The sequence below is a fragment of the Pleuronectes platessa genome, chromosome 3 (assembly GCF_947347685.1).
Source record: "Pleuronectes platessa chromosome 3, fPlePla1.1, whole genome shotgun sequence".
Taxonomy (NCBI): Eukaryota; Metazoa; Chordata; class Actinopteri; order Pleuronectiformes; family Pleuronectidae; genus Pleuronectes; species Pleuronectes platessa.
In genome coordinates, this window is record NC_070628.1 from 7,175,242 (window position 1) to 7,247,330 (window position 72,089).

The 72,089-nt window shown below is 42.9% G+C and overlaps 2 protein-coding genes across 4 annotated transcripts; one reads left to right on the forward strand and one right to left on the reverse strand.

Moving 5' to 3' along the window:
* Window positions 1-1,149: 1,149 nt before the first annotated feature.
* On the forward strand, window positions 1,150-31,727 carry mtnr1aa (melatonin receptor 1A a). The gene is made up of 2 exons (XM_053418591.1): window positions 1,150-1,350; window positions 30,193-31,727. Exons 1-2 carry the CDS (start codon window positions 1,176-1,178, stop codon window positions 31,059-31,061), a joined length of 1,044 nt encoding a protein of 347 aa, XP_053274566.1. The 5' UTR covers window positions 1,150-1,175; the 3' UTR covers window positions 31,062-31,727.
* A 5,830-nt stretch (window positions 31,728-37,557) lies between these two features.
* LOC128436974 (uncharacterized) lies at window positions 37,558-41,318 on the reverse strand. Of its 3 annotated transcripts, none has more exons than XM_053418921.1 (4): window positions 39,922-41,318; window positions 39,402-39,792; window positions 39,057-39,144; window positions 37,558-38,752 (listed from the first exon to the last, which is right to left on the reverse strand). In XM_053418921.1, the coding sequence occupies exons 1-4, from the start codon at window positions 39,935-39,937 to the stop codon at window positions 38,225-38,227; spliced, it is 1,023 nt and encodes a 340-aa protein (XP_053274896.1). In that variant the 5' UTR covers window positions 39,938-41,318; the 3' UTR covers window positions 37,558-38,224. The 3 variants fall into 3 exon arrangements, with proteins under 3 accessions (XP_053274896.1, XP_053274897.1, XP_053274895.1); XM_053418922.1 differs by having other exon boundaries at window positions 39,402-39,511; window positions 39,607-41,318; XM_053418920.1 differs by having other exon boundaries at window positions 39,402-41,318.
* Window positions 41,319-72,089: the final 30,771 nt, after the last annotated feature.

Consider the following 72,089-nt stretch of genomic DNA (forward strand, 5'->3'; position numbering starts at 1 on the left):
TTGCAGATGAAAATCACATCTTAAATGTGAGGTTTCACTTTGTATTATGACAAACTGTCATTTTGAGAGACAGCTCGGGAATAGGCTGCAGTAGTTGTGTTTGTGTATGTGTTTGTGGAGAGGGGGGGGGGGGGGGGGGGGGCTGTCATAATGGCAAAACCACGGTCACCTTCAAGTTCCAACCTCAACCTTGGAACAGCCACCAGGATCCACCGGAGGATCTCAGGCTGATAAGATAAGATAAGATAAGATAAGTTAAGATAAACCTTTTTTGTCCTACAATGGGGACATTTGCTATTCTATAGCAGCAGCATGAGTCAGAAATATAATACAATCAGTGAATAATAATAATAATATAACACATATTAAAAAATATGAATTGAGATAAAAACTAATAGACATTATACAGTGTAAAAACAAGCACAATATGGAAGAGATTGGAAGTAAATCCCCTTTCTTTATCGGCATGTTTGATTCACCATACTGAGACAATATAAGAGTTTCTTAATGGGGGAGAGAAGTACGGAGGCTGAACGGGACAAAACATGAATGATTCCTCAAACATTATAATGAATGGGCTGAAATAAAGCAAAGCTCGGATGAATGAACCCGCATCTGGTAAAAGAGGGAAAGTGGGACGCGTCTCTCTCTCTCTCTCTCTCTCGCTCTCGCTCTCGCTCTCTCTCGCTCTCTCTCGCTCTCTCTCTCTCTCTCTCCAGCTGCTCTTCCTCCTGTCGGCCACCAGGCGCCACTGTTTCCCCCTCTAAACAGCTCCCTCTCCGGTCTGTTTTGGTCACATGCCGGTGAAGCTGAAGTTGCGGCTCCATGTCACACACGCGTAAAGACAAAGTGGATGGCACACGGGCGCACGAGTGGCACCAGAGCCAGGGAGACTACCGGAGCTGAACCGAGGGCGAAAGGAGGAGGACGAAGAAGAAGAGGAGGAGGAGGAAGAAGAAGAAGAAGAAGGAGAAGGAAGGAGGAGGGGGGAGGATGAAGATGAGAGCAGCAGGAGGCTGTGGTAGTATGCCACCAACACCAGCACCACCACCACCACCGGCTCCGACGTGCCGGCGCTAGGAGCAGGGGACGCACGGCGCGGCGGGCTGAGGGGCTGCGAGCCGCGGCGCGTTGAATTGGGGGAACAAACCCCAAAAGTTCAGTGACCGACTACAATGGTTATAAATGGGTCCCACCTGAACAGCTCCTCGCCAGACGCGCTGCTCAGCCGCCCGCCCTGGGTCACCACCACTTTGGGCTGCTTCCTCATCTTCACCATCGTGGTGGACATCCTGGGGAACCTGCTGGTCATCTTCTCCGTGTACCGCAACAAGAAGCTCAGGAACGCAGGTGAGTGGGGGGGGCAAAGAGGTCGGGGAAAAGAGAACAAGTAAAAGTAAAGAAATGAAAGAAAAACCCAAAGTCCTGAAGATGACAAACCCCATGTAGGTGTACAGTCTCCTCCGCTCTCCATGGTGACACATTCCGATGCCTAGGTGTGTGTCCGTCCCTTTGTTGTTGTGTGTTCTCATTTTTAACAACTATAAACAAATCCGTGTCTTTTATACGATCTCGCAATAAGACTCAACCTTCAAGCCATAACTCGTCTTTCATTAAGATCACCTCAAGTTTAATGGTGTTTTTTTTTCTTTCCTTGTCTTATATCATTTTAATAGAATAAGAACATATTCTTCTTAATCACCTCCCAAGGTTATTGGATAACTTCATTGTGGAGGCTTTTTATTTTTGTGTCTTTTCATATTTTAACGAGTGTCAACAAATCCGTGATTTTATTCGATTCAACCTTGAACAGGAACTCGTCTCACGCTTCATTTGTTCATGTTGTTGTTTGTTTTTCCTTCTCTTATATAATTATAATAGAACATAAACATATTCTCCTGAACCCCCCCACCAATCGTAGAGGCTTACAGTAACAGTAGAGGACAGTCCACATCGAGCTCGACTTCTGAAGCTGACTCCACTGACCTCCAGTCAGCAGAGCCGAGGTTCAGAGGCGAGCGGAGCTGAGAGAAACACTATAGTGATTATTGACACGGTGTGGAGCCACTGGGAAAGCCCTGCCTCCATCCCAGCTGAGCTCAGCACACTAATGCTTCCCAGGCTTTTCCACTGTCCACGTTACTCCAGCCCCGGAGATCTGATCCAATAAAGACAATGACGACTGAATATTTGAAATCATCTCCTGGTCCCTGATGGAACTTAATGCCGTGAATGTGTTATTTTTTTTGTTGTCTTCTTCCCCTTGACTGTGGATTAGATTAGGACGTGGGCTGTGGATTAAATCCCGCGCTCTGAATTTGGACTAGATTGACAAAGCTGTGTGGTGTCTCGCTCGGGGAAGGTGATACAACGCACATGATTTAACAGTCAGAGGATGGAGCGCTGCTGTGGAAGAGAAGAACCCAAGAGGCTTCTGTCAGGCTCGGGTCGGCACAACCCTAACTGGCAGCTTCACTTATCCCGGCTGTCATCGTCGGCAGGCTGCACCGGGGCTGATCGGCTAAATACACACCTGCCATTACCATTTCACTCACCGCTGAAATGCTAGGGGTCAGAATAGATTTCCGTCATCTGGATCGAGAGCGGAGAGCCCCCCCCCCCCCCCCCCCCCCCCCCCCCCCGCGAGGAGCATTCAGGATGAACAAGGATATGATTTCCTCCTACAAGCTGCTAGTGTTTTGTGATGATCAGGGTTTGACAAATCAGTAGTAGCCCTGCCTGGATTGAGTGTTTTTAACAGAGCTGCAGTAACATTAATACTTATCTCCAATATATCCACGATGATTTCATAAGTTGTAGCGTTTTCGTGATGAATTGTGGAACAAAGAACGAGACAAGAGGAACCATAAACGTAGGGAACCGAGTCTTTTGAAGTTGTTCCAATAATTACGGCTATAATAACTTGTCAGGAGGACATAATGCAGCGGCAGCAGGACTTTTAATCAAGCGTGGAGTTAACTCACACTATCTCCACTTTAACGTTGCATATGGTTGAGAATTTACCGGCCGGGACCCCGTGTAGTTTCTCACTTCATTGGGGAAATTCAATTTTTCTTTCGAGAAGCCGAATTCCGACCCGACGGGTTGAAGATAAGTCCAATAAGCGAGGATCAAAAGGAAGTGAGGGGGGGGGGGGGAAGAGACAAAGCTTAATTGTGTCCGTGGCCGTCCATGAATCTTAACGAGGCCGACGTCAGCTGATGACGTGCCTCCTCCAATCCGGGGGGGCTTCACTCAAGCTTCTGAAGACGTGCATGTCTAACTCAAGACTCTCACAATCTTCTTTTCTAATAGCCGACGGCAAATTGTGCACAAATTGGCAGACGTATTGATTGGTATGAAAACGATTCCATTCATACTTTCATCACTGTTGGAATGTTTTGACAGGGGGGAGGGGGGGGGGGGGGGGGGGGCTCATCTGTGGGAACTCAATGCCAAGGAGGATTATTTCAGTCGCAGCCGCAGATTTACCCAGCAGTCCACAATTTAAGGAGTGGGGTTCTAAACGCCAAATTTGTTCTGCCCCGCATAGAAAGAATCCAATTTCCTGCTGTTGAGTAGATCAAATCCCACCTACGGTAAAACCAGAGGGGGGGCACACACAAAGTAAACGTTGGTAGAGATTGCCCAAAAGTACAACAGCACGCGGATAAACTAAATAATGAGTAATGAAATCAACTCAGTGGAAAAGCTGGCAGGCGCCGGGTGGCATATTGCGAGGCAGCAGCAGCACTGCTGTCTCCACCCGGCCGAATCCCTCCCCCCCCCCCGTCAGCGCACAAAATGGCCAGTGATGGAGTGAGCGTGAAGCCAGCAACACATGGTGAGCGGTTTGAGCTGCTCGGCTGGACCCGGAATCAGTGCTGTGAACTCAGCCCGGCGCCAATAAGTCAACTTCACTCGCTCCTGTTTTGTTGCAGATAAAAGTCATTTCGAGTTCAACGCTTGGGGAGAAAAAACTTAAGATTTACTGTGAGGAATTGTTCTGACCAGCTGTTGGGCTGCAGTGCAATGTGAGTTCATGCATGAGGGGGGGCTATGAAGCTTTTTATTGATGACAACAGAGGAGAATATCAAACCTGGAAACCCTGTGTGATTGTGAGCCTAGGTTGTGGTAGAAGACGCTTCTGATCTTGGTGTTATTTGAGTCTTGTCACAGAAGACGATGAGCTTCACATGTTGGGTTAGGGTTAGGCACACATTTTGATTAGTAGCAATATGACAGAAGTTCAATATAAATATATAGATATATATGCATTGTGCACGCATGGCGAGGAGGTAAAACACAGAACTGGGTTTAATGGGTTTAAAGAGATAGAGGCTGAATCACCATTTCAGGCCTGTCAGGGTTTTTTATCTTTTTGTGACATTAATAGAGACAACGATGGGAAAACCGCTCGGCCAAACACTCTGGGTTCAAGCCTCTTTCCGGGGTCGTTGGATAAATATGCATTGTGAACGCATGGCGAGGAGGTGAAACACATAACTGGGTTTAATGGTTAATGTCTTTAACCTTGAAAGAAACAATAATTGGACATTTATCCTGGACAGATATTTGGCTCAGCCAGGTTCTTGCCGTGTGGAGTTTGCTTGTTCTCCCCATGTTCATGTTGGTTCTCTGCGGAGACTCTGGATTCCTCCCACAGTCCACAGACATGCAGATTGGAGTTAATGGTTGATTTGAAGCTGTGGGTGAGGGGTTGTTTGTCTTTGTGTGTTTGCGCTGTGATACCCTGGCAAGCTTGTCCAGCGTGCACCCCCCGTGACCCTCAAAAAAGGATAAGCGGTAGAGATAATGGATGAGTGGATGGATAATGTTGACCTGCCCCAGTAGCGACCCAGCACTCTTCACTGGCAAACCACAGGATCCTGCTTTCTCTTCTTCAGCTTGAGTCAGTGAACGAGAAGAAAAGAAAAGGAGAGTCGGGCGTCTGCAGAATATGTGAAAAGTCGTCTTCGTGTCACAGCGTCCCCGTTTCCTTTTTGCACTGATCGTCCTCAAAGCAGGAAAAACTTCCACGGCTCCAGAAGCACAGGAAGTTTAAACAGTGACTTACCTACTGTACCGTGCACAGTGTGAGATGACAGGTGAAGACGAGCTTTTCAAGGTGCTGCTGCCTTTTGTGCACCAACCTTTCTCCTGCAAAACAAACCAAAGGAACTGCCGGAGCGGGCGCTGTCTGTGTGACACCGGGTTTATCCTCTTCCAGCGTTGCGTGTCGGCAGAATGTCATTTCCCATCGTTCATTACACCTCTTGTGTCTGCAGCGGCAATATCCCTCTCAGCGTAATGAATATTTTCAGGCGCTAATGCAGAATTAAGTGGCATTTGCATGTGATTCCAATTAAAATGAGCGTTTTAGTCCTCATAATAATATCCATCGGCTTTGTCGGGAGATTCTTAACGGAAATGAGCTCAGAAATGTTAATATCTTAATCTTAATAAAGAGACGACTATGAAAAGAAAACAAATCCCCTTTCTGTAGATGTTATACAGTGGATGTTGATTTCGCTGCATCCTGTTTTATTTAGAAGCCATTTTAGAGAAATATTCTGCGAGGAGCTGTGAATCCTTTAGCCCGGGCTTCATCAGATGTTCCCAAATTTGATATCAAGATTGCACAACTAAGGTTAAACTGAAGAAACAAGTTGCTCTGGGTACATTTGTTGAGTTGGCACAAAGCTAAATGAAAGAATGAATGAAAGTTGGTTTCTATTCAAATGCAAAAGTTATTTCAAGGGTTGTTCTCACTTTTATTGAAAGAAGGCGACAGGTCTTTATCTGTTTTTATGCACTTCAGTGTTTCACCCTTGAAATACCTGGATTTTCCTTTTCTTTTTAAAAAATACAGGCATCTGCTGTGTGGCTCCTAAACACCATCATTTTGTCATTTTCCCTTGTGAATGGCTGCTCTAACACTTTGTGTGTTCGCTGTATGGCTTCTCACCACTTCAGAGAACTTTGTAAAGACATAGATGTGGAGCTCACAGACACTGAGAGGACATGTGTCTTTGGAAATGTCTCAGGCAGCGCCAGGTGACACTGGGTTAGGGTAACCCCAACCCCACGATCAGCTGACTGTATCTGCCTCGGCTTTGCTGCCGACTGAAGCCTCAGACTGACAGGAGTGGACCCCACATGGCTTTCTGCTGCTGTCGCTCATCTGCCTCCCAGTCGGACATGTTGTTCTCCCTGAGACGATTCCCAGTTGTGTAGAGCGGTTATCTGAGTCGCTGAGTTCTGTCGACGCAGAAAAAGTCGAGCCGTAGCTAATCAATAAAGCATTTTCATTCTCTGAGCTGCAGCTCACCGGAGACTTTTTGTTTTTCACTCCATTCTGAGAAACGACTCCAGAGTCTGTCGTGTGTGACAATCCCAGATTAGAGGTTTCACAAAACTCCAACCATCTCTGTCTGGTACCAAACATCAGGCCTCGGTCACTGCCATTTAACCCCATTCGGATATTCAATGTGACCGAAGCTCCGGATCTGTAGCTGCATGATTTTATGAATCACTCTGCTGCCACATGATTGTCTGATCAGATGTCATGCGAAGCTGTGGCAGCAGGACGAGCACTTTCCTTTAGAGGTGACTTATGACAGCTCTGACACCACTGTGCAAAGAGAGGGAGCGATAAACAGGGGGGGGGGGGGGGAGGCTGAATCCGTGTCTGCACAGGAGGCGCAGCGGGAGCGGCGTGTTAGCGGAGCAGCCTCTGCGCCTCCTGTGGCTCCTCACGGGAGGCGTTAAGGCACAGGAGCGAGTTGTTGTCACTGCAGCTAAAAGCCCAAATACACAACCACTGAAACAACACATGTAAAAGGAAAAACATGTTTTGGGCCATTTAGTCTGAATGAGGACTTTGTGGGTTTGTCTGCATCTTGTGAATCCAGCATGAGAGGATAGACTGGAGCAATACAATCTACTCTATAGAGACAGTTAGTGAATATATAGGAGGTATATACCTCACATCCAGCTTGAAAGCTGCTACTTCAAGTGTTGGAACCTCCAGTGGACAAATAATTGAATCTTTTAATTTATGTATTTAAATGTTGCATAAACCAGCATGGTGTTGCCTCACATCACGGTGGTTTGTGGTTCGATTCCCGGTTCTGCCAGGAGCCTTTCTGTGTGAAGGCTCCCTGGGTTTTCTCTGGGTTCTCCCTCTGTCCAAAAACATGCAGATTGAGGTCATTTTGAGTCTAATTTGATAGTTATTGTGAATTTGAGGGCCAACGTTGATAATCCATCTCTGCATGGTGGCCTTACCATACGCTGGCGACCCGTCCCTGGTGTGACCGACTCTGCTGTGACCCCCTATACGATGAGCTGTGTACATAACAGATGGATGAAAGAATTTCTCTCTTTTCCTGGAAGATGAAATGTGTTTAGTTCGGGTTCAAGTGGGCCTCAAAGCTCAGGTTTCTAAAGGGAGGGCCTTTAATAACTGAAGGGGCCACAGGTTAGAGAGCACGTGTGTGTGTGTGCTGAGGTTGACATAAGAGGTGCTGCGCTGTATCCACTGCAGACATTATCAGATTAAATCCCTGATAAAATAAACACCACGTCAGCACAGTTGCATATTTGTGCCGTTTCCACATCCCTTTGAAATATTAGTTTTGAACTCGATACCTTCCTGGAGATTCATCCCCCACGGATCATAAGGATTAAAAAAGAAAAGCAACCATAACACAAACACGGCGATGAACAAACTTCATTTAATCTAACCCACATTCCTCAGGCGTCGCCCTGTGACTCCAGCGGATACGAGGAGGTGCAGAAGTCACGGCTGCTCGCTGTGACAGGCGTCGGAGCTGCACAGTGTGGTGGAGCGCTCCATAGTGGGAGGAGTGGGAGAGAAAGGGCTCGGTGGGTGAACAGCAGACTAATTGGGGAGCCACAACAGCCAGCAGGTCATGACTTTGCAATTAATTCATAGTTTTCCCGAGCTGAATAAATGAACATTGAGTGGGCGAGGATAAGGAATCTCCGTCTCTTCCTCATGGGCCACTTAACTCCCAGCTATAGATTAGTTAATCGCCCTGCTGTCAGCCAGGACACGGGGGGGGAGGAAGGAGCGGCTGTGAGCACAACCCGGAGGCTGCTTGGTTCCAGTCAGCGTCACCTCCTCCTTCCCCTGCCTGTGTGCGTCCTGACACATACAAAAAGACGTCAAAGACTCTGTACATTTTCATTAACCAAGCAAATCAACTTTCTTGGTTTTTACAGATTTCCTATTTTTTTCGGTAAGGATTAAGAGTCAAACCTCAGATCACACACGAGTCTAATTGGATGGCAGAAGTATGATGTTATCGCCGCCTGCTTTGCCAACTCTGTCCGACTTGGTTGCTGCAGCCCTTCTTCCCTCTCGGAGGCGGCGAGTAGAAGGAGGCAGCAGATTGTCGCCCGGCCCCCGTCGCACAAAGGAGACGTGCAGTGAAAGAGACAGAGGCTGAATCACCATTTCAGGCCTGTCAGGGTTTTTATCTTCTCGTGACATGAATAGTCACGACGATGGGAAAAACCGCTCTGCCAAAAACTTGTGTTTTTCTCCATCTGACCCCGACTATTTCAGGCCTGGCAGGTGCCACATTGTCCTGCTGGGCTCAAGCCTCTTTCCAGGGTCATCGGAGGAAGAACCACTGACCCGGCCAGAGCTCATGTGACTCAGTCAACTCTTTACAAGGTGCCGCGGCTGCTCCATTAATTTCTGCAGTAATCCATTGTGTAAACACGATTTGCATCAGCTGTATGATAAGAATACAGGCTGTGTGTGTGTGTGTGTGTATGTGTGTGTGTGTGTGTGTGTGTGTGTGTGTGTCTGAGTAAACATCTCTTCCCTTCTTTCTGGTTTACATTCTGCGTGGTGCTCGGCTGTTCCTCTCACTAAGTTTTGTGCCTCATCCCAGTCTCCCACCTTCCTCCTCCTCCTCCTCCACCTCCTCCTCCTCCTCCTCCTCCTCCTCCTCCTCCTCCTCTTCCTCCTCCTCATCCTTCAGTTTACTCACCCTGGCGCACGCACACTCGTTTCCTTTTCTCCCTCTTTTCACTTAAATTTGACCTTCCAGGCTTCATATTCCATGACACCCTGTCTGTTTGTATCGCTCTGATCCAACACCCCCCCACCGCTCTCTGAGGACGTTCTGCTGTCAGGCCTCATACCTGGAGAAGACTTCTGCCTATAGCGCTCTGCATCAGGCCGGCCGGGCAGCCAGACGGTTATCACACAGACCCTGTGGATTCAGGATTATATAATGGCCAAGTGGGCAAAAAAGATTATTAAGTGTTAAACAATGACCAGTCTGACAGGGTTCGGATTAAACAAGAGCAGGAGACTGGCATCTGGTCCTCTCTGTCACGACCCCCCCCCCCCCCCCCCATGCTTCCTTTCTCCTGATCTCATTCTGTCTGCGTCCTCCTCTCACTCTCACACACTTTAAAGACACAACATCGTTAAATACTTCTGCATACAAGAGATTGTATTTGCAGCTATTTGAGATTCCATCCCCTCACTCCCTCCCTAATACCCCCCCATCCCGTGCTATTTTTAATCATTTACAATATTATACAGTGAAACGTCTTTCTGCTTGATAGGACCTCGGGATGACGCACATGGAAAGCCCAGGGCAGTGAGACCAAGTGAAACCTAATGCTCATCCAAGGGGAACTTTGCACAACACATGCATACTGTAGAGCTTACTGTAGAGCTGCAACTATTTCACTGCACACACATGCATGAAGCTCAGATGTTGGCTGGTGACGAGAAAGGGTGTCGGTTTGAATCCCAGTTCGGAAAAAAATCACAACATGGAGGCAAGGAGCGCTCGCCTCTGCGTTCAAGGTGCCTTTGAATGCAGCACTTAGTCCACCATTTCTACTGAGTGTCCAGCAGTGGAAGACTGCAGTTGGACTCAGCAGCTTCCAGCTGTGAATGCGTCAGATTAGATGACTGTTACACAAGGACACACAATGGAAAAATATGCAGGCTCCCTCAGTCCTTCTCGGATTTAGTTTTTAAAAAAAGAAGGAGAAACAGACGGGCCGACCTCGTCATCTTTTAAATATCTCCTCCTTTATTTCTGTCCTTACTTTATAATTAACGTGTCCCAGCGGGCGGACGAGCAGGCGGCTCAGTCACAAAGCCTTGTCACTCCCCACGAGCGTTGAATGGCATGCAGTGGGGATTATTTTTGGCAGACACATGAATGCCACTTGGTGTGGCTCTGTGTCCCATTCAGCCGTATCAGACCAGTGTGTCTGGGCTCAGCAGTCGTGAGTTTGTCACTCGGTCACAGAACTGTCCTGCACGCTCACTCCAGATGACTGCACCATCACAAAAATAACCGTTTCACTAACTACAAATTGGTGGGGGGAAGGGGGGGGGCACGTCAGACTAAATATAATCCAGAGGTTAGAGTGGTGCCTGTTGTCTGCGCGGAATTTGGTAACGTGGTTCAAAGCGCGCCTGCTCTAAAATAGGTGTTTTGTTTGGTGATCCCGACTCAGTTCGGAGCAGAGGTGTCGGAATCTAGGAAGCCCATGTCCCCTCTGTCAGAAAAACAAAAAACAGGAAGCGTATTTCTCAGGAGACGACAAACAGCGATAAAAGGGTTTTGTTGCTCAGAGGCGCAGGAAAGAGAAAAGCATCACCGTAAAATCTGTATTTCCTGAGACATTCACAGAGACACACATTTGTTCCTTCAGTCTGCACAAGAAGCACATTCATCCCCAGTCTCCTCAGAAAGCCTCTGTAAACTCCAGCGTTATGTAAGAGCCAGTAGCGAGAGATGTTCTCAGCTGGATTCGCTGTGGAACAGCCTGAATCACGACTCATATTCATGAGAAGGGGCATTTTTAATCAGTCCCACGGAGAAATAAGAAATACAGTCATGTTTGTGTTCTGTAAAGTCCCAGAGAAGTAATTTTAATAAGTCTCATCACTTTGACATTCAGATCATAATTTCTTCACTCTAGAAAATCCATTTGCAGCACTGTTAACATTTTCTTTTTTTTTTAACAATATTTAATTTCTAAAGATTGAAATTAAATGAAGTCAGGAGCCTGCAGCACCACTGATACCGCAGATTGAATTATGACATCTTATTAAATTATGATAATTATAGAGATCTCATTAATAAGGTTGTTAAAGCAGCTTTGGTGCGTGAATCAAATGACATCGTTATGAAGCAGACAAATTTATGAATTGAATATTTAACCTCCACACCAGAGAACCTTTTCGCCCCCTATCTATGTCTGTCGGTGTGTGTGTGTGTGTGTGTGTGTGTGTGTGTGTGTGTGTGTGTGTGTGTTTGTGTACTAAATAACTAAACAAAACATTTACAGATTTTCGTCAAACTTGTTATGCATCTTACTTTGGAAGGCTTCTCCAGATGATAAACTTCTGGAGCTGATAGGTCAAAGGTCATAGTCAAGGTCAACGGAAATATGATAAGGCAAAATACATGTTCCAATATATCTCCACAAATATAAGAACTAGAGAGGCAGTGTGAAGCTGATATTGATCAGAAAATGATTCCCCATCATAAGATGTCAGGTAATTTCACAAAGACATGATCAGAAAATGACACGATTCATAATTAAGCAATGGATTTATTTAAAGTATCCCTATAGACACAACCTAAACCTATATAGATTGAAAAATTATTCATCAGCATACGTTGTGAATGATCATCATTATAATTCCACTATGATGACAAGGCCATCTATTCTATCAATGCATTATCCTTTGCAGCCGATAACATCACAGGCACAATGTACAGCTTCCTTGGATTAACCAATCATTTGTCATCACGTGGTACAAATGACGTTATTATTACATTATGAAAACATCCTCTCATCCTGATTGGAGTATACACAGCTTGTGAGTGCAGGGTATTCATAGCTGCTCAGATGCTTTAAATCCATTAATAGATCTCTATCACACCATCGGGCGGTGGTTAAGGGCTCTTCCTGTGGACGGGAGTGTTCGAGTGTTGGTGACTCCTGCACTTTGTTTTAACAGCAGAGTTGTGAGCAAACAGCGATTCTCACACTGGAGCCTTTTTCCTGCTCAGATGAGTCACAGTCACGGTGCGGAGGTACAGTACAGAACTTCTCCAGAGGCAGATTATCACACATTCCTCGTGGCATGTCACGTTCTGCAAAGTTGGAGCTACGCGTCTCTAATGAGCAGGAGCTTAGTGCTTGAGATTTCCCTTATCACAGTATGCTTTGCTTTAATGACCCATAAACATGCCCCCCCTCCCCTGGTGATTATTGTCTAAATGAGTGTATTTAGTCACACTCTCACACACTTTCACACATCAGCTGGGTTCATTCCAGCGTTCCCTGGGTGCCGTCCAAAAGCAATAGAGAATTACGCGGGAGGAAGTTGGATGTTCGTGCCGCTCGCTTCTCAGTGACCTCGGCTGAGCCCTGGTTTCTCCGGGGATATGAGAATAAACTCACGTGGCATGTTCGTATTATTAAAAAAAATATATATATTCCATGGGAAATATTGAGCTGTGATAAGATGGGCGATGTGGGAGGATATGTGTGATATCTGTGCGGCTTTGGGACAAATCCTCTTTGCTGACTCTGCTGCAGCGTGGACCCAATATCTTATCTTTCCTAGTTTTATCGAGAAGATTGTTTTCTGCTGTGGCTGCTCTTCACTGTGTAAAGTTAAAGTTATGGAAGAATTTCATGGGTCACAAAAGAAGTGACAGAGTAACACAGGATATGTGTAAGTGAATGAGGGACTCAATGGTTGTTTCTTTTGTTGTGATGCTCATATTTCCTTCTTTGCAAGCTGTCACCTTTTATCATCTCAGGAACTCCCTTTATATCTGCTCTGAGCACCAGTGCTGTTTTTAACAATAGTGTTGCCCAATATTAGCAAGGTAATGATGGTCCCGGCTTTTCTATTAAATGCATGAAGTTATGTTCAGGTAGTTTGGATCATTATTAGACCAGAGAATGCAACAATCTGAATTCCCCGCCCTGACACTAAGGACAGATCCGATACCACTGTTTGATTAATAATCTCTAGGCCTGATTTTGTGGAAGGGATTGAGATCATTCTTTTATGTTTAAAGCATCATTGAGCTTCACGTAGACATTGCTTTCCCTAACTTAGTAAAACAAAATATAAAAATTTAGAAACATGAATTATTCCCTCGGAAATTTGGTAAAAACATTCACATTCACTGTCTATTGTTTACTCTCGACCATGAGAACCACTGGAATGCAGCCACACGGCCTCAATAACCAAAGCGATGAGATAAGTGTGACGTAAAGCTGTGTTGATATATTGTGTGATTTTCTACTAACCTTATACACATTAAAACAGTAGTCGTTTGATTCATTGTTCATATCAGAAATCACTTAATGGAGCTTTAATGTCAAGAACCAGGACTTCAGCCACAGCAGGAAAGAAAAAGATATTCAAGCCTTTGGATGCATTTTAATGAAGTGGATAGCAAAAGAAAAAAGTTTCCTACGCTGGTAGTTTGATTGGCCGCCAGACCACTGCTCTGCTTTGACATTTGGCGGCCATGCATGCCATTTAAATAGATGAGTGCTTATTATAGCTAATGAGATGCTGGAGGTACTGGGTTGTCCCTGGCATTGTAGAGAGGAGGACGTGAAGAGAAAGTGAAGTGATACAAGTGAATAAGAGAGGGGTAAAATGTAGTGTAACATCAGTATTATCATATAATTTGATTTAGGATGACCCGGTCATACCTTTCTTTTGATGGACACAACGATTCCATACGAAAGGGAAGCAGATGAGTATTTTTACCTCCACTAAAGAGGTTAGTTGTTTTGTTTTGTTTACTGGACCAGATGCAAACACTACTGGACAGGTCACCACGTAACTTAGAGGACGGACGACAGGATGGGTCAGGAAAGAACTGTGAGCTCTGACTGTCTGCGTGGACGGTAACAACTTTATGGATTGTGCTATGGGCGATAGTTATTCATTAAAGCAATGAAGGAAAACACCAGATCAAAGATTTCTTATGTTGTCATGAGAAGTGTAAAACATATTTGGGGTTTATTTTGAAACTGTGGCAGGACAGATAAGAATAGATCATTAATGGGACTCACTGCTGTGACATGGCTTTCAAAGGGACCTTCTAGTTTCAACCAGCAGTTGATCTACCAATAATTTCTTTAATGATTGTTTGTGTTCCACAGTTATCACTGTTTCCCAGAGCACAGTCTGATAAATTCAGATTATTTGTTTTGCCGCAAACCCTCAATTTGGAATCAAGTGAATGTTTAGAATTTCTGCTTGAAACCGACTAATTGAGATTCGGCTCTACTCCCACATTTGGTCAAACTTGAAGAAATGTCGTTAAACCCTTGATCAGAAAGATGATGCTTAGAGCCCGCCAGTCCAAACTGGAAACCATGAGAACTGGAGCAGACAGACGAGTGTGAGACAAACTGTTAAGTCGGTGTTTTCACAACGGAAAATTATCCCCAGTTTTGTGGACAAGGTTGTGTTAAAAAAAAAGCTTGACTTGATGTAACCAAAGTGGAGTCTTCAGTTACATCAAATTCTTACATCACAGCACATTGTGGCCGACAGTGTTACATGAACCGGAGTGGAGACATGCATCATGGCCGGTGAGACGCCCGCGAGGGGTTAGGGTGACAATGTTGCCGGCGGTTTGCGAGCAGCTTTCCTGCTGAGGGTGAAAAGTGTTTCCAGGCCTGTGCATCAAATTGCAGTGTGAGCCAGAGTCCAGTGTGAGAGGCGTCTGTAAGGCAGCGACAGACACTGTCAGTGATTCTCTGTGCAGAGGCTTCAAAGATCCAAAACCAGCTGCTGATCATTTATTCATCATCTGTGTCCATTAATTCCTCATAAATCATCCTGTCAAGGGTCCAAATTAATGCCCTGTGGTGTAATTTCAGACCAGGTCACTGTGTGGGTGTGGAAGTGTGTGTTTCTCTTTATCTCACAAAGAACCTGACTTCTTCACAGTTAGTAAAACGAGTGTTTGAAATGGAATAAAGTAAAATGTTGACTAAGTATTTCAGGGGTTTTAAGGTAGAATTTAGTTTTTAAGGGTTGGACTGTGGAGGCTAAGGAATGTCAGGGTCCTGTGCCAGTATGTTTCTCTGCATATTATGGTCTGGAGTCAGGGTCAGACCAGGTTCGGACTAACATTTTGAAATGATACCTGGGTGTGGGTCAGGTTCAGTCATATGGGCTGTGCCATCTACTTGATATTTTACACTGCACATTCCTGTAATCTCAGATAATATTTTTGTTCCTCTTACTATATTTCTAATGCTTAACCTGCATTATATTATTTTAGCTACTTACAAAACAAACACGATTAAAATCAAGACGTAAGACGACCGCCCCGCCTAGACAATAAAAAATGGACTAACTGTGCTTTTATTTGATTATCATAATCTTGTGTTCAGCATCTATCTGGAAACTTGGTCAGTGTTTGACTTCAGGCAGGAAACTTACAGTTGCTTGATTGTTTTTTTGTAAATGGCTTTGAGCTGCGTCTGGAAATGAGGATGATGAGATTGGAACCAGCATCAGTGAAGCTGCGAGTCCTGAAACCAAAATGAAAACTTTAAAGATGCTGAGACACTTTGTAGAGTTGAGGGGAAACTGTGGGAGGATCCTCTGTGGGTTTGATCTGAGACCCTGTTCAACATCACATACAACCAGTTGATCAATTATTAATGTAGAAACATTGATGAGTGCAACACAGAGTGGATGACATGAAAGCTCCTCAAAGCATCTTGACCGCCCCCTGGTGACTGGCTGCAGTACAGGTCATAAACCATGTCTCCTCCGTGTTAGTGGATGGGACATGAACCAAACCTTCACGTTAAATGCATTCTTCTCAAAGATGGTTTCTGTCATTTAACTTTGCTCTTATCACGAGGTTGAAATGTCACGATTGACAGGTGAGACTGAATCGTGATTGGCTGAGCACATGTATGGGCGGGACCTTGATACCATGGCACCGCACCACCATCACTACGTCACGATGATGTCATCGGAAACATGGCAGCGTTAGTATATCTGGGATATTGTGTTTTGATTTCTGAATACTGGAAGAAGTAGAAATATGTTGTCCATCTTTATGTACAGTCTATGGTGTAATCTTAAATACTGAATATCTTATATTTACAGCTACTCAAATATACGTTTTTTTTTCTTATTTTACGTCAGAATAACTGGATTGTTGACAAAACAAGTAATTCAAAATGTTCCTCTCTGCCCTGTGAAAGTTGTACAGACTAAACACGTCCTTATTTTTATTTAAAACAATATTGACAGATTATATTATATTGGAAAATATTTGTCCGCTGCAGCTCTAGTGCTGCTTGCAAGATTGAATTTGGTTTGTTTTCATATTCCCACAAATCCTTTAGGTTTAACCCGGCCTACAAACGACAACAAACACGAGCTAAACACAGATACATCAGGGTCCATTTGTTCCAGCCCTGGAAAAATCTAATCAAACACTGTAGACGCAGCGATGTCTCATCAGAGTAGTGGTTGTGTGTGGGTCCTCATTTATTCCAGCAGCTGGTTGGTGTCATTGTTGCAGAGTATTGTGTCTGTTTGTGAGTTTGTGAGACACAGACTGCAATAGAGAGAGGTTGCATGTGGGCGGGTGATTGATGTCTGTCTCCGAGCTGCTGTTTACGCATGATACTTATCTTCCTTTGTATTTACTGTCAGTTCATGACGCTTTCTGTCTTTCTTTCAGCCCACAAACACACACACCCACTGTTTAAATGAACTTTTGATCTCATCATCATAATGATGGGAAAAGGCCGCACAGGAAGTGATGTGAAGTTGAGAGATGTGGAGAATACTGCTGTTGCAAATGACGATATTGGGTTTTTGATATGAGGATTAGTGAGAGTGTGACATTATGGCTGCTATGACTATGAAACAGAGCTGTTACATTCAGCAAAAGGAAATTGGAAGCCGTGTCCAAAGCTTATGCTTAGTGACACTCATAATAAAACGGTCAGATAAGCCACTAACGACAGCAATAAAATACTGCTCATCTGCTCAAAGTCCTCAAATTTATGAAGATGACAGGAACGAAAAATGCGGAAAGAGTCCCAGCTACGGTAAAAGGAGATTACATTGAGCTCTTTCGGATCAATTGGGGTCAGATAGGATGACAGAAATAACTGCTGCACAAACTAATCATATATAATGAAGCTCAACAGTAGTGAAGCTCTGGTCTGACCTCAATTTTCCACGGGAGCTGCGATGATACGTCAAAATACACAAAGGTTTCACTTGTTTTAGGATCGTTTCAGAAAACTCATTACACGACTCGTTCGTCACGGAAAACCGTCACACCCTTTATTTGATGAGCAGAACATCGGTTATTAAGATGTGGTGTGTGGGTATTATCGGTTGCACAACTGACTTTTAACAAGTAGAGCTGTCAACGGGGTAAGGTCAGTGATTGGTCAGAAGAGCTTACCCCCCTCTATGCTAAACGCTGCTGCATGTGGATTGACAATGCAACTGCATTTACATGAGTGGTCAATGAGAACAGCTCCAGACGTGGGTTGGTCCAACTCCCGAAAAGTGAAGTCAGATCATCTTGATCGCCCCCTTGTGGCTGGCTGCAGTATAGGGCATGAATCCTTAAAAGACGACTGTACTTTTAATTAGTTAATTGACGCTTTAAAAAGTAGGTGATCGATATGACACTGCACTTCTACCTTTTTTAACTGTTCCTTCCTATGTGCCTCTTCTAGAAGTTGATTCAGATGTGTGCTACGTGTTTTAAATGTAAATTTTGTGTTTACTGTGTGTTGTCAATTGTGAATCATGAGTCTCGTTAAAAGGATAATTTCTTTCACATGGGACAGACAATAAAGTTTATCTGTCAATGATTGACAGCTGAGACTGTCTCGCGATTGGTCGAGCATGTGTATCGGTGGGACCTCGATAATCTGGCTCTGGAGACTCAGGCTCCAAATGACATCTAAAGTGCAAGATGGCAGCCGTCCTATCTATCCGGTCCTACAACTGGAAGAAGTGGAGACGTGTCGTCCATCTTCACAGTCATTGATCCCCAATGCGCATTGCGTGTATATGGACCTGGATTTCTGTAAATGGGATGTCACAGGAGCTGAGGGGATTTACAGAGTCAGGTCGTCATTCTCTGTGGATTTGTTTGCATGACACCTTTCAAAAATATTGACAAGTGCGACTTCAAAGTGCAAAAAGCCGTAGCGGATGTTCATCACTCACGTTTTATCTGTTGAACGTGGAGAAATGTTTTTTAACTAAGCTGCGGAGACGGAGGGCTTTGAGGTAGTGATGAAAACACTGGATTCATGGTTTCCACGCTACAAATATTTCACCCAAAATAAGATCCTGAAGTTGCACAGCTGCTGCTGTCACACACACACACACAGACACACACACACATTCACACTCACAGATACACACACGGCATCAGCTGTGCAGTGTGATAAGCTGCTAACTCCCACCATGCATAAAACTGCCTCCACAACCACTGTAGAGAATATTAATAGTTAATCGGAAATAACTTCTGCTCCTGGCATAAAAATTTACTATTGCGGTGTCTCCACTGTATTTAAATGGCATTTTATTTAAATTATGAGGGGAAATTATACGTGGGGATAAACCATAAATCACAGATCACAAATGTATTATTGCACTGGTCCATTTCCTGTCTGTAATTCGTAGTTAATTGAATTGTGACCACCGTCAATCCCTCCATTTTCTGTATCTTCTGAAGGATCAGATCCCAGTGGCAGCAGGTCAAGCTAAACAGTCCAGATGTCCTCCTCAGCAACATTTCCCAGCTCCTCCGGGGGGGAACCTGAGGCATTCCCTAGGCCAGATAAATAATCTCTCCAGCATGTTTTGGGTCTACCCCGAGGCCTCCTCACAATGGACGTGGCCTGAATACCTCCGATGGGAGGTGGCCCGGAGGCATTCTAATCAGATATCACTTCAACTGACTCCTTTCGATGCAGCGACTCCACTCACAGCTCCCTGCGGATATCACAGCAGACACTGTATATATCTCTGAGGCTGAACCCGTCTGCTCAGCGGAGGTAGCTCTTTTCATCTGCTTGTATCTGCAATCTCAGTCTTCAAGTCACCTCTCGAAGCTTGTGGCTACAGATGGGAGTCGAAGCTAAGATCCGAGGGTGAATCAAGAGGTCTCCTTCCACCTCTGCACCCTCCTCAGCCAATCCATATCTGCCTGTCATACTCCTGTTCATTTCTACCCTCCATCCTGTACTAGACTTCGAGATACTTCAAGGACTTAACTTCGGCATCTCCATCCCAGCCTGAAAAGAGCACCCCGACATTTTCTGGCAGACGACCGACTGAAGCCTAAAATGTGAAGGTGCTGACTTGTTGTAAACAACTCAGGGAGGCTCCCCGGCTCTTTATAGTTTCATTTTATTTCAAATGAACCGTAATGTCTCCTCTCATTTACTTACTCCACTTACTTATGTGGCTGCTTTGAAAAATGTGAGACATTAAATAAGACTGGTCGCCTTGTTCAAAAACCAATTTATGTGAAGGGGCACAGGAATTAGGACATTTATATATTTTTCATGCAATGTTAAAAATGGGCTTTTTATTAAAGGACTAAACGTGTTTGACCGTTTCTCAGGGTAGGACGTTGTATCAACCTTCTCCTGAAGGTTTGTCTATAATCTCTCTGACCAATAAAGTCAAAGAAATGTAAATCATTTGAATTAAACCGTTTATCGTGCATATTAAAAATTAATGTTCTCAGATTTGTAATTTGGAACATGAATATTCTGGATTTTACAGTTTCTATTGTCTAGTAAACCTCAATGACCTTGAAGCATGATGAGTGTGCTCATTTCATAATGAGTGGCAGTAACTCCTCATTAAAGACTCGCTTCCCAGGGACCTTAACGACATAAATGGGATCAATTCAATCTTCTGACGGGATCAAGCTGCTTTGTAATTGCAAATGGGAATCCAAGCACCCTGTAATTGGTTGCTGTGTTTATGAGTGTGTGTGTGTATATGTGTGTATGTGTGTGTGTGTGTGTGTGTGTGTGTGTGTGTGTGTGTGTGTGTGTGTGTGTGTGTGTGTGAGTGTGTGTGCGCACCGACAATAAACCATCCTAACGTTGACCTTTAAGGAAATAGAGATTCGGCTCAAACTCTTTTATTAAGATTAAAAGATGCTCAACTTTCGATCGAATAAAAAGAAGTCATGATCTTTTGTGGCTGACTCACGACTACAATACTTTAACCTGTGAGTAATAAAGAAACTAGAGAGCAGATGCCAAGTTGAAGCACCCTCATTTGAATGGAAACTGATCAACAATCACCTAATTCGAGAGGATTATCTTCAGTCTTCAAAGTTCCAGCAGTGGAATATTGGATTTTAAGCCTTATGGCGTTCACCATATTTGTTGTGAACTGTCCTCATGGCAAGACAATATTCTTATTAGTCTGTATACTAGAGGAACTGTCTCTATTGGTGTCCCAATCTTAGTTCTATACCTCTGTCAAGGAGGTTATGTTTTCACCCCTGTCCATTTGGTTGATTGGCTAATTGGTTGGTTGGTCGTTTGGTGGAGTGATTAGTTGATTGGTTGGTTGGTTGGTTGGTTGTTTGGTTGATTGATTGATTGGTTGATTGGTTGGTTGGTTGTTTGGTTGTTTGGTTGATTGATTGGTTGGTTGGTTGGTCGTTTGGTGGAGTGATTGATTGGTTGGTTGGTTGGTTGATTGATTGGTTGTTTTGTCCAGATCTAGAGGATTTAAATGTACTTCCAGCTTCTGCAATACAGATTAGGACTTGATTGGATGATTTGACTTTCAGGGGACTGTTGGGATTTGGCACAGGTACCGATCAGTAAATCATGATAACTTTTTCCTGACCTAATTCAATCTAGTATGTTCCTCCTCTGCGTGGTGACGGTTCCGTTCCCTTTTAGGATCTAGCTGTTTCTTTCGGACAGTTATTTGAGGTCAATGAGTTTGGATCCCATGGGCACAAACACTGGATCAGATATTATGCAGACTGTTGGACTTCCGCTTATCCTTTCAGCTATCGAGGGAAAGTACCAAAACCTCGAGGCTCTTTGTCATCCACCGACCTGCTGGAGCTTCAGCACAACCAGGAGCAGGGTTGGAGGTTCAAACTTCATGTGACCATCTGAAGACAGTGGCTCCGTTCATCTATACAATAGCCCTCTTGTCTGCAGTGCTCAATGTCTCTTATGAAACTGCTATGATTTTGTTGTCCTTCAATTTTTCATCAATATTTACTTTGTCTTAGGGGAAATTAAGCAATATCTGGAAATGCTGACGTGCTTTGGTTTCCTGTCCTCGGTTGGGTTGAAGATCTGCTGAAGCTTAGACTAGTTCAACATGACAATGAGGCAAAAGTGCAGAGTTGTTGTTGTTGTTGTTGTTGTTTGAACTGCGGTTTGAATTGTGACAGAATGGAGGTGTTATAGGACACAAGGTGGAGCACAATCAGTGGTTTGGAGTTTGTGCGTGGGTGTGTGACGCAGTGGTCGTCATAACACTGTATTCAAATCTATCCCATGTGTTCTGGTTGAACTTTAAGTCCGTCTCCCCCGATCTGGGTCAACCCATCAGCCCCCTGCCACGTTCTGCCATTCAGACACTCCACCACTCAGACTGGAACCACCTGTGGAAGACCTTGTGGGGACAGGTGGGATAAGAACCACGTCACAATTCTGTTTTCAGCAGATAATTTGTCTGAATTGTGTTTGAACGTGTTGCCCTTCCATTCTGTGCATCCTGTGTTTGAAAGGACTTTCACACAGGAAATGAAGTCATTCATGCTGAACTTGTTCCCCTTATTCTGATGATTGTGATGTTGTGTGAATGGTTGTACGGTCTTGTTCAAATTGGCTGTGAGGGTTTGGCTTTGGGAAGTGTGTTCGCTTTGAGAACTGTGAAGGACAGAATCTTTTGGAGCTACACTAAGCTTCACAAAACCCAGTTTAGAGACACAGCAGAATGTGGTCATTGTGCAGAAGTAATGTGCGACATTGTCTGGTTTTCTCTTGAGATATATTTAATACCCTGAAGGTTTTTTTACTTAATACTAAGAAAAACTGCAAATCTTGTTGGACAACTTGACATTTCTATCCAAACAATTAGTGAACAGGCAAAAGATTAACTGAAAAATGTGTTCCCCTCTAATTTATGTTAGAATCAGTGTAAGAGTAAAGAATAAACAAACCTTGTGATGGTGCTGACCCTTAGTAAGTTGTTGTTGTTATTATTATTTATTTATTTATATGTTACAAATTCAGTTCAATCTTTAAAAAGACGTTAACAATACAGAAAATATGTTAATTTATGTTCACATATAGTAAAAACATATTCTTAATTCAAATGTTTATGTATTTATATTTTGCTGTATTTGGTTATGGTTAAAACGTAAAATATCAAGCCATAACATCATCTAAGGAATTATGGCCAATATTTTTTAACACATACTGGCTGATATCTTTGTTTCAGAATTGTTTGTACTCCATGTTGTATCGGCATTGAAATCCATATCATTGGGCTCTGGTGCTTGTAGAAGGAGTTATTAATGTCCCAAAGCCTGAAGTGTGTCTGGAACCAATTGATATGTTTGTGAAAGAGGTTGAAGGCACCCTGCATTCCAGCATCAGCAAAACATCAAGTACATTGATTGACACAGTTTGATTGATTGACACAGATTGATAAAATTTGATTGATTGACACAGCACTTAGCTCGAGAAAAGTGTTCCTGCTTTGTCCCTGCCACTCAACGTCCTTTAGTTTGCTCTTAGATGGTAAAAGGAGGGAGGCGCTGCAGTGCACACAAGTGTATGGATAACATTGATGTTTCAGGGAGCAGCTGGAGCACTGTAAATCCGAGCAGCACGAGAGCCGTGGCCACATTGTTCAGCCGACCCACAGCTCCACAGGGGGTCGACGGCAGCGGATCCCCCACACGATGACACCGTGTCCGCCCAGTGTGATGGAAACATGACAGAATGATCCGTGAGGAAAGATGACAGCGCTGGTTGTTTAACAGAGACGGCAGAGAGATGCAGATGCTGTTACATTTCACGCCTGCTCTCCCAGGTTAATTCTCTCCTTTTATTACCACTAGTCCCTGACACATGACGAGTGGGTAATCAGATTGACAACATGACATTGGACAACTTGTCTCGGGGGCTTTATCTGGAAGACGTGACTGGCCCTGTCAGGCTGTGTCAGGCCACCAGCTGTGGGGGCCTGGCTGACATCCAGTGTGACACCACCCGTGGTGTTTTGTCATCTCTGCTCCCTGACCAGAGAAAGTAAGCGTGGCGGACAGGTGTTTTCACAACACATGATCCTCAAAAATTGCAGCAGCGGCCGTAGGAACAGAGCCCAGCGAAGTTGAGATTGAGAGAACTTGAGTCTTTTGACGAGATTGGTCCTTTTCGATCGATATTAAATCCGCTGCCGGAACACACAGGACATCCAAACATCGTCAGGAACAACAGAAGCTTGTTTATTTCCCGTAATCAAAGCAACAAACTAAATTCCTAACTTCAGATGTGAAATGCACTTCTGTTTAAAAAAGGATAAAGGACGGTGTGTGCCCGGAGAGTAAAGGAACGTCCTGTCCGATCGGAAACTTTCTGTGTCCAATAAAATTATTTCACATGGTGGGGATAAATATTCTCGGATGTCATGAGGTAGGAAACAACCTCGGCCCAAAAAGAGAAATATTGTGCTGTCACGGCCGTTCGGGGGATTCTTGTCCCGACTCCCACTCCTCCTGTGCACGAGCGTTCACTCTGGTGATTAACATTCGATTCTGACATTTAAATATTCTGCAGGCTACTCGGGGCCATCTGCTAGATGAGCGCAGCCCTCGTGCTCGCTGGGAACTAGAATCAGGCTGACGGTGCATTCTGCCGCTTTCCACTCCGCTGTTTGGCTTCGTTCATCCCTTTGCAGAGGGGGGAGTGCGGGCGGGGGGGGTCGGGCACTTGAGGTCAGTTTTATAAATCCCCTTTTCCTCTCCTTCCTCACACCAGGGTGGAAGCAAACCACTGGCGCCTAAATCATCGTCTGAAGCGCTACAGACTCTCCGTCAGTCAGGAGGAAGGTTATAGACGGGTTTTGTCCCTCCACGTTTTTGTTATCGATGAGCTTCACGTTGTGTGTTTCTGCTCTCCTCCCTTGACTCGACTTGAATTAGGTTCCATGAGAGAACTAAGGAGATTAAAGCTGCCGCAGAGTCTCATCCCCCGAGCCCTGTCACTGGCTTCATTCATAAACACAATATCCGCAAATCCGATAGTGACCCGGGGATATAATCAGTCTGCTTCTTCATCAGGCTGCCTCCTGCTCTCTCCCTCTCTCTTTCTCTCCGTTGTTACTCATTTGCCTTTTTTCTTCACCTCTCTTTCTCGCCCTGCTTCTCTTCCTCTTTGGATTATTTGTAACACAGTTCAAGCCGAGCTCCTTCGTCACCTCTGTTTGTTTTGTGTGCATTTCGTCACATCTCCTGAGCCGCCATCCTATTTCTGCCGGATGGATTGCCATGATAATCCGATTTGAATTTTTTTTGTTTGTTGTTGTTGTTTGTTTGTTTGTACTGCCTCTACCTCTCTGTCGTAGCTGAGAGATATTTTGAGCGGATCCCAGGAGCCTCTTGCCGCGACAGTCAGAAACACAAAAACACAAAACCACATCAGATGAGTCCTTTCATCACGGGCTCATCTTTGGCACGGTTAGTGATCGCTGAGCCGTGTATGGGCCCTCGCTCCGCGTTAATGATGAAAGGAAATCCACGGGAAGAATTTCTCGTCTTTGAAGCGAAGCAAAAAGTGCAGAGAGGTGAACAAAAAACTACGCCAGGCTCTGTTTTTCAAGTCGCAACAACAAAGAGCAACTCGAGACACAAGGTCGCGCTGGCAAGGTCACTGAATATGTATCAATCAACTAAAGTCAGCTGGGTGTGGTGATTTGTTCCCTCTCAGTCACATTGTCTGGGGCGGACACGACACACCACAAATAAGATTCCAAAAGTGTTTAACAAAGTTCGGTAGTTCCATTCATTTTTCCGGGGATGGGTCTAATCTACTTTCCCCCCCTTTCTCTCATCTTTGGATCAATTTACTTTTTAGATCCGAGCAATTTGCACATTTAGATCTGTCCGCCGCGGCACTTTCCAAATTAGAGGTCACAGTGAAAAACACAGTGTAATGGTTGAGGAGATTTGATCAGCTCCAGGGAAAGACTTTCATATCGCCTGAAGGATATTGCAGTCATTGCACTGCGGCTCGAAAGGTGTCCTTCAATTAGAGTATGCCACGGAAAGTGTTTAGTGGGACTTTTCCTCGCCGCTTTGTAATTGCTGTGTGTTTTTCTGTCCGGCATTTAGTTTGCTCCCACGAGGGGATTCATCAAATTAACTGAGGTTGCACAAAAACACCTCCTCTCGTCTTCAACGTTTTTTCACAACACCGGGCGTGAAAATATCAACGCAACAAAATACAAGTCAAGGTCAGGAAAACAGCTGCTGTGGAAATAGAGCCGCATTCATATTGCTGGGGTGGTTAATCACACATTAACATCCATTAAAGTGAGCGTTCAGTGGGTTGCCACACTAAACAGACCTGACATGCTTTTTCCTGCACATTCTTCCTGACCTCGGGAACTTCCCCTGACGAGGTATGCAGTCGGATCTGACTTCTGACCGCGGGCAATGAAATGCCGGGTTCATTAGTGCAGCCGGGACAAAAGGCCACCGAGTCAAAGACGTCTCTGCCAGCTGCTAACCTTCAGCACATGGAGACTCAGACTGTTCTCCACCGGAGAGGCCACCAACTGCTCAGAGTCTGGAGTTAAACTCGACGCCCACGTTCTCTGCTGCTCAGATATTACCCCGAGTGTTTTGAGCATGTTAAGAAATCACCTGTCTAACAGTTGGTGGACAGGTGTCTGCACGGACTGACTGTAGGTTGACGTCTTTCAAGAAATCTTGCTACAAATGATCCAACTTTTAATTAGTGTTTTTTTTTTTTTCATCTCCACAAAGTTTGTTTGTCAGCAGGATAACGCAACAACTCCCACGAAAACTGATTTCCACAAAAACGTTGGTGAAGAAACCACCCATTAAACTTTGGGTGGATCAAGTATCTATAGATTTTTTCCCGTTAATATTAAAGGGGTTGTTTTGACATTCTCACCAATTTATTTCTATTTCATGGATTTTGATGAAAAAAGAGTGTTTCCAGCTTGGTGCAGATCCAAATAGAAATTCGGACCTAGCGGTTTTAAATGTGGTTTGAGGTCTTTACTAAACTAAGTGTTATTCTAGTTTCAAACTTTTTTTGTTGAGGCACATCCCTGGACTCAGACAGAACTAAAATATAATCATACAATTTGAAGATTATATCAATTTTTATCACAGCCCCTGAACTGGGAAGTTTGTAGGACTAAAAATTCCACTTTTTCAATGAGGTGGTATATACGGTGTGTAAAGGAACAGAGATTTTTGAGGTGGTATAAATCCAGGGAAGGATAAAACGGTTTAATGTCACAGCAAACTGAACGTCTGGCCAAACTGAATGTCCGGCCAAACTGGGCGTCGGTCAAAGGGGTGACAGAGAATTAAAGTTTTGCTGAGCTGGCACATTTTGAATGACAGCAATCTGAGCGGGACTCGCCAGGCAACATGTCAAAAACACTGAGGGACGGCCCGGCTCGGAAACCAGCGTGACTCCGAGAGACGGCTCGCTGTGAGGTCTGCAGGAAACAGCTCAGCGCCGGTGCAGCCTCTTCACAGCTCTGAGAGGACGGGCAAGAATACAATGCTGACAAATGTGAAGCCTTATGCTGTGGACAGTTTGTGTTCCCACGGGAGGGAGAAAATGTGTTGATGAATTCAGGATCCCACTGATTAAATGTAGATCAGTTCTTGGCTCCAGCTTAATTTGGGCTAATGCCCAATTGCAGGAAACAACTGTTTAATTGATGCGTCCTCTGGCTCAGCCGGCGTTCCTGTGATACCTCTGGGGAAGGTCAGCGCTGCAGGAGAAGAGCAGGAGGAGCTGACGAGTAAATAAAATCCACCTGGATCAGCGAGTGATGATAGTAAATGGAATGATTTAATCTCATTTCATAGGAGGATATGAAGCAAGAAGGAGTCGCCTCTTTCTACCTGATTGGATTTAAAAGAAGAGTTTGTGAATGGAAAAGAGCCAAGAGGTGGAGCCCATGAACAAGAGATTGAAGAATAAAACAAGTAAATAATAAACTGCACTCGGCCCAAGCTCCATATCAAATCACAGCCCCCCCGTCACTGCAATGGCTCCAGGACAAGAAAGTGACTGTCCTCGTGTGACCCAGTAAAAGCCAGGTCTTAAATCCCTTTGGAAAATCTGTGGACAGACACTTCACTTTCAGCTCGTGAGACAATTCTTATCTTTCAAGCTGATGGAGACTGTCTCTGCTAAGTATTGGATATAGACGGATTCCATATTTCATTTTCTGTACATCAGAAAAACAATTCCAAGGGAAAATGTTTTTTCTCTCTTTAATCTCCATTTTCAGATTATGTTGCAGCACTATACAATGTGGTCAGTGAGGCTGAGTTCAGCTTTAAGTAGTTCGCCCGTCTGTGTCAAAACTCATCGCGAACTACAGAAGCGAAATTCTGCTTGTACCTAAATCCTGACAGAAAGTGGTTGAAAGTGTGAGGTTGCAGAAACGGCAAAAAAAAAAAAAAGTGGACACAGCACCAGGCCTTATCTCTCCTCGAGCCAAATGAGAACTCAGGGTGATGCGTCAATCACAGGACTAGTCACAGTGACGGGAGACAGCGAATGGGAGTCCAGCAGCTAAAAGGACCGGCTGCCTGAGGGGCCTCTCACAATGTGACCTTGTCAAGGTCGAGGCTGCTTAAACGGAGAGATTTGAGTTTCACATCCTGTAACCGGGTGAAGAACATTTCATTTGGCTTTGGCAGCTGCAGCCGGCCGTCACACAACTCTCCCACACACACTTGTTTCTGTCACATTGACTCCAAGCAACTCTTGACCCTTTACTCTGTAACCTCAACCACAAACACTACATCCCGAACCCCAAACTTTATCAATACCCAAACCATGAAGGTCCTGCAGTTATTTTTAGACCAGATATTTTACCCATTGTTTTAAAAAGCATTCAGCAGCAGAAATGAATCTGCATCTTGCTCTGAGAGATATACCATGCACGTAGTTCCCTTCTGACATGCAGGTAATGCATCCAATCATCTGTGACAGGAGGTTGTCACATCGGTAAAACCGTATACAGGCTCGTCATTAGACCTTGTTATATGGACGCTCGCTATAATTCATGCCAGACATCTCACTGATGTGTAAGTGACAGCTGTGCAAATGACGTGTGACTGCAATTTGACATCCTTCAATATTCTAATGAAGGGGCATGCGATGGTAATTAATATTTGCTCAAATGTGGAGTTGTGTCTAAAAAAAGTGGCGCAATGAGCTTAATGAGATATTTGAATCAGGCGTCATGTATTTCACTGGAGAGCGGCTGAAGATGCCAGTCGCTGTCCGTCCCCTCTCCGTGTGCAGCAGCGTGTTCATGTGTAACCTTCACTTGACTGACCCGACTGGAGATCATGTTCACGCAGTGTGGAATCCTCGCAGGCAATCAGAAGGGTGGTGAGGGGGTGGGGTGGGGATGGGGGGGGTTCCCTCCCTTTCATTATTCGGCGACATCAGAAGGTGATAATTGGTTCACACACGCACACATTCGCATACACATGAACTCACTGGGGGGAATCTACCGGATATTCTTATATATTCACACAGGCACAGAAATGTGCAGATGATTTCCCTCTCAACGGCCTCGAGGCTCTTTATTCTGGCTTATGTAACAAAGTAGCTACAAAAACAAATGGACGTCTCTAAAAGGGCCTCGCTGGTGCTTTTGCATGTTTCAGCACATTTACAAATCATGTGCACTTGACCTACCCCCCAAACATTTTCCGACAACATACCGTAGCTTTTTTGTGGATTTTCGATTTTTAGCTTATTTTAAAATGTGAGTGCGGTGAGAACATGACGACCCTCGAAACCTTGATTAAGTTACTAGAGCAGAGTCTGTGCTAAACCTGCCTGTTTGCAATGGGCTGCTTGTTTGACCTGTGGTGATGCTCGTTTCAGCCTTGTCTTCCTGAATCTATAAAAGTGACCTGCAGTAGTTGAGTCGTAACAAATAAAGACCGGTTGCTGGTTTCAGTCCTCAGAACCCTGAAGCTGCTCCACAAAGAGCTGTTCACCTGTTTATTCAAAGTTTATAAATATTGAAAATACTGTGCAGATCAGCTCTGGCATCGTCTCAATCCACATTTGTGCTCGACTCATCCTCTTATCAGCCTCCTGCAGGAATTATCTTCTTCAATTTAGACACCTGCACCCACATGAACATTCCAAAGACAGCATAGCATCTGCTGTTCCAGTATTTAGGCCTCAATAAGGCGCCTGTTGCAGAAATGCACTAGATTCTCTTCGCAAGATTCTGCAGCCGTGGGAATGAGCCTACTTGTTTCTCTCAGAAAGAAAGCAAACCGTCCTCCGATGACTCGTCCAATTGGCCTATTTCACGCTATTAATCAGAAATGCTAATTCTTCAGACCCTACTCACCGAGCTGCGTATCACTAGCGTGTCCAAACACTGCACGTCATTGGGGCATGCTTACACATGCACGGTTCTCGAGATATGCATTATGGATTTCAGGAATTAGTAGATATATAACACAGAGCACTTTGCAGTTCTCTCAATAACTATAATCTGCTTGAAATCTTATTTTTTATGTATTTTTTGTCCATGTTTTCTCCTCTGTGAGTCAATATTTGTTCCATAACTTTCTCCACACTTTGGTTACAAATGGCTGAAAGTAATTTTGATGAATCGGAGCAGAGCAGCGGTTCAGTCCTTTTATCCGACAGATAACTCCAAACTGAACAATTTGGCGTTCTCTCTGCACAATCCCTCACGCTCTCTCTATCGCATTCATTTGGATTAGCAGTTCGCTGTCAGTGACTCACGTCCTTCCTCTCTCTCTCTCTGTGTTTTTCGTCTGCAGGGAACATCTTCGTGGTGAGCCTGGCAGTGGCAGACCTGGTGGTGGCCATCTACCCGTACCCTCTGGTCCTCACCTCCATCTTCAACAATGGCTGGAACCTGGGTTACATGCACTGCCAGATCAGCGGCTTCCTCATGGGCCTCAGCGTCATCGGCTCCATCTTCAACATCACCGGCATCGCCATCAACCGCTACTGCTACATCTGCCACAGCCTCAAATACGACAAACTGTACAGTGACAAAAACTCGGTGTGCTACGTGCTGCTGATCTGGGCTCTGACTGTGGTGGCCATCGTGCCCAACCTGTTTGTGGGCTCGCTCCAGTACGACCCGCGGGTTTACTCCTGCACCTTCGAGCAGTCGGCCAGCTCGGCGTACACCATCGCGGTGGTTTTCTTTCACTTTATTTTACCCATCATGATTGTCACCTACTGCTACCTGCGCATCTGGATCCTGGTCATCCAGGTGAGGAGACGGGTCAAACCCGATAACCGGCCCAAGCTGACGCAGCACGACGTCAGAAACTTTGTCACCATGTTCGTGGTGTTTGTGCTCTTCGCCGTTTGCTGGGCGCCGCTCAACCTCATCGGCCTGGCCGTGGCGATCAGGCCGCGGGTCGTGATTCCCCTCATCCCCGAGTGGCTGTTCGTGGCCAGCTACTTCATGGCCTACTTCAACAGCTGCCTTAACGCCATCGTGTACGGCGTGCTGAACCAGAACTTCCGGCGCGAGTACAAGCGCATCGTGGTCTCGGTGTGCACGGCTCGCATCTTCTTCCAGGAAAGCTCCAACGACGCGGGGGAGAGGCTCAAGAGCAAACCGTCACCGCTCATGACCAACAATAACCAGGTCAAGGTGGAGTCGGTTTGAGGAGGACTGAGAGGACACCAACACACACAAATATAAAAAAAGTGGGAAAAATACCAAATATACATTTAAAACAGTGTCTACCCTCTGGGCTGTTCACAGACTGTCACGCTGTATGGTGCTATATCTGACCTCAGAGCAATCACAGTAAAAACAGGGGTGCATCTTATCTTTGTCTTTGATCGAGCACTTTGGTTTGACTCTGCAGTATCTGTAGTGCCGTAAAAATATATGACGTTGGTTTTGTTTTCATGTTTACAGTGATGATATAAATGTATCATGCATTATATTAAGTATTTATTTTGTATGAAGTGTCACGTAGGTATATGGTGAGATATATATCAGGTTACGGTTACATGAAGAAAGGCCACTGTGTTTAAAAAAAATATATATATTCTAGTCAACATTTTGAAAGTAGAAGGAGAAGTTTATAAATGAAGTTAGTCGATTTTAATAACCTCATTTGTGACTCTGTAAGACTAATTAAGTGCAAGCAATGTGGGTTGCTGCTGTCTTATTATATCCTGCACTACCGTCCCTTTCATTCGGTGGATTATATATTTTGGTAAGAAAGATCTCTCTCTCTCTCTCTCTTGCCAGCTCATTATAATGTATGCATGAATATCAGGAATTGTTCATATGCAAAATAAAAATCTGATATTGATGGGAGGATGTGTTGCAGTCCTGATTTCACTTTTTGAAAAGCTGTATTGAGCCTGGAATTAGATTAAATCCATGTGGTGTGTTTCCATAAAATGGGTTAGGGTTAGTTATTCAGTCTACTCTCATTCATACAAAGATACAAGCTGTGGTAGTATCTCAAGATTTAAGATTCAAGATTTTTTTATTGTCAAATGCACAACAATAACATTAAGCAGTCGCTGGCCGTGAAATGCTTGAGTCTCAGGCTCTCTTCTAGCAATGCTCAAGTAATTACAACCTATAAAATTAAATAGAAATAGTATAAAAGTCTACTAGTCTAGTCTACTAGTCTGCTGCTACAAGCTCAAACAGCAAATCAACTAGCGTTATAAAGCTCAGCGTAACTAATACATTTAATGTTTTTAGTATTTGAATTGTTCTTTTTGTCAAACTTGTCTCAGGTGAGTGCCCCCTGTGTTGTGTTCTTCGGCTTGTCCTCTGTTCATAATTCTGCAAAGGATCAACCACGACAGCTCTGCCTGAAATCCGCCCTGAGTGAAGTATTTTTATCCAAAGTGGAGCACAGCCAATGAAATTCATTTTGCTTTTCTTTTTTTTCCAATGTGAAGCTTTTTGTTTCTGCGTCATCGGACTCATGCACATGTGGCCGTCCGACACTGAGATTCCAGGTTTCCAGTCTGCGGACAAATTTCAAGGTGAGCAAATAAAAAAAGGGTTTCAGTGAAGTGCATCATGGGAAGCAGGGAGCGTATAGCCCACTGTACATCATCGTTTGCATGCGTGTTGCCTGTTAGTGGGACACAGACAAAGGCATCATGCATCACAGAGGAGAACGACACGCATCCGAAATTCACAGGGCTTATGTAATAGCTGCTGACCATCGTCCTCAAAGGAAGAGCTGAAAGTGCCGGTTCCCAGCAGACCCCCCCCCCCCCCCCCCCCGTCCATTTAATCCCAAGAGCTCTGTGTCGTAGGAAACAACTGAACGGGTCGGGGATGGGCAAATGTAGAAATCCCAGGGATTTACACTGCCAACAGAGTTCTACTGTAATCTGTAGCCCAAAGATTTTTATAGCTCAGGATGTACAACTAAATGGGAGAGAGAAGTCAGGTGATATACGTGACCAATGGCTCAGATTCAGGCCTGTGTACCTGTCCTGATTCAATACAGAGAAAAGAAAAGAGAACGTATCCTCTACCGTGACAAGGCCACGCATCAAAGCTCCAGCAGAGAATGAAAAACACATGAAAGTTAACGGGAGCCAACGTCTAGGCTCTGATTCAACTTGACCCAAAAGATCCGTTTCTTAAGAAATGTTGTGGAAAACTATAAACTGAATATGTCTTAACAACATCTGTTCACTGGATTCAAGTCAATTTGTTACCTTGAAGTTATTTAAAAAAACAAATTAACGACTCACCAAAAGCTCAGTTAACTCAAAAAAGTATAAAAACTTTACTTATCTGGTCCATTACTGGTGTAAGACTGCTGAGTACATTAGTACACAAGTACCTATTAGTCATTACTGCATTATAACAATGGTACTCAGTAATTATTACAGCACTATTAAGTACTAGTACTCATTGCTGCTTTATTAATTAAGTTTTATACTTAATTATTGCAAAAGTAACCAGTAATCATTACCACATTATTAGATGAGACCTGAGAGACAAGTTCTACTTTATTGCATGGGTACTAAGTACTCATCTCTACTGCATTATAACATGAATACTCAGTAATGATTACTGCATTATAAAATGAGTAATCAGTAGTCATTATTGCATTATTAATGGGTAAATTTTTACATGAGCATGCAAGAGTACTGACTGATTAAATGAGTATTCAGTGTTCATTACTTACTACATTGATACATGAGTACTTAGGGGTCATTACTACGTTATTATATGAGTGCCCAGTGGTTATTACAGTGATATTTCACGAGTATTATGTCTGGTAAAAAGTATTTTGCCCAGGTTAGCAGTCAGCAGTAAAGACGGAATATATCATATTTAAAAACTTTGTCTTTCTTTCTTTTTGTTATTCTATTGTGTCACTGGTTAGCATTGTCACACGGATCTGTACAGCAATGTAATCGATATTCTGTGAAGAGGCCATCTATCTCCTCTCGCCTGGAAGGTGCCACTGTGTCGTCAGTGTTTGTTTAGGTCGGCGCTGAGCCGCACTGAAAGATGACTTAAATAGCTGAGATGCTGGATAATACAGCTCTGTCCTCCCGTCGCTCTCTCGCAGAGACATAATCCAAAGATGAATCACTGCTGCCACCTGGGCCCCCGAAGACTCCCCAGAGCTGCCGGAGCCTGAACAGAGAAAAAATACTTTTTAGTCCCACGGAGACAGAGGAGATCCTTATGATCTCACCAGCAACCGAGTTACACAAAATGACACGACAAAGCACGACATACAAAAGTACAACATTTCTACAAAAAACTGTACTTCCTCAAATGCATTAGTCCTCTACCTCAGTGCTAAATTACCTGAGTTATTGTCAAGATGTTCAGCAGCTTGACAATGAGCCGATAGAAGACACAATTTTCACCTCTGTAGATTTATTTCATTCTTTCCCCCGAAAGCAGCAGCTTCGCTTCATTCAGTCTTTTTCTCCAACTTTCCTCCAATAAAGGAAGTTGTTTCACCTGTGAGCACATTTCCCAGAAGAGCACAGGGAGGATGAACTGTTGTTGAATCATTAAAAATAAATCTGAACATATGGTGACAAAAGCTTTTTTCCCTGTCTTACAACCATCAAATAGAATACACACATTGTGTACGCTATTTATACGTTGAGCATTATGCAGACACATATTCTTTTCCACTCTGTAGCTGTTACTGGAATAGTAGCACATGTCTGTTTAAAAAACAAAAGTGAAAATCGGTTTGAGTTTTTGCATACTGTTACTTTTGCTTCCCTCAAACCCTGATGTGTCCAGTGAAGTAGCAGCATTATGTTATCTCTTCATAACACGATGTCTGACTCACAATAAATGTTCTGAAGAGATGTGTTCTTTGTTGAGTCCCTTGTCAGCATCTCAGAATGTGAGATACTGAGGTTTTGGGTTCCTTGCCCTTCATGATCTACTTTAACCATCACATCCTCCACAGCTTTATTAATACACTGACTGGAAAAACAATGTCACCCTCATGGAGCAGAAATCCAAATGATCCCTGGTCAATACGTAGCTCAAATCAAGAATCCTGATTAATAAAATAGAGGCTGCTCTGTTCCTTTTGTCCCCCTGAGTTTTATGACAACAGCACCAACAGCAAAAGTAAACTGAATGAGGGTGTTTGTGGTTTGTCGTGTGTCCAAGTGGTACCTAATTTCCTCTGGTGTACCTCAGGGAGTGATAATTGGTCCCCTTCTCTTCTCATTATAAACTACTCTAGCTTCTTATATCTCTTTCTTATCTTTATCTTAATCACCAATAATGCTTGAGGCGTCAACCCCATTCATTCATTCTATGTCAGTTCACATTGAGAGAAACCAGAAAGATCAGGCCTCACCTGGGCCCCTCAGAACCTTCTGGCAGGGCTGCAGGCAAACCTGATGACACCTCTGCTCAACAACGACACATATGGTCTTCACTCAGCCCATAATGGCTCACTCCACTTTTCAGTGCCCTGTAGCATTTTGTATTCAGCCCAATCTTTATAAAATTTGCCGCCTTTCTGAATGTGTTGTAGCTGCTATAAATTCAAGTGGACCACAATTGATTTTTACAGCTATTTCAACTTTTATGGCCATTTCAAACACACACACACACACACACGCACACACAAATCTCAGGATGCTATGAAATGGAATGAGACTAGGTTTGAATGTGTCTCAGCAGTGGACTGTTCTTTCAGTACACAATTTTGTTCCTTGTATAGTGATTTCTGGTCCGGGGTCAGTCCATCCTGAGACCGTGGACACGAGTTTCATTTCACACCGGTGCAGCTGTGAAATCCCTGTAAGCAATCCCATTGGCTGTGAAAAACACATCAAGAAGAGAATAGAAACACGGGACCAATGTGGAGTTTTTGTATCTACCCAGGGAAAACTTTTATTGTGACTTTCCAATTTGTCTGTGCCGCCAACTTTGACACAGCCATATGGTACCAACTCTTAATTAATGTGCTTCTCATATAATTATATTCTTCTCACCTTTACAACCTAGGATGGTAGGATAAAAAAAGAAAAAATTTTATATCACAGTTCCATCTTATCACAGTATTAAAAAACTTTAACAGAATAAATAAGTATTTGCATTTGTTTTTTGACAAATTCTTTGCGTAGACATTTGTTGGATTTGATTTTATTCCTTAGGTCACGTGTAAAATTGTTTGTTATAAGCTAGCCAATAAAGATTATGTGAAGACGTCTGACCACAGTGTTTATTTGTTTAACCCAAGTACATGCAAAAGTGTAAGGAAAACAAATACAACTAAACTTAACTTAAAAGACATAACTGAGGGATTCCCTTATCTCTTATGGACTTCATCATAAAGCTGTTCGCACATACAGCGTAATGTAAAATCTTTAATCATTGACTGAAAAATGCCTCAAATGTACTGAGGAATCAGTGTAGACCGACCCATATTTCTTGCAGGGGTGTCATAGTTTCTCTCACCACAGATAAGTAAATGACACTTCCACTTGTACTGCTTAAGACACTCAGTATTCTGCAAGTACACTCATCTCATCACAAATAAGGAGAGAAAATGTCTACAGTCATGAATCAGAATTCTTATCATAGTAACATTAAACCGACCAGAATCCTCCCGTACTTGGAACTGCCTGTGACATCACCAACGACACCAACAGCAGTGTAAAAGCAGGAAGTGTTTGGTTGACGCCCCCTTAACACCTGGACCAGCAGGTTGAGTGTGGTGAGTAACAATCAAGAAATGTGGTTCATGGAAACTACAAAATTATATAAACCCGCTATAGTCGGACTTAGATAAAAAAAAACAGGAACCATCAACCAGGAAAGGTTGAGGTGATATTCTGGATAAACAAATGAGCACGGTTAAAATGACAAAAAGAGGAATTTGCGAATTGTGGTCGAACTTTAATGTTTTATCCCGAGTCAGGTTTTTTTTGGATGTTTATTCATGATTCTGTTGGTGTGGCACCTTTTCTCTTATAAAAAAGAAAATTATTATTCTTTACACTGAAATCAAAAGATATTTCCTAATACAAAAGGGTTAGGAAGATATTTTTACATTATATAATAATGACCCAGATTTACCCAAACAAGCCGTAGCAGTAATATCCATGATTATTGCCTGTTAAAACCTGCTAGAATGCTTATATTGAAACGTGGATGTAGATTCCTATTTAAGACGGTTTATAAAAACTTAAGCTTTAAGTAGATTAGAAGATGTTGTCATATAACAGAAACATGTCGATGTTACTGATGATGTGTAAACAAGAGAGATCCAGTTAAATCCCACAGAGACGACACTGTAGCCTCCGGACGTGAGAGAAATGACAATGGTTTGATTATATGTTCCCAAGCAGGTGTGATTTATGTGACAGCAGCGTAAATAACATTAAAGCCATAATATGAAAGCTTTTTTAATGTAAACAAGTTAAGTGTTAATTAAATTTAGGTTGATGCCACGAACACGTATACACACCTCAGTCAGTTACATGTTCAGAGATAAACAGTCACAACACTGCACATGGCAAAGTGAAGTGGTTTGATTTAATGTTCCTTCTAATTAGCACATGTTGTTTTCTGTTCAGTTGTTTTCTGACCTGTTTATGGAAGCACGTTTTTTATATCTCAGCACCAGTGGCGGCTGGTGAAAATTATTCTAGGTGGGGCTGTAGGTGCCAGAAGCTTTCGGTAACTATCCCAATAAAAGAACCCAAACCAAAAGATACCATTGTTTTAGGGATAAACAATAATTATTTAATTGTCCTTTAAAAACAACAGTTTGACAGATAATGACAATGATATGAGATGTATATTAGTGAATACTCTTAATACAAAATTCAAGTTCTTGAGAGACATTTACAAGTGGTTGATGATTAAAAATAACTATATACAAAGAAAAACTGTCTCATAGGAACATAAAATGTACCAATTGGATTACATATATTAGTGAATACTCTTAGTACAAATTACAATATCATTGTATATTATTGTAATATTTACAGGTGGATGATTAAAGTTAACTATATACAGAAAAACTGGTATAGGAACATAAAATGTACCAATTGGAGTCTAATCAGCATTTATGTCTCACTCCCTTGAAACCTGGAGACTGTGTGTAAATATTGAGTTGTATGAGTGAGTGAGTTTATGTGTGAGTTTGTTTGTGAGTGAGTGAGTTTGAGAGTGTGAGTGTATGTGTTTGTGTGTGAGTGAGGGAGTTTGAGAGTGTGAGTGAGTTTGTGAGTGAGTGTGTGAGTTTGAAAGTGTGTGAGTGAGTGAATTTGAGAGTGTGTGTGAGTGAGTTTGAGAGTATGTGTGAGAGGGAGTGAGTGCTCTTATTTGTACATGAACTTTGCTCTTCTGTCTTTCTGAGTGGCAAACTTCTCAATGACTTTGGTGTTAAAGTCAGGAATGTTCTGTATCAGGTTTTTCTCCATGGAGAGCATAGCCAGTGCGTTCAGGCGGTCTTGTGCCATGGTGTTCCTAAGGAATGTTTTTATCCTCTTTAAAGTAGAGAAGCACCTCTCTGATTCTGCTGTGGTCATCGGTGTGGTGATGAGAATCTTTAAAAGACTTACAGTCTCGCTGAATGTGTCCTGAAGGTTGTTTTCCATGAAAACCTGGAAGAGAGCCAGTGCGCCACTGCAAGCCATGAACTCTTCATTTTCATAGACCAGGGACAATTCTGTCTTCAGTTTGGCCTTGTCCAGTGTGGGGTAGGCTTCCACAGTGGTTTCCAGCGCTGAATCTGGGAACTTTACGCTGTGTTGGGGGAACAAGTCTCCTTGCAGCAGAGTGGCACTGATGAGGTGCTTGGTGAAAGAGAACCTCTCCTTGGCATGATTCAGAATGGTATCACATACCTATGAAATGATACATCATTTTAAAAAAGGTCACTACACATAATAAACAGTAGAATTAAATGTTTATATATCACCATGTAAATATCATTAGTATCTCACAAGGACAAGGAAAGCTTATTGTTAAATATCATAAATATGAAATAACTACATCTAAACATTTTATCATGTTTGCTTTTTTCAGTAGCTGTATGGTGAATAGTTCAAAAATATTTAAATGCATAGGCTAACTGTTTTATACAGGAATTTAAGACAAACAAAGTAAAAACACCTCATGTCCTGTATATAGAACAATGTTACATCTTACCTCTGTAGCTAACCGGTGCTGCTCCTCTTGGCCTAGGGCCCTCCGTTTCTTTGTGGATGGCTGCTGCACAGATAGAGGAACGGAGTCCCTGATACAAAACAGATGATTCATAAGTCGCTGTGCGCAATTAGTTTTAGAAAACTGCTGGAGATATAAAATTAGTCCAGCTCTGTGTATTGTCACTACATTAATACATTTTTTACTAGCTCATCCCAACTGGATTGTCTTGAAATTGAGAGTTATTATTATCAAAATTATGAGTTATTCTACTCTGTTCAGACATGTAATTAATGTTTGTTCTTTTCATAGACATTTTATCAGTCAATGTGAAAAATGACAGCCTACCTGATAGCTTGTATGCTGTTGGTGAACCTCTGAATGACTCCTGTGATGTAGACAGAGTCGATGTTCCTCTTTTGCAGCTGGTTAAACAGCATGTCTACATGTGCCATGATCTTATGAAAAAATGCAAGAAAAAAACTAAAATCTTCATCTTCCAGCATCCTCTCAAAACCCCCGAACTCTCTCACAGTTGTTGCATCAAATTCACCATTCTCTCTGATGGTCCGAAAACACTTCAGGAGGTCGTCCTTGTGCTCAAAAATGGTGTTAACAGCACGACTGTGAAAGTTCCACCTTGTTGATGAAGCTCCAGGAAGTCTGTGTGCCACCACTTTATCAAGCACAGCGGTTCGCTTGGATGACCTGGAGAAAAACGCAGCAAAACCACCCAGATCTGAAAAAAAAGCACTGACCTTGGTGATGTGGGATGTTGCCTGCTGCATTATTAGGTTGAGCTGATGAGCATAACAGTGTACGTAGTGGGCACTCCCGTACACGTCTTTAACTTTGCGCTGCACTCCACCTGTGGCTCCTCTCATCACAGCAGCTCCATCATAGACTTGGGCGATTCATTTCCCCCGTTGTCCTTCAGGAAGAAAAGTGTTCAGCCTTTCCAACACCGCGGTGGCGACTGTGTCAGCGGTCGAGTTTGGAAGCTGGATGAACTCATAAAAACGCTCTCGGACTTTATTCAGGCTGTCAATGTAACGTAGCACAAGCACCAGCTGACAGTGAGTGGCAGTGTCTGTTGTTTCATCTGCCTGAATAGCCAGATAATCTGCCCTTTTTACATCCTCCAGAATGCAGTCTCGAAGAACCGACAGCATGCAGTCCAAAAGTTCGTTTTGAACTGTCTTTGAGGTGCCTTTAAAGACAGTGGCGGTCTTCAGGTGCTCCTCTAACACACCGTCCAGTGACGCCACAAGATCGACTAATCCCCGAAAAATGCCAGGGTTGTTGGAGGATGCCGTCTCATTGTGGCCCCGCAATGCCAGCTCAAAAGCTCCACAGAATTTCACACAATCAATGATCTTCGATAAAATGTGTCTGTTCTTATCCACCTCTTCGTTGTGTTTCCTCACCGCAATCCTGTGTCCTTCATCCAGCTGTGCAGCTATGCTAATCCTTCCTAGCATAGCTAGCTTGACAGCGTTGTTCATGTACACCTTCGAGCATTCATGTTTTTTGATGCGCTCGGATAAATGTTTTAGGTCTCTAACTCCTGTTACAGTCCACGTAGTATCTGTCCCCGGCATTTTAAAAAGTAAACACGGGAAGCAGAATACTGCATTTGCAAAACCACATCCAGTTAGCCAAGCCTTCCTGTCGTACCAGTTAAGAGAGAAGCTCCTCTGGTACGTTTTACCTTTCTCCTGTGTCTGCTGTGTTAAATTCAGGCCGGGCTTCTCAGGTCCAAGTTCTTTAACGCACAGTTTTTCCCCTAAAGTTCTCCTTTCAAAGGGGTTTAGCAAGAGAGATTTTACAGAATTTATGGGTAGCTGAAGCCCTGTGTGTTCTTGTTCTTGTCTACTTGACGCCGCCATCTCGATTTCCTACACTTATTTCTGGTTGCTAGGATACTTAAAGCTTGGGGCGATATTTTTAGCGCCCCAAGCTTATCAAATTTGATGACGCTCATTGGCTAATTTACCCGTTGCTATGTTTTTTTTTGCCTCAGCAACAGCCTACCATTGGCTGAGCTGCTGCAGTGCTGGGGCGACTTTCCCAGCGCCCCAGGAGGGAGGAGAAATGACCATGGACACAAATTATCCCCTAACTAATGGTTTATATTATATGTATGACTGGTTCTTGATGATTCAAAACATATTTATTTGTAGAATAAGCAGTACTTAAATTATTATTTTGAAAAAAATAAAAAAATAAAAAAAAAATTTAAAAATCACTTTCAATCAGGTGGGGCGGCGCCCTAGCGCCCCCTATTGGCCAGCCGCTACTGCTCAGCACAAATACAACTGCTTCCATCCTGTCTAATCTTACACTGGAGTTCAAATGTAATGCAGTACCTTAACATTAAATGTGAATTATGGGACAGACGATATACTATAGGCCTAACAACCTAACAAAACAATAAGTATAATTGTAACAATATCATTTTATCATAGCAAAAGTTCAAGTTCCACTGTTATTTTAAGCTGAAATATTTCCTCTTGTCTATTTGTCCCTCTTTCTCCCTTGAACTCACTTGGCTCATGTCACGCAATCTAATCAATCAGTCATGGTTACTTCTGAAGAAACAATGATCTTCATCAACATGTTATTCGTTTTTCCCTCACCGGCAAATTCCAACAAGCAGAGTCAACATTAGAAAGACAAAGCTGTCCTGCATGTGCAGCGTTCACACAGGGACATTTTGATGCCATTCTCTTATCAGGACTCCCGGTGGGTGACGGCGGATCACCTGACAGATCTCTTTGTCCTCTGTGAGACGAGACACGCTGACATTTCACCAGTTCAACACGATAATACGCCGTGGTGGATCTTCACAGAGGCGGAGACGGAGATTAGGAATGAAAAATTACTTTTGGTGACAGGATAAGTATCAAATTAAAACTCTATTAGCGTGAGAGAGAAGTCAGTAAGTAAGTAAGTCGGCTTAATCGTTTATATTCGTGTGAGCGCACGACTGAGTCTGAAGAAGCTGCGGAGGAAGATGGTGACTCATATTAGAGGGACTTAACTTCACTTTGAGAACTGACACGTGAGCCGAGCGCGACCAGTTAAGCGTTCCCGACGAACAGCATGGGGGGGGGGGGGTGGGAGCGTGATGCCGATATCCTTTATAGAGCGAGGTGAGATGTCAGCGCCCTCATTAGTGTGATACTACTTTTACTTTGCGAGATAATTAGAGTTTATTTAAAAATCAATTTGCAGTGCGGTGTCATTATCTGGTACAGGAAAAAGCTGACCCAGGTTTGTGAGTCACACAAACTCCCACGCAGACACACACACTCTCTGCAGCCTGAGAGCCGAGCCAGCACCAACAACACCAGACCCAACAGTCAATGGTTTTATACTGAACAACTTGGTTTTTCCTGCCGTGACGTTGTCGTCATTGGTCGCTCCTAAAACATGAGCAAACACTGACCGGTGATTTTATTGTGTTTTATCATGTTTGTCTTCTTCAGTGTGCTGAGAGTCTATCCCATGATCCTCTGGGAGGCTGGAGGCAGCGCGTTCCAGCGTTAAATCAGAGCAACCTCGGTGCCAATCAACACCCATGACCTGAGACGGAGAAGTGGACCGAGGAATCCCGACACGGAAATATTCACGGTACCTCTTTTCCGGAATCTGATGAAATTTATTAAAACTCCACTCTTTTTAAATTACTCTTGTTATATTGCCTTTTATGTTTTTCCTTTTATTTAATTTAGATAAAATTTACTCGGCAGGTGACATGTTACAGGTAAATAAGGAGAGCATCAGGGTGTGAGGGCTGAAGATGAGATGATTAAAAAAGATATGATGCTTAGCAGTCGGCTGATTTCAATCAAATTAAGCTCCTTTGGCAGATTTCAGACCGACGTGTAAGAATATAATCCTTTCCACGAGTCCTTGAACCTGCTCTGGACACCACATGTTGGTTTTTCCTGTCTCTATTTATTATATATTAGATATGGCTTAAATGTATACCAAGACAAAAATTATCATATCACTTGATGTGGATAATTATCATGATAAACGTCAGGTAAGATTTCTCTCAAGTTTAAAGAGTGAAGGTTGTTGTTTTGATCTTATCTTTTTGAGCAGAGAACGACAAACGCAGCACAAAATGGAATAAAGTTAAACACAACATTTCAACAGTGAACAATAAACAGATGTTGATGCAGGGCGTTAAAGAGAAAACATGCAAGTACAACATAGAAACTGAGAACTCATGATGTCCTAAGATTTGGCCTCAGTTCAGGTAAGTTAAGCATCACATTCTCGACTCTGCAGTTACAAGGAAAAAGAAAAAGTGTCTTTTAAATCACTGAAGTACTTGTGACGCTGTTGGTGCCAAATAATTTTGCTGATATCAATTAATGTTCTTCGCCCTCAAGGCCACACAATGCATTCAATCACGTCAAGACCAGCAGGCTCCTTTGAAACTGCAGAGTCAGGAGTTTCCCTTCTCTTCCATTGTGCCCCAATTCAAAGGCTGAATCCCCCCCGAGTCCTTGTTCCTTGACCGAACCCATCACAGGTTGACAAGGCTCCTCCAAAGGCAGCAAAGATTCAGACTTGCTCATAGATGTGTTTCCTCTGCAGTCGTCAGTGTCTCCTAGTCCGGGGGTTCCCTGACCCCTCCAAGAGACTTTGGAGGAGGTAAAAGCAAAGAGGGTTTCGATTTGAGCTAGTTTTCAGAAAACATTGAGAATACATAACAATGTCATGTGCGGTCATTGAAATAATGATGATGACGTATTATTATAAATTCGACTTACTTTTTAATGGCTAAAATGTGCTATTTCTGAGTTTTAGTTGATTAATCCACTGTGAACATTCAGGTGGTTTATGTCAAAATATATAATTTTCCCTTATTGTATAGCAGATATTTGCATTGTAGTGACGGTTGGTCATCAGGCAGGTGAATGTGAAACTGACATTCCTGGTGGTAAATGATGGAGAGAGCTGTGACAAGTTTGCCGGTTTCTCATCACGAGTTCAGATGGAAACCAATGTGGATGCAGGTTTTATTCAAGAGTCTTTGAGAGACTGTTGGTATTGAATGTGGCTGAAGTGTGAGTTCAGCTGAGTGCAGGCCGGGGGGGGGGGAGCCGGCCCTTCTGCCTGGATGGGTTCTGTTGGTTGGATGCACCCAGGAGTATGTTAGTGTGACGGTCGGTTGGAGATGACACGGTCGCACCACAGTTCAAGTCGATGAATGAATGAGATAGTACAGTTGCTCTGATTAAACAGGTCAGGGATCATCGGCTCAGAGGCTCAAATGAGCGCCGTGAAACTTCTCATCTGTTGTGTTCCGACACTTTGAAGACATTTGCTATCGTTCCAAATGTAGAAAAATAAAAGTAAACACGCTTCATGGGATGGTTGGTTTCAGGGACTGTGCAGCCCTGTATGTTCACTGGTTAGATATCGAGGAGCAGCTCCTCTCAAAATCAGAAAAAAGGTAACTAACAGCTTACAAATGACAACATCTATACCAAAACATCCATTCAGCCATGAATAAAGCAACATTATCCATGAACTGCAATAAATTAAAGTAAATGATGTCCTCACAGTCTGGACTCATAACAAAGAAGAGAAGAAAAACATGATTTGAAAACGATTTTTTTAAAAAATCCTGCCTTCGCCCCTTTGTGCGGATCCACAACAACATGTATTGAGGTCTTGACCCGTGTTCCCGTCCTTGCAGCAAATTTCATGGAAATCCATTCAGTTGTTCTTTGCGTAATCCTGCTGACAAAGAAACAAACAAAGGTAGAGGAGGGCTGAAAATTGTGCTTCAGATAATAATGCTCCATCCCTGAATGGGATACGGTGAAATATAATGCCCTGAGTTACTGACATCGTGATTATCAAGCCTTGTGTTTCACAAGTAAAACCAACACATGCACATAACAAGCTGCTTTGCTTTGTCGGCACAAACAAGGACCCTGACGGTCGCTCCATTTGTGCTCCAGCAACTGAAATTGGTCCTTTTGTCATTTATTTTCTCTCCAAGGCTCATGTAAAAGTGGTGTTTTCAAAATATTCAAATTACAGAACCATAGTGCTGGTATAGGCACTGGAAGCCAACAGAGCAGCAAAGGTCATCATCACACTGGAGCCAAAAAGACAATTACTGCTATTAGATGATGAGAGAGGCTTCTAGCCAGGAAGAAATTTGCCATTTAGACACAAGTGAGTGGAAGCAAATAAACAAATGAAACATTCGAAATGAATCTCTTTGGATTTGAAACAGAATAAGCCTCGATATGAAGATAAAAACTGAAAGGAAACAGAAGGCTTGTGGATTAACTCATTAGAAGATGGTGGTTAAAGGTCAACATCTCAGGAACACCTTGAGGGAATTTCTTTCAATTTCGCCCAAATGTTAACTCGGACCCGAAGAAGAACTGGTTGGTCAAAGATTACAGGTCAAAGTCACAGCGGCCTCACAAAATAAGTTTTTGGCCTCTTGAACATGAAATCTCAAGTTTCTTTTTTGGGGAATTGCTGATTAGATCTCAGTTGTCAAAGGTCAAAGGTCACGATGACCTCATATGAGTCTAAGAACTTGTATGTATTACTGAGACTTCCCTCCCGAAAGCCGGGATAGCTGTGCTGCCAGTTTTACGCTAAGCTAAACTAGGCTAACCAAAATAAGCAGCTGAGCAAGATAATTGAATCCAGGCTGCCCCGCGGCAACATGAGAGGAGGATACATTTGATGCATGGAAAGAAAAATGTTAAACTATTTGCTCAAAGGTAAAGTAAATCCAAATCAAACATAGTTTAGGCTAAAATAAATATATGTATGAGTCCATTCTATTAAACGCTGACGGCACCTTTTCACCACTGGATCATCTCTCTCTCGTGTGTGCGGAACTCTTATTGAAGAGTGCATTGACAACTCAAAGAGAATTAAAGGAACTTTTCATATGGATAAATCACCGCATTAAAAATGAGAGTAGAGTTATTTTTAGCCCTTTTCATTATACAGTGGCATATTCAGACCATCCAATCTATCCCTTCGATGGAGGGATAATGGCGTCTCAATGTGGAATCAGCGCGTGCCTCCACAGCATCTTTGTTGGATTTTTTTTACTTTTAATGATTGCACTAATTAAGACATCCTCCTCGGGTCCTGGATAAAACGGGAGAAGCGATGATGGATGGGTTTCGGGGACAAAGAAAGAAAGAAAGAAAGAGAAGGAGTGGAGAGAGCGGGAGAAGCTCAAGGGCGGCCCCAGGAGGAGACGGTAGGTCGGCTCGCTGCTCACCTCACAGCAGGGATCCAGTCGAGCAAAGTTCCAGCAAGTGACACTTTCTCCTAATGAGGGAGGAAGACAGACCCTGGACAAGCTGCCCGGCCGTTAATGGTGTTGGCTGGGTTTGCCGGAGGAGAAAAACATCCCCCATGACCAGCGTGTCTTTCTTCAAAGTGTTTGCAACAACCACCATATTTTATCCTCTGTCAGTTCCTTTTATGAAAAATCTGAAGTATAAACCTGAGGTGATGTGTTGTCATGTCCTCACCTTGGCTTGAACACTATCTGTCACTGGATGTGGAATTATTATCTGTTAACTACAGCCGCTGAGTGTAATTACAGACACTTAAGGTCAGTACGTCTCCATTGTCAGTCATTAAGTTGTCCTCTGCCATAATGTAGCTGTTAATTTAAGTGGGAGCCACCAACTGTAAATCAGACTGAAGTTTCATGCTTAACGGTTGGAGGAATAAGTCGTTATTGTAAGATAATAATACATCTTTTCGTAATAATTATTTAAAATGACACGGGTCATAATTTAAAGCCTTGTGTCGTGTTATAGGGGGATATGAAAAGATCAGTGTGTTGATTATGTAAGAAGCTAATTACATCGTATCACAAAGAAAGAACCGTACGGACACAGAGGAAATTGCATAGCGTGTCGACGAGGAGATAACATAATTAAAAACGGGCTGCGTAATTTCTCAAGGATCAATGAGATTCAAGTTCAAGATTCTGAATCCAGAAGGAATGGAACGGAACTCCCATCGACACGGGCTCTCCTTGCTGCTTATTTCTTTACTCTCTTAATATCATTTCTCTTTATACTCATTTAATTCCAACTTCAATTTCGTCATATTAAAGCTTTATTGTCATAATATCTTGACATTATTCTTGACAGAACTAGATTTTTCCAATATGGCCATAACACTCCAATACAAAAGACCTGGGATTTACATACAACCCACACAACCCACGCTCTGTGGAAGAGAATTAGCATTTTGAGTGAACATCAACTGCACAGCAATTAAATTCCCTGCAAAACATGTCAGAGAAAAGCGTTTTGGTAAAACACACAGATAAAGGTTGCAATAAGAAGAATTCTCACAGCAGCAAACTAAAGATAGAATCATTATTTTCTCGGCAATGGGACATGTCTAATTCAAGAAGTCTTTTGGGAGCTGAATAAAAATACAACAACAGAACAACACTCCAGTCATTTGAGTATTCCCACATCAATTTGATGGTTTTTCCTTGTTGTGATTAGTCTGCTCATTGACTATGACCTGAATGTAAATTGGAAACCGGCTAGCCTAGCTTGTTCTTACACTTTGCAAACTTATAAGCACAAATTATTCTTTGCAAATGTTTATGGTTATTGTTGACTTACTGAAAAAGGCAGAAAGAAAGTGTTTTGTATCAATGCGCTTTGGGAGATGACTAAACAGAGGCCTCGAGTTTAGACATAAAGTAAGTCCAATGAAGATTTCACACCTCTGTGCCGACCACAGCCACGGTGGAGGTTTTGCATTCTCTCCGTTCATCCCTCCCTTGTGATTCCAATATTACAGGAATGACTTGATTTTAATGGTCAAAGGTCAACGTCCCTGTGACCTCACAAAACATGTTGTTGGCCATAAGTCTTGATGAGGTCATGACCCTTTACATCCAATTTTTTGTTTCTCTTAATGAGCTTACACACTTAACATATAGTAGAATAATAACCAAGCAGGAATAAAAAAGCTGAACACAGTCAATTCAAGTTATTTTACTTGTACATCCTTATATCTCAAATAAAAAAAATGACACATATATTACACAAGACGACTCAGGACTAATATGGATATAAATTGCTAATTAACTGTTTGAGCGCGTCCAACACAGGCGATTGTACTTTTTAATCTCATTTAGAAAAGTGGAACAATGTATTCTGTACAATATCTTCTGTACATTTACAGTTAACAATTTGATTAAAAAAAGAGAACTCACCTTGTTGTGCCCAAACTTTGAGAAATATATTCTGTAATGTGTTTTAAAAGGGTTGTGATGGTTGCATCATACACTAGAAACTTAGTGTGGAACCTGAAATGATTTGATTCTGAGAGTTGTGTAACATCGAGCCTGTCGCTCTGGGGACCACGTGGCACATGAGCATCTTAAATCAATTACAGGATGGTTTAGGCAACGGAGATAAGCAAAGACAAATCATCGCACATCTGTTCAAAAAAGATGTCAGGAGAAACAAACATGTGTGTTGCCCCCCCACTGCACACGCTCACATACGAGTGTGTTTCTAAAGAGTGTGGACGAGCTTATGTTGCTGCCAAATCCAAAGTCACCTTGTTCCCAAACTCTGCTGGATCAGATGTGTTTTGTGACAAATCTTCTTCAAATACCTTGAGCAACGCGTCGGTGCTGCCACATCCGCTGCTCAAATTGCTGCCCATCAGTCATGCTCAGGGAGAAAATGATTCCTCTCCGCCGTATCTGCTTCCTCCTGGTCTCTCTGTCAGCCGACACTGACCTGACTGGAAACAGTAAACCTTAAAGATCCCGCCTGACGCTCGGCGAGTCGGTGTCAAAGCTGACCGAGTCGAACGCCTCCGTAGTGTTTGCTCTTCATCCCGCGTTAATCGTGATGACAGTTCACCTTTTCTTCACTTGTCAGGATCTGCACAACTTTGTCTTGTAAATCCTGTGAATGATAATGCACCGAATCCCTTTTTGATAAACAGTCAGGCTACGGAATCCCTGGATTTAATAGGGGATCAGATTCTTGTCACTTCAGCTCGACGGATTGCTTAGAACCTGGATGCTCTCGTCAGAAAAAGTATTTTTCCCTCAAACTGGCTCTTAGATTAAAAACCATTGAATATATGTCAGTCTCAGCTGTGAATAATGTTTCTCCCCATTTTTATAGCATGAAATAAGTAAATAAAAACCAAAAAATAGAAAAATACTTCCTAAAATGACATAACTTGTACTTTGACTCTTTATTTCAGTCCATGTCCCATCTGCTAACATGGAAGGGACAAGGTTTATGATCTATACTGCCGCCTGCCACCAGGTGGCAATGGAGATGCTTGGCTTCATGTCACGTTCTCAATCTTTACATTTTGGCCTTCACTAATAGGGGGTGAGCAGGGGTGGACTGGCCATCTGGCATACCGGGCATCGTCCCGGTGGGCCGTTGACCCAATGTGGGCCGGTCTGGTCCGATCTGTTTTTTTTTTCTTTTTTTTCCTTCTCTTCTTCCTCTCTAAATTCCCTCCAATTGGGCCGGCCAATTGGCTACAGAGGGCTGGCAATGTGTTGCCAGCATCGACACATATTATTGGTCTATTGTTTGTCATTGTCAATCAATCATGGGCTGACAGGCTCAGAGAGCCCTGACAGTGCTGTCAATCACAACACAAACCAGGGTGGGGCGGGACCTCATGGCATTGGCGGGGGGAGTCGCGGGACGGGCTGCTGCTGAGACAGAAACTTAAAATGGATAATAAGAGTGAAAAGCTGAAGTCTCTGGAGGTGGAGGCTGCTACATTTGCCAAACTGACGGACCTGTTTGGTGCCGGGTTCACCAGCCCAGCAGCAGCAGGTGCGCCGGGAGACGAGCGAGGAGGACTCGACAATGATGAGCGAGTGGAAGCAGACATGGTAAGTAACGTTGGCCTGGGGCTGGCTAGGCTACATTTTTGAGACATGTCCAAAACAAAGTAGAAAACGTCTTTTGATTTTGTTTTAATATGCCGAATTGTGCTATTATGGGTTATTATTGTTCAGATGATTTAGCTAAGCTAGCTAAGAGCTGCTAACGTCGTTTACTGTTGCCATAGCTGAGCTGTAAATAGAGATGCAGAATCAAGATGTATTGAAAACAGAATACAAGTAAACCTATAGGGAATAATTAGTTTAATTTGAAATATTTGCCATTGAATTTATTGTAATCTTTCAATTCATTTATTGTTTACTGAGGTGATAACTATTTAATAGGTATAATTTGTGTGTAAATGTTCCACTGATAAGGTGAGAAATATTTAATATTATTGTTATTATCACACAAGTTTTATTGTGCTTATGTGTTGATCCTTAATGGTGTGATCATGTACACTAAATGATCAATTATTCTCCATTACAGGTTGTTGTGATATATTTGAGGAGTCGTTCTCCCTCTGTTTTATATGTGGAAATTTAGGACCACTGTTAGAATTTGGTAAGTTTATCATGTATTTTTTAATGTATAAATTCATACTTCATAATTATAATAATTTTCAAAAGGTTTTAAAAGAAACACACATCTAAAAAGTTCTCAACTCTAAGTGCAGGACAGTGGAAAACATTTTCTTTATTTTTCAGACATTATAATGTATCCATGTCCTTCTCAGGTCGACCACTTGACATGTGAGAGCCTGAGGAGTTGTTCCCCCTCTGTCCATGTTCGAGGACTTGCCCTCTGTCTGCCTCCACTCTCTGCCTTCACTGTACCAAAGTTTGTCTGTTGAGTCTCCTCTAGTCTGGTGAGTTTATCATTTTTTATGTTTTATGAAATCATACTTAATTTGTGATGATTAGAGACATTATAATGTATCCATGTCCTTCTCAGGTTGACCACTTGACATGTGAGAGCCTGAGAAGTTGTTTTCCAGACAAAGGTAGAGCTGGCAGGGGCGTCACCCTTGGCCTGCCCTTTTGGGCTGGGCTTCAGCTGCAGATCTAAAGGCTGCTTCCAGGGGCATGGGGCCCTCAGCCTTTGTTTTTCTTTGCTTCTGCACTTTACAACATACATCACACCTTATTTTCCCACATCCAAACACTGTTAACACCACTGACGCGTAACATATTTTACACATCCCACTACGTAGTTAGAGCTATCTTGATTTGGAGTTAAATAAATGTACTTTTGGCTTGAGAGGTTTGTGTGTGGCCTCCCTTCTTGTTGCCATCTTTGAGCTAGGTGGTAACAGTAGTATGCATGAGAGAAGATGCCGCGAGATTTGTGGACTTCTATGTGGTGTCCGCTGATAATGTAGTGGGCTGGTCTGGACAGACAATGCCAGGGCTGAAATTTTGTCCCAGTCCACCCCTGGGGGTGAGTACACTGAGGTGACACCATTGGCTTAACCTTATATATGTTATATAACCTTATAAGTGTTATATTCAACCTCGGCTTGAATAATGACCATTTAAATCCCTGTATTTTCTGGTAAATGTACTCAGGTCTACTTTCTTAGACTTTAAACATTGTTCTTTCTTCGCTCAGGAAAATGCCGAAGGGAGACAGAGGGTCATGTGTTCAGAATGTTTATTTTTATGTTTATTATGTGCCAGGGTCTATAGACACTGATGACTCGTGGCGACGGTTCAGTTACTGTTCAGCTGCACGGCAAAATACTTTTTCCGAGTAAGTGCTGTGACGAGACTGGAGGCTCGGCCCATGATATCTTCCCGACCTTGGTTGTTATGACAATGGCCACTAGGGACCAGGCCAGCTTGACTCCATCTGTGTCTTCACATCTGTCCTGGAGACAATGAGCTCCAGAGCCTGCCTGTAACTGACCTGTGAGAAGGGCCACCTTAAGAATCTGCAAATCTGTGACTGAAACCCACGCAGGCAGTGAATCAGGAGCCTCAGTCAGACGTTTACATTGCAGCTAAACGTTTAGGAATAAAATAAAATAAAATACAGCTCTGACAGCTTTTCTTTTCCTTCATCTTCAAACAGATCAGCATAACAAAGACGGCTATACACAACAGGCACGTGTTAATATTAGCAAGAGACCGATGATTAAGATATTCTTTAAAGTTGACATTGTCTTTTTTCAGCTCAATAACCTATAGTAGGAGTCACAAGAGGAAAAATGTATACATTTTAAACAAAAACTGAAGAATAATATTTTTTTTAATTTAAAATAACAAATTAAAGACTGTTACATTTATTAATGTATCCCTGGCAAGACCCATATTTATTTTATCATAAAATATGCCATATTGACAGTTGGTAATATATCTTTATTGTTGCACTATTTACTTTGGAACTCCAGCTATTATCATGAACCATTACATTGAAAGGAATTTGTAACATGAGGCTGTATCCAATGATTAGATTTTCATCTTGTTTTCCCTCTTTTAAAACCAACAGTTTCCTAGAGATGATGACTTGGGGGGGGGGGGGGGGGGGGGTAAAAGTCTCACTGTGTATGAAAAACATGTATTCATTTTGTTTCACGTGACAGTATCAGTGAAAAGGATCAGATTGTGTCCGGCCCTGCGTCCCCTTGAAAGTGAGCCACGTTCAGTCGTCTTATGAACTTGGCCCTGGACCGACTTCTCTCTTCTGCTGTGCTGTTCACTGCTCTGGTTTGTGCCATGTTGTGCTGAGGGCAACATACGGGGTTAATGAACTGTGGTGTACAGGACATATGTCTCCTCCTTGTGTGGAGTAGAGCCACTCCTCTCTTTTTGTCCAGGTGGTTATTTCCAACCATGATACCGGCCTGTTAAACCCCCTCTCTGTGAATCGTGACACTCAGAAGGTCAGTGTGTGGTTCTTTTGTGTGTTCATCTGTCTGTATGTGTGTGTGTGTCTGTGTGTACGGCCCAAGCTTTTGATTTGTAACTTTAACTAAGGTGTCAAATATTTTTAGATGGATAGATATGTTGAAGCTGGGCTTTTGCACACGCACAACGCAGCGGGGGGGGGGGGGGGGGGTTCTCTGCACAGACGCGTTCACAACAGCAACAAATCCTCCGGCAGGATTCAGGCGAGAGGGGGAGCAGCAGGCAGAGGCAGGAAGTAACGTGATATTATCTCCACTACACAATGGAGATCACCTGATTTAGAGACATCTTCGTTGTTATCTTGTATGATGTTTTTTAACCCCCCCACTAGCTCCTCTGTGGATTCCCTGCTGTGTTGTCGCGCCCTAATTGTTGACTTTCTGAGGACTTCTAGGGGACCAGGCAGAAAGTCGGCAGGCTCTCACTCGGACATTTGTGTAAACGTATAAACCTCCTCTGGAGAAACTGCAGAGGGTTAGGGTTAGGGTTATGTACATCCCAGTTCTCTCCCATTATATCTAATGGGTGTAAGATTCTGGTCAGGTACCAGACTGTATTCCCGAGCACTGTGTTCGCTCTATGACACGCAACGCAAACACCCTCACAGCCTTTGGAACCACCCCATAGACAACTTTGTTCATTGGGTCTCTCCAGTTATTCTGAAAGGTGATGTTGTCCTTGGGCTATGCTTCCCACATACGTCAGCGATTCTTTAAACTGTCAACACATCACGACAGAATTCAGAGGAGCACAACACATCAACACATTTACTGCTGTCAGGGAAAAGTCGGACTGTCGTCTTTCCCTTCTGTCTCTTTGCTTCCAGCTAGTTTCCGCCAGCACCTCGGGTCTGGTGAGTCTTCGACAACATAAAGCTCTGTTCTGTTTCTCGTCTTTCAAGTTGGCTATGTATAGTATGTCATAGGAATATGTATTCACCCTCAAACTGAATTCTTTTCGTATATCAGGAAAACAGAAATCCTGCCTGAAAACTGCAGAAGCTGTATTAAACTTTTATCTTCCATCTTTTGTGCCTTTTTCTGTCATTGATCTGAAAACAACTGAGCTGGAAATTGAGCGCACAACAACATTGAGCTCAACCGAGACATGTGTTGTTTAGCTTTTAAGAAAACATTTTCATGTGTTTTAAAATACTTTTAATGTTTTTCTCTTTTTAAATAATTAATATCGGGGAGAGGGGAAGTCAAAAGACTCTCGCTGGAGTGTGATGACCTGGAAACTCTTTTCAGGAATGAGAGACAGACTCACTGATCACGTGGAGTTGTCGGAGTAATCAAGCAGAAAAGTCTGGTTATTTACAGATGCAGGAAAACAAGGTGAGTCGTGGGATTACAGTGAATAGACAGAAAAAAAGATCAACTGAGACAGGAGGTAAGGACAGATTGATAGTGTGCGTGTGTGCAGTCGGCTTGCCTGCTGCATGGTTGGCATATTCTCAGTTGGATGAGAGGACATTTATGTGATGTCAGCACGCATTAACCTCTCTGAAAATACATCGGAAACAAACAGGGACACATGTGCCCACATCCCACCAGCTCTAAGTAACAAGCTTCTGGAAGGCGAGGCCTTGCTGGACCACACAGCGCCGATCCAAAAATAGAAACGGGAAGACGAAAATAGAAAAGCTTCTCGTTTGGAAAGGAGGCAGGCAGAATTATGAAGATTCTTTACGGATAGAGGAAGATGTTTAGACTTAATTTGTGAAGCAAAGTTTATGCAAAATCGAAATTAGTGCATAATTGAGTGGCATTTGTTTGCAAATCTTTCGTGTTTATAAAAAAATATATGGGAAGGCTTCAAAAGTGAAGCCAAATTGAGTCGATCGCCCCCTGGTGGTTTGCTTCACCATGGGTAATAAATCCCCAATTTTTTTCCCGATAAGTTTGGTTTTAATTAGTTAAGCAGAAGGTCATGATTGACAGCTGAAACTAACTTGTTGGGCCCCGCCTCCATCCCTGATTTCTACTACACAAACTCCGACACCAAAATTTGTTCCAGGTACCAATCATCATACAGGTGGTCTACACTGTGTGTACTTCATACTCTGGCTGGTGGAAAACTAGGGTGTGCGTTCATGCAAACAATAATACAGCTTCTGTACGCAGGGGCTTGTTCTATCACACACTATTTACACACGGTCGGCACGGCTGTTGGACAATATGAAGCTCAGCATCTTGTCGACTTTGGAATACAGACCGGAGGAGCCGGGGAAGTCGAACCAACGACCTTCTGGTTAGTGGACGACCCTCTCTGCCTCCTGAGCGACAGGAGTTATTGGTTCTTCGGGCTGGCTCGGTCCCACCACACGCTCATGCACACCCCCTAATGACACACATAGGGTCTGTAAAAGATTTATGGGTTTTATGATGGTCCCATCAGGTCTCATTACTATGGATGAAACTTCCAATCAGATTTAAGATTTACTTGCTAACGTGAGAGGGAGGGATTCTGTTCCAGATCTTTTTGGCTCACTCCCAGATTGTAAGTTATTATTGCATCAAGATTCAGATACTTTTGTAAATAATTTATGTTGCTTGTGTGCATATGCATAATTAGACAGCCTCCATTGTTGAATAATTGACCTCTTGTGTGTTCACTGGATGGGATTTGCTTTAGTACAAACTTTCTCATGGGGTCTCAAATCAACTGTGAATGTACTCAGGTGCCTGGAAGCGAGTGTGTGTGTTTTAAAGGCTGTCAGGGAACTTAGGTGTGCCTTTTTCACATTACGTAATTAACTAAAGTCTGCTCATCTTTAATTGTTACTGCCACACTCTAGAATTATGTCTCCTGTCCACCTACTCGTTCTGCCTCTCTCGCTTGTGCTCTAATACCTCCAACCAAAGGCAGTGAGGGATGCTGCGGCCCTCTGGGCTTTGTCAGCCAGCTCCTGGCTCCCACGTTACAGACAGTGCCCTGTGGGCAGAGATGCTAATTTGAAGTGTTCCTGGATGAGACAGCTCTGTGAGAATACAAGCCAGAGTCCTCAGAGAGGGAATTATAATGCCTCCATGCTTTAATGCACTTCTATCGCTAGCATCAACGTGAGATCTGGTTTTAGAAAGCTAAATTGCCCTGGCTGCCTGTGCTACCCAGGGAAAGATAGCGTTTGTGGGTTGCGGGTCCCAAAAATAGTTTTACAAAGCTTTGACTGTAAATGTTTAATGCGTGTGCACTCTGTAGCGGGGAGCCAAATAAACAAGTTCCACAGTATAAATGAAGCAGGTTTTTACATGCTGAAGTGTTTAGTCTCGGTAAAGTGCTTTTTACCTCAGGCATTCAGAGAACTCATGAACTGAACTGTCTGCTAGCCTTAACATCGAACTCTGGGTTGTAGTTCAGAGGTGATAACCTAACTGGTATTAACCCAGTCGTTAATCCTGTAGGAATTTTCTGCTCAACGTGACCTTTAAATCTTGAAATCTCTTGTTTCTTCTGACCTTCGCTTTAGTGCAAATAACCGAGCAAAACAGCAGAAGAAAATCCAACTCTATTCCATTTATAACATCACCGTCAATGAGAGTCAAATTCCAACTATGTTTTTGTATGTCCACAACACACAGTTTGTCTACTTTCTCAAAGAATTACACTTCAATTACGTTGCAAAGACCTAAGTAAAATTACCACCGACTGATTGGAGTGGGGACAGTCAATGTAACTGGGAAACAAAACTCTATGTCGTGAAGAAAACGCACCTTTTTGTCCTTGTCAAGGTGCTGAGTCAGCTAAACAGAAAACGTCTGCTGCAGATGGTCCAGTTTCAGGCCACTGTCTCCTGATGAGTCTTTAATAGTAATGAGGAGAGTAAAACCATAGTAATGTTCTAAATAAAATGTAAAGTACAAACCAATGTAAAAAGAGAAAAATACAAAGTTAAGCCTGTAATGTAATAGAAATTATAATTCATACTGAAATGTGTTTGTAAGCCTGCAAATTAGAACATAGCTCCATAGAACATTATGAGTATAAACAATAAACCTGGTCTATTGCATCACAGGGCCTTATTACAATATTGTGTATTCTCTAAATTATTGTTTTGAGTATAGAAGGTGTAGTAGTTTCTATCATGTGTTAATCTGGTTGTAGACATTTGCCTTCACTTCTGGGAGCTTCTATATCGTCCATCTTAAGAGTCTATAACCAACTTCTGGTATATTTTATTCTCTTGGTTTCTGCATTGATTCATGAAACAAAGTGTAACGTGTGAGTTTGTGAGTTCAGAGGTGGTGGTAGGTGGATTTTGATATCGTAGGACAGAGTCAGGCTGGTTGTCTTTTTGCTAGCTTCATGTTTTTAGCACATGAACGGTTAAATATTATCGAACACTCAAAAAGAAAGTGAGTAAATGGTATTAAAATGCTGATCTACTTTTCTCTGTTGTACTTAAGTAACTCAGGTGAACTAATTTCCCGAAACACTGCAACCATGCATTGGTTTTCATCCAGTTGTTTTTCGGATTAGCTCCAATAAGAGTTGGAGACGATTACCATTTAAGAGCAAATATCTCAGCAGGGAATTTCCAGTTAAGCCTAATCTGTAAAAGCAGCACACACCGTTGCCCTCAGCGGGACTAACTGCTGCAGCTGGAAGTATTTGACCTTAAAGCTCAATTTGAGCCGTTGCTACACACACTGCTACTGTCGGATCCACCAAACTGGTCTGGTTACTGCTAATGAAGGATGCATTTCTGAAGAGCCTGTTGGTCCTCAGCAGCACAGTCAGGGTGTACAGTGCCTTGCATAAGTATTCACCCCCCTTGGACTTTTTCCCATTATGTACTGTTACTAACTGGAATTCAAATAGACTTAAATAAACTTTTTCCCGTTTGATCAACAAAACATGCATAGTACTTTGGAGGTGCAAAATAAATTTTATTGTGATACAAACAATAATGAGAACAAAAAAGTTGACATCTGTTGGGTGCATAAGTATTCACCCCCCTGTGTCAATACTTGGTAGAACCCCCTTTCGCTGCAATTACAGCTGCAAGTCTTTTGGGGTATGTCTCTACCAGCTTTGCACATCTAGAGATGGAAAGGTTTGTCCATTCTTCTTGGCAAAAAAGATGAAGCTCAGTCAGATTGGATGGAGACCGTTTGTGAACCGCAATCTTCAAGTCTTGCCATAGATTCTCTATTGGATTGAGGTCTGGGCTTTGACTGGGCCATTTTAAGACATTCACATTCTTTAATCCAAACCATTCCTTTGTAGCTCTGGCTGTATGTTTAGGGTCATTGTCCTGCTGGAAGATGAACCTCCGCCCCAGTCTCAAGTCTTTTGCACACTGCATCAGATTTTCTTCAAGGATTTCCCTGTATTTGGCTCCATCCATCTTTCCCTCTATTCTGACCAGTTTCCCTGTACCTGCTGAAGAGAAGCATCTCCACAGCATGATGCTACCACCACCATGTTTCACTGTTGGGATGGTGTGCTCAGGGTGATGGGCAGTGTTGGGTTTTCGCCACACATAGCGTTTTGCATTGTGGCCAAAAAGTTCAATTTTGGTCTCATCTGACCAGAGCACCTTCTTCCACATGTTTGCTGTGTCTCCCACATGGCTTCTGGCAAACTCCAAACGGGATTTTTTATGGATCCCTTTCAACAATGGCTTTCTTCTTGCCACTCTTCCATAAAGGCCAGATTTGTGGAGTAGACGACTAATAGTTGTCCTGTGGACAGATTCTCCCACCTCAGCTGTGGATCTCTGCAACTCCTCCAGAGTAACCATGGGCCTCCTGGTTGCTTCTCTGATTAATTTTCTCCTTGTCCGACTCTTCAGTTTGGGTGGACGGCCTCCTCTTGGTAGGTTTGCGGTTGTGCCATATTCTTTCCATTTTCTTATGATGGATTTTATGGTGCTCAGAGAGATGTTCAAAGCTCTGGATATTTTTTTATAACCTAACCCTGCTTCATATTTCTCCACAACTTTATCCCTGACCTGTTTGGTGAGCTCCTTGGTCTTCATGATGCTGTTTGTTCAGTAATGATCTCCAACAAACTCTGAGTCCGTCACAGAACAGGTGTATTTATACTGAGATTAAATTGCAGACAGGTGGACCCTATTTACTAATTATGTGACTTGCAAATGTGACTTGTGAATGCAATTGGTCGCACCAGATCTTTGTTAGGGGTTTCACAGTAAAGGGGGTGAATACATATGCACTCAACACTTTTCAGATTTTTATTTGTAAATAATTGTGAAATCCATGTAATATTTCCCCCCACTTCCAAATGATGCACTATTTTGTGTTGGTCCATTACATAAACTCACGATGAAATAAATTTTAATCTGTGGTTATACCATGACAAAATGTAGAAAAGTCCAAAGGGGGTGAATACTTATGCAAGGCACTGTATGTCAGTATCACGTTTGTATCTGGGAGGTTGAGGTTGAGGAGGGCTGTCATCAGAACAGTGCTGTGCATGGGTCTTTTCCCTGACTTTGTGCTTGTGTATGAGAGGAAGCTGGCTCTCATCTGTTTAATAATTCCAGAAATCTCGTTCCCGACTGTCTGTATGTTGTTTGCATATCTCAAGAACCCTTAATGTCATTCGCTTCACACTCGGAATGTGTTTTGTTGAGGGCCCAAAGAAGTGAAGTCCGATTTTGGAATGATTTGGAAAACACGATACATTCAATAATAAGACAATTTGGAAAAACTAGATGACCAGCACAGAAGCATTGGCTGGGACTCCTCAATATAAGTGATGTTGCTGATTCCAATGGTTCATTCAAGACCATGGCAAGAACAGCCGATTCTCCACATTGGGTTTCTGTGTTGAGCATCTGGTCCTTACTTGCTGAAGCTTAATTAATGCAGGTCACTCTTACACTTTCACAAAGAAAAAGTACAACCAGCATCACCACAGGCCGAATAAACAGCCCATTCCAAATAGGCATAGTTACAGACACTACACCATCATTGCTCCATCTGACGGCCATAAAGGAAGGAATTGTGGTGTTGGTTTGGGTTGACTACACATCCAACAAGCTCGCAAGGCATACGAGATAAAAGCTCAACACAATACTCATTATTGGGCTGATGTGCTTCCACAAATGGTCTGGTTCTGTCTTGATGGTTTCAGTCTCACACATCCTACTGCTCGGGATAGACGGATATGACCAGAACTCTATTTCCTTTTTTTTTACTAAGGTGATAAGTAGATAAGGCCTGTCCCATATGCTTGGAAGCTGGAAAATGAGCTGCAGTGATTTTAGAAAAACATTTTAAACGACAAGCACAAAAAAGTATGCTGAAAAAAAGTTGCCCGTTGCACTTTTCCTCATTGGGAACAATGATACATCGGAATTAACTTTACTGGATGAACTTTGTGGTGTTTTTCTGACTTCACTGGGTGTTAGGTCAGTGCCTCTGGGCAGTCCTGAAAGATCCAGTAGCTCTATTATTAGCTGTATCTTCAACCGGCAGAGCGATGAGACCGCCATTTCACCGTCTGTCCACAACTTCTGTACTAAGTCGTTCCTTTATAGATCCAAGGTCACTTCCTGCCCACGGTGTCGTCTCCACCTTGGGTCTCGAGCTCTCGTTTGAAGCACCCTGCGAGATCTGGGATGCAGTTTTTTTTATTTCTTCCGTCCTCCTGAGCAGCAGAGGGGGCGGAATGCCTTGTATGCACATATTTGGCACAGACATAGTTCTTTTTCTTGTTCATGTAATCATTTGTTTGAAAGCTTCGCCAGCTCAGCTCGGGGCAAGCTGTTGTCATGGCAACACCTGTCCCTCTCCGGATTACAGCGGCTGTCACTGGAGCCAATTCAGCAAAGGGATTTAAGCTGGCTGGTAACATTTGCTCCCTATTTTACCCACGGATATATGGCATCTTATTTGGAGAAATCGTGAGCCGAAAATCGAAAAGAAAGTCTGCTCCCGTCGTGTTGGTGGTGGGTGGTTGTGAAATAAACGTATATAAAGTTTGGCCAGATTCCTCAGCTTCCACTGTGGCATATGCTGCCCAGCCTGTGGGGGTCACAAGTGTTGACCCACATTTGAATTAGTGGCACCGGCACGGATCGGCAAAGGTGCGTGAAGCCAGTTTCCTGAGAGGAAGCAGAAGAGCAGCATCTCCCACTGAGATCCTCCAGAGAGCCGTGTCACATACAGATGTCAGTAATGTTGTGTGTTTATGCCCCGTTTGACCTTTCTGACTTTCAAAATCACCGACGCCATGATTAAAACATTTAACAGTGCAAGTCAGACGACCGCGGAGAAGTGATCGGGTGAGTCTATTACATATCCAGACACAGCTCCCATGCTTTGGTTTCTTTGTATTTATTTTACCAATCACAATCATACTTATGGAGAGATGGAGCAGGGAACCCCTACTATATATATTGCAAAAAATGGTGTTTTATGTTAAACTGGGCCTAGTGCCATGTATAAACATAGCTACCCTGTTATTGTGCATTCAATACTAAGCTATTCAAATAATACACAGGTTAATATATTCATGTTTTTATTTTAAACATGCATGGTATAGGACCTGCAGTGTGTGCATTGCTGACTGAACAATAACGTCTTCTGCCTCCATTTATCCATTCGCTACAATATGTCGGAACATGTTAATGTGTGTTTAAAGACATTTAAATTTTAGGTGAAAAAATTGGTTGAAAAAGTTTTTTTAATTGAAAAATGTGTCTAATCAACAAAAAATGTTGCCCCCCCTGCAGTACCTCCGCGGACCCCCATTTGAAGACCTCTGATCTAGGGGAAGCACTAAGCCCAGTATGCAGGGACAGTGCCCCAGTCTGGGAAGGGGGCTTGTTTTAGTGAAGGGAACCTGGGGAGGGGATCCCTGCCATTGACATTCAAGTGCAAATTAGAACGCCATAAATAGCAGGAAAGACATTTTGGACGATGGTTTGTATAAAGCAGAGCGTAGGTCGCCGTTTGGACATTTTTTCCCACAGCGAAGAGAGATGTAACAGGGGCCGAGTTGCAGGCTTATACCCACACTGTGCATCCGGTGAGGCAGACTACTACCGACCAAATCGTGCCATTGAGTAATTGCAATAACCCGAATTTCTGAGACAGGGCAGGAAACGTCCCTGTATTTATTGAGCAAACAGGAAATTGAGAGAGAGGCCGTTAAAGATAACTGTAATATTGACTCACGTGCCACGTACAGTGTGTGCCCTCCGACATATCTGTTTGCCCAGTCAACGTCACTCATCTGTGTCGAGAACAGAGCAGATAAAGTGGGTCAGGCGGAGGGAGTTGATGCATTTCAAAACAATGCTCATCACTCAACAAACAGTGGAGTCTGGAGCACTTAATCTCGTGCATAGTTAATGAGGGAGATATTAAAAAACGTGCTCACTCACATTGGGCACACTGAGCTGCTTTGCCGCTGCTATTTTTAGATCCTCCTTCGACAGTTCCTGGCTCCGCACGTGAGGCTGTGGGAACGTCAACAGAGAGCTGTAGATAACAAGATGGAAAAAAATGGCAAATGTCAGAGATGACAGTGCCGCTGTGAGTCTCTTTTTTTTCTTCTAAATATTGTCACCATGATTAGCGTCAGGCTCGGAGGTGAAACATTGGCCTTTTGCCTGTCAGCGAAAGGCACGGTTGTTTAGGTTGAATACTCCCCCCCCCCCCCCCCCCCCCAGTGAGAGAATGATGCAGCCACGGTTATTAGTGTGGTCATGTGTAGAGAGAGTGATGAGTGGTATGAGTGGCTGAGTGCATAAGCCAAATTTAAACCGTATGGATTTAAGAGGTCATATATCAGTCTTCATCTGTCTCTCTCTCCAGGTGGGGGACAATAATCCCTTTTTACAGGAGGAGTGCATGGGACTCATTTTCAGCCCGAGAGTTAAATGTTGCCGTCCATCTTAAGAATCAATATTCCATGCTAAGCCTTTACAGTCTTATATTTTTCGTCAAGATATATGAAGGGGTTTTGCGATAAAGATGAGAACACCCGTCCATTATCTACACCATTTGTCCTTTGAGGGTTGCAGTGGGGGATGGAGCCGATTTGGCAGGAGGGGGGGGTACATCCTGGACAGGTTGGCAGTCCACTGCAGGGCCGACGAGCAGAGACAAAAAACCATTCAACACCTACAGGCAATTTAGAGTCTCCAGTTAACCTGACCTGGAGGTCTTTGGTGAGTGGGAGGAAGCTGTGGTATCCAGAGAAAACCCACACAGCAACATGCAAACTCCACACAGAAAGAAGAAACACTTTGTGCTCCTTTAAAAGGTGATGCAAAAAGTAGATGTAGAGATGACAGTCGACACCAATTACGCATCATTCACACCGGCGTAAATGACTGGAAAAATCTGCACCCACTCTGCTTTAAAAACCTGAACTTTGGTGAAAAGTTTGCGTGATGCAATGACAAGAAAGCCAATCAGCTTCGGGAATGAAACTCACCGGAGACAGGTCTAGGTAAAGATCTGAACAAGCAGGTCATCAAACTAACCGCAGGTCAGCCTCAGCCTCAGGTAAAGAAGAGCTCCAGCTGTGGAGGTGAAATTCCCAGAGCTGTGTGCACCTCGGCAGGATCCTGTGGACCTGCACGTTGAAGCTGGCTTCTCTGGTGGAAATACACTTTGCATTTTTTGTGAGCACCGCATTAGATTCATAAGCCTATAAACCTGCAGTTTCTCATATGCCTGGATGATAAGCCCAAAAATGATACATCCGTCACATCAGTCGATATCAATAATTATCAAGATAAATATCACATTAGTATGTCTTTTAATTTGAAAGACTGATTTTGCTCCATATTGAAGGTTCTGGTTTTAAACTCTTTATCAGCAGAGACTGACAAACACTTGATGGACTGATTTAGATAATCAGAGGCAGATTAATCATGTGTTATATCCTAGCTGTGCTAACACAATGCATAAGCAATATATGTAGTTAAATTTATTAAAATAATGGATATTGTTATTTAGCCTCTTTTTTGGAGCTGGGCCCCGACTGTCCACTACATATTATATCCTTCCATTCAGCTTAAATAACATGTTATTATTGTTAGATGGCACAATTTGAATTATTGAACACTGCACAGGGTTGTGTTCAGTTTAATAATGTCTGTTATGTTTACAGCGTGTTCCTTTCCCCCCAAGTGGCCGAAAAATGAATGCTGCTTTAACAGATGTCTGTAAAATTGGTTATAAAGGCCGGAGGCTTAGAATGAAAAATGTGGTTAAAGATGTCTCCACTCTTCAAGACTCTGGACAATTTTGGTTCATTGCACTGCAGCAAATTGACTTTTTTACCCTGTTACTAACAGGGTAAAAACCCCTAGCAGGCTATTAGGGGTCTGATCCTGTGGGACCTGATGTAATTCAACCTGGGTCTCATTGACCTTGGTTAATTTTCTGTGCAGATCATGTAAAAAGAATGTTTTTCATTGAGTGCACCCCATGCACACGTATTACATATGTGGTGTTCAGGTTCACTGGTCCACCTTCTATTACTATTACTAATACCACTACTACTACCACCGGTACTACTACTACCTGACCAAGAAGACACGTACAATAAAACAATAGGCCTCATATCATTACTATAAAACACTGTATGTATTGACTTGTAGCAAATATTAACCATATATCCTGTCTATTTGCTTGTAATTGAGATAGAACTCTTTTTTATTTTTGAATAAATAGTTATCGCTGCATTGTTTTAAAAATCTGTTGTGCGTCCACCAGACCCACAAACAGTTAATACAGTTATCTACTCATCACCGCTGTTTTCTGTTATAAGGTTGGGTTTTGACCTTCAGAGCACTGAACGGGATGGTAATCAGCATTTAACTGATCCACTGGGATTCTATTAACCTTTTATTCTCCTTCTGATCATTGGTTTCTCATGCAAGTGAGGGTTTGTGTTGTCCCAGCGAGGCTCGTTCGAAGAAGAGGAGCAGGAAGACTGACCACAACAGAAACGCTGTGGGAAAATCTCAGTTTTGTCCCATGACTCTCTCTAGCGATGGTTTTTTTGAGGACATTACAGTACTGAAATCACATGTACCCATGTGTATGATCTCTCTCTCTCTCTCTCTCTCTCTCTCTCTCTCTCTGTTTGTGTGTTAGCCCTTTAACTACAAACTGCGCTTAGCATTTGTGCTGACCATCCTTCACTGCATACTTTCACTAATACCTTCCTACCTTCGAGGCAGCCCCTCGTTTTGGGTAATTTTCAGTGCACTGTGCAACTCCAGATGCAGAAGAGACTTGAAACTTCATCCATCCCACGACCTTCATCTTCTTTGTGTCGTATACAGATGGCATAGTTTCTGATGCATATTTTAAACTTGTTGAGCCAAAAGCCAAAGAAGGGAAGTATTTCATGAATTGGCATGTGCAAATGATGTGAGGCGTTTAATCATTAATTTCAGTTTTGTCGATATCTCTGACACATCAAGTGTTGCAACATCCCTGAATGCACATATGGGTATTTTGTTTACTGAACTGCTCATCTGTAAACGTAGCTCCATTCAACTGATTCTTGAATTAGACCATTTAAAGTCAATGCAGCTATATCCTAAAGGCAAAAATAAAATTAGAGTGACACTCACTGGTAGTAAAATAAATTCCTTGATCTGCACTAAAATCGAATGGGTTCTTTCCTGAACAGTACTGCATCCTGTCACTATAATCATTGGATATTTGTTCATTACTTTTCATGTTAATCCTTTTAAGACACTTAAATCGAACATGCATAAGACAATCTAAAATGAAAGATTGAATAAGTGTTTGGTTATTGTTTGTGTCTTTCTTTTCTTTCCAGTAATCTCCACTACACGAGAGTCTGAGCAGATCGTTTCTGCTGTAAACGATACTGACACTGTACATTCTTCCCCAGAGAGATATGGAGGAAACTGTCTTTTGGACCTTTTCCCTCCTTCCAATCAGTCAAACTATGATGTGATACGATGTGATGTGATGTGAAATCGACTGAGCGCTGATGTCATGATTAGTGTTTGGAAATCCGCTCAGCCCTGTCAATCATGGGGCCATCGCGGCACCCATCAGAGCCCCGGAGAAATGAAAGCCAAGGGCACGGCGATAAGACTGACAGAGGAAAAGAGGAAGGGATGGGAAGCTCAGGAGGGGGGGAGAAAATATCAAATTCACGAATATAAGAAAAAAAAAATTGATTTATTATATTGGATAGATTGAATGTTTAAAATGGCAAATGAAAGGATATAGTGATGACAATATTTAAAAAACCATTGCAGCTTATTACACTGTCACTCACATTGGGTTTTAGCGGCTAATCTGATCCCGAATAGAACCCTAAATCCAGCCATCGCTATTCCGCTCCTCCTCTCGCTAATGTAGGCCACTGAGGACCGGCGTACGCACCGCTGTCAAAGAAACACAATGTACCTGTCAGTCGGTAGTTTGAAGGACATGCGATAAAACAAAAGAGGTTTGATTCCTTCCACAAAACACGTGTGCCGAGAGTTTGTTTTTGCTCTGAGTGCATTCGGGGGCAGCCCCCAGTGGGACACAAACAGCCGAGTCAGCATTAGCTCCGTGTTCCGTCTGCGAGGTGACACAGACATCACACAGGATGACATGAGACACTGCACTGGGTGAGTGCCTCCAGAGCAACGCTTGGCCAAAGGAGACACGATCTTTATGTGTTGAAGTGTTTATGTGGCCCGGGGGCTCTTCTGTATCTTGTCTTTTTAGGGCTTTCAGCATTTCAATCACTCTGGATTCTCTTTATCTTTGAAAATGGCCTGAACTGTATTATCCTTAATGTTGCTTAGGGACATTGAATGTTGTCCACTCTTCCCCTTTGGCTGTTTATGTGTCAACTGTGTTTGGTGTTGAGATGAAAGCAAAACTCTCTACATCAAAACTATCACGGTCATACGTATTATCGTGTCTTTGCTAATATGTGCTGTAGATGTTTAAATGTCTCTTCTTCATGAGCTTGTGTCAGGCATCTTTTCTCGGACAAGGCCGTGACTGTCGGGGTCTGAAAGCAGCGACTGAGCTCCAGCTGTTCAGCTTCATCTGCCTATGGCTCCATCTCTCATCTTCCCCACTGGGCAGCGGTGAGATATAAGCCCGACTTGGTTTCTCTCCCGCATGTTCTTGACTAACATTGGTCCGAATGACGGCAGATCGAGCCACTAATTTAGCAGAAACCTTCTTCAGATAAACTTTCACGCTGAGTATGTTTTCCCAAATGCAACACAAAGCAGAGCCTTCCTACATTTATCCAAGGAAGTAGATTAGACCATTAAAAATATGTCAACAGCAAAAGCCTTGTTATCTTCGCCGACCAATCACCATCATGGAAGCGTAAGTCGGATTGCAAAACTGGATTTCGCGTACTTCTATAGGTAGCTAGGAGCTAGCCACAGACACTAGCTGTCTTGCAGATGTATAAGTTGTAAGCATACGGAAGGAAATATTCAATCAAAATAAAAGAAAGGGTTAATTTAAGATAGAGTGGACCCCACTGGAGGATTTACGTCTATGTGTCAGCAAACAGTTGGCTTTGCTTGTGTGGGAATCCAGTGAGGGATCCTATCATTTCCTGTTACCAGCACTGGTTTTTATGGACCTCCACAATGATCTGTGCATGAAAGGGAGAACGTTTGTTTCACAAAATCAAACCAAGGACATGTAGTGTGTGTGTACGAGCATTTCAGGAGTTTGGAGGCAATGGAGCGCTGTACTCTACATGTCCGAGACCCGGTGCAGCAGCATGTTGTGACCTACATGGTATTGCCAGATATAGTATGTGACATTGACGTGACAGGACAAAAAGCAGAATAAATGCATGTGTCACTTGAGGGAGACAAACAGGAGCTAAAGGACACTGCCAACAAATCAGACAGTTTTACACACAAATATAGAAACCCACTTTCCAAAATAAATATTTACTCATCAGGTTATACTAGAGAATGAAATCCTTCAACGTGGCCTCGCTTTCTTCTTCTATGATATAAATGAAGAGGAAAAGAAGGTAAAATAAGTTTCATGCTTCGCTTGGTTGCCTTCATCCCTACACCTCTTACATAGGGCTTGTGTAAAAGGCTGCACTGGTGCTATAGGCGACACGCTATAGTTGGGGGTTGTGCACACGAGGGGCCCAGTTGCTCTTCAGGCTCTCAGCCACTTTACATTTGCACTTGCCATGACCATCCCTGTGAGTATTACACCGTTCATCCCAATGAGACTGCTCTCATTCGGATGAAAGGCGTTTGTGTCGTGTCTGTCGATCTTCTGAGACCCAGCGAGCTGAAGGTCAAAAGAACGGCTCGTAGCTATTATCCTCTACATCCCGACAGTGTCACGCTTCCCCTCTGACTCTAACCTCTGCTGCTCTAAATGCAGGCGTGACAGCGGTTTGTATTGATTCAAAATGACAATGATCCCATTACAAAATCAGCTTCTTTTTTTTATTCTCACAGCATTGAGAGTGTTTTCATTTCTTTGTTGCATACATTATTATCGTCATAACTTTTCTATGAGCTCCCTGTTGGTGGAGAAAAGCGCTGGTAAAGATAATTTCATTGACAGTGGCTCAGTAAACCTTGACAGGGGCTGTTTGGCCTAGGGGGTAGAGTGGTCGTTCTCAAACAAGAGGTTGCCGGTTCAATCCCCACTCTTCCCCATCTGCATGCCAAAGTGTCCTTGGCAAGATACTGAACCCCTAAATGGCCCCTCATAAATGTTGAGTTTATTAATTGCAAGTCGCTTTGGACAAAAGCGCCAGCCAAATGACATGTAATGTAATGTAAAAGCAGTGGGGAGGTCAAGGTTTTTTCATATGTACTGTTAGGGTATAAAATAAAGATTCATGACTGAACAGGGGGCCTTTCAGGGGCCAATCCCATTTCAGCTGGGGGTCAGTGCCCCCCCTGGCCCAGCCCTTGGAATCCGCCCCTGCTGGAGACCACCAGGAACCTGGACTCACCTATATGGTCGTTTGCTGTGAAAAGAGAAAAGAACATTAGAGAACAAAAACTTTAAACACCAGACACTGTTTGCAAAAGATGTCTGTGTCTCACAACCTTTAAAAAAAGAAGGAAAAAAAAGCGGCAGCACTTTGAGTATCGTCACACCATTAGAAAACGGCGACTGGATAAAGATCAGTCGCGGCTGCACACCAGCAGCTCCAACAGCAGGAGATGTCTCGTGAAAGAGACGAGCAATTAGCAGAAAAAAAAAATCCCATAATCTTCTGCTGTGGCTCGGAGGGCTGCAGTCTGTCTATTAGGGACAAAGACAGGTTTTATTCTTTGAGAAGCCGGCAGCTCCGACAAAGAATACTTTTTGCTTGTCCCGCATTTACCTTTTTTCTTTTCAAAGTGGAGACAAAAGATGTTCTACTCATGAATTGTCAGTTTCTATCAGATTAATAACTGTGCACTCAGAAGACGGTCTTGAAAAACAGAGGAAGCAGAATGAATCGGAAGAATAATTATATAGTTTCTCTATAATTGATATGTATTATATACAAATACACGATTGAAGATGCAAGATTGTCACTCATCTTTAAATTCTTTTGTTCAAGTTTCTTACCAGCACCTACGCTTCTCTGAATATATAAAACTTTGCATATCGAATGGAAAAATACAATTTTAATTCAAGGTCCTTTGCGAGTTCTGATTCTTTTTTAAAGAGAGATAGTTGCCACTTTCAGCCCTGTTGGTTTAAATTGTTAATTTATGTGTGGTAAATGTCAATGACATTCAGTTAATCTCCTTCACATGTAATTCATTTTAATGACGAGGCTCAGAAAACCACTCAACTGTGACCCCACACATCTGAATCTCAAGTCAATTAATACAGTATTTTATTACCATTCCCATTAGGGGACAGAGCTGTGGTATCAACATCTCATCGATACACAAGCTCGACCAATAGCGAGCCAGTCTCAGTATTCAATCAAGACTCAGATATGTTTAAAGTGTGCTGGACCGAAGAACTAATGTGAAGTGGATGCTAAAAAGTTTTTGGGAATGGAGCTTCAAAACATGCCATGCATTAGGTAATTCTGTCATAAACAGCGATATGTTCCATCCACTCTTGTCTTATCACTCTCAAGGAACTGAACCAATAACAATAAAGTTTTTATAATCACAATTTTCATATCAACGATTGAAGAAATTGCTGTGAGAAGTGAAATGTGTCACTGGAAGTGATGAACCCAGTGAGAATCATCACCTTCCTCTGCAGACCCTGTAGGTCTGGCTTTGTTATAGCCTCTTTTAACCTATTGAGTTGAGTTTTACTGTTTTGGTTCACTTGCCTCTTCTATTAGACTCGTTTCCAGCCACAGCAGGAAGCTTTATACATCGAAAAAATAATGCTGCATGCTGCCTGGGCATGTTAGCTCGATGTGGATGTGGATAACAATTGTAATTGACTGTGCTGCCACTATATGGTCCAAAAAATCCATTATGGCAGCTTTAAAAGTTGCGCAAAATGTTTTGCCATTAAACAGTTTCAAGCTTCTGTCATATCAACTTCTAATCTACTTTCCAGTGTGTTAAAATTATTAGCATGAACAAAACAACAAAAACTATTTCTCAAATACACCCTACACTTTATGTGTTTCCAGGTAGCTGGGAGGAAATGTAGGCCGTTGTTTGAGAAGCTGAATGTTAAAGTATCTGTGTTTGTGTCAGGAAGATGAAAAAGAGGAGTGGGAGAGAGAGAGAGAGAGAGAGAGAGATAAAGATGAATTAAGGATTTGGATCCGAGCTCTGAGCCCAGGTCATTATCCTCATTATCCCAATAGTCTCAGCTGCAATGCAATCCTGGAGGACCATTGTCCTATGGGTTGTTGGTTCCTCTGCTAGCCACAACCTATGTTGACACGATCTCTTGTTGGAGCAAAGTGGAAGAAGCTTGATGTGTAATGAAAAACCTTGTGAGGACACGTGTGAGAGCACATCAGGGTGAATTGGACTTGAACAGGGGAGATTTGTTTGTGCCTCATCTCCTTATAACAATCAATGTTGGATTTCTTTAACCACGACCACGCTTTTTTCTCACATTAATCAAGTTGTTTTTGTGCCTGCATGTGTTTTTCCTGAGGGGGATGAGCAGCAATCATTGAGAGAGCTCTCAAAACAAAGCTGAGATGCAGCTTGACAACCAATAAATGAAAAACCTTGAAGGTTTGAAACATCTAGTGTGTGATTTGTACCCCAATCAAGCAATGCTAACATTTAATATCACTAGGATGCATCATGATGTTATGTTTAACATATGATGACCAATTAATGGTTAATCTAATTGAGTGCAGATTCGGTCTTTCGTGTTATTGGTTTCGGAAAATATTAAAACATTTAAGTGATATAAGTCTGAGCAGAGTGAAAGGTGGAGGTTAGGTCCATTGTCTTTTCAGGTTAAAGGGTAATGGCAGAGCTGAGGCCGTGAAGCAGGTCAAACACAGTATTCTCCAGGGGAGGGCGCCCTGACAGGTGAGGAGGGTCGGACAGTATCAAAATGCTCGGCACCAAACTGGGTGACTGACGCTGTTTCCAGTATTCATGAGAGAGCTCACATGTGAGAGGGTTCGCTCCTGAATCCCAGGGCTGCAGGAGAGGGTCACTGAAGCACCAGAGCTGTGGACTTGAGACCCGACTACACATTAACTCATAAACTTTTAGATCAGAACTTTGACTTGAACTTGAACTTTCCAGTTCAGACCGGTTTTGACCTGGTAAAATAAAACATTTTAAGTCTGCACAGTGGCGATTATGGGAAGGGACTAAAGAGGACTAAAGAGTTCTCGTTGATACACGTGCTTGACCAGTCACAAGTCAGTCTCAGCTATCAATCATGACATTCCACTACATTTTTTTATAACATCAAATAACTAATTAAAATCAAACTTAACAGAAAAATTAAAACACATTGAACCAATCAAGAGTGCGTGTCAGCTGTAAATCATGACAACCCTTTTTGTAAGGATGATATCAAATGAATAATTAAATCCAGAATAAACACCTAGATACACATCAGTGTGATGAGAACTACCTAAAATGAAAATTGTTTTTTAACATGCACTTTGACTTTTTAGTTTGGTCCACGTCTCATCCACTAACATGGAGGAGGTGTGTCACTAGGTGGCAAGTGGCTTCCCTTTTGTGGAGCAGACATGTCGTCCATCTTTGTGTCCTGTCGATGGACAAAATCTATAAAGGAGGTGGG

What these genes read in the sequence shown, in the direction of transcription:
- mtnr1aa (XM_053418591.1), top strand. Translation starts at nt 1,176, where the DNA reads ATGGTTATAAATGGGTCCCACCTGAACAGCTCCTCGCCAGACGCGCTG. An exon ending in CAAGAAGCTCAGGAACGCAG is followed by an intron (nt 1,351 to 30,192) that starts GTGAGTGGGGGG and finishes TTTCGTCTGCAG; the next exon opens with GGAACATCTTCGTGGTGAGC.
- LOC128436974 (XM_053418920.1), bottom strand. Translation starts at nt 39,937, where the DNA reads ATGAGAGGAGCCACAGGTGGAGTGCAGCGCAAAGTTAAAGACGTGTAC. An exon ending in AACAGCATACAAGCTATCAG is followed by an intron (nt 39,145 to 39,401) that starts GTAGGCTGTCAT and finishes GTTTTGTATCAG; the next exon opens with GGACTCCGTTCCTCTATCTG. An exon ending in AGCACCGGTTAGCTACAGAG is followed by an intron (nt 38,753 to 39,056) that starts GTAAGATGTAAC and finishes ATCATTTCATAG; the next exon opens with GTATGTGATACCATTCTGAA.